The 71,481-nt window shown below is 39.7% G+C and overlaps 1 long non-coding RNA gene and 15 other non-coding genes across 16 annotated transcripts in view; 10 read left to right on the top strand and 6 right to left on the bottom strand.

Annotated features, from left to right (window-relative positions):
• LOC136792028 (uncharacterized) overlaps window positions 1-3,364 on the top strand; it is an 18,773-nt gene extending 15,409 nt beyond the window's left edge. Inside the window, exon 3 of the long non-coding RNA XR_010835135.1 lies at window positions 3,297-3,364. This is a non-coding gene — a long non-coding RNA (uncharacterized lncRNA). The remainder of the gene's footprint in view (window positions 1-3,296) is intronic.
• Window positions 3,365-3,619: 255 nt separating this feature from the next.
• Window positions 3,620-3,701, top strand: TRNAS-AGA (transfer RNA serine (anticodon AGA)). The gene has a single exon. It is a non-coding gene; the product is annotated as a tRNA-Ser (tRNA).
• Window positions 3,702-4,492: 791 nt separating this feature from the next.
• Window positions 4,493-4,564, top strand: TRNAD-GUC (transfer RNA aspartic acid (anticodon GUC)). Its single transcript has one exon. It is a non-coding gene; the product is annotated as a tRNA-Asp (tRNA).
• Window positions 4,565-9,580: 5,016 nt separating this feature from the next.
• On the bottom strand, window positions 9,581-9,662 carry TRNAS-UGA (transfer RNA serine (anticodon UGA)). The gene has a single exon. It is a non-coding gene; the product is annotated as a tRNA-Ser (tRNA).
• A 5,101-nt stretch (window positions 9,663-14,763) lies between these two features.
• TRNAQ-CUG (transfer RNA glutamine (anticodon CUG)) lies at window positions 14,764-14,835 on the top strand. Its single transcript has one exon. It is a non-coding gene; the product is annotated as a tRNA-Gln (tRNA).
• A 3,762-nt stretch (window positions 14,836-18,597) lies between these two features.
• Window positions 18,598-18,679, top strand: TRNAS-AGA (transfer RNA serine (anticodon AGA)). The gene has a single exon. It is a non-coding gene; the product is annotated as a tRNA-Ser (tRNA).
• A 6,566-nt stretch (window positions 18,680-25,245) lies between these two features.
• On the top strand, window positions 25,246-25,327 carry TRNAS-AGA (transfer RNA serine (anticodon AGA)). Its single transcript has one exon. It is a non-coding gene; the product is annotated as a tRNA-Ser (tRNA).
• A 4,041-nt stretch (window positions 25,328-29,368) lies between these two features.
• On the bottom strand, window positions 29,369-29,450 carry TRNAS-AGA (transfer RNA serine (anticodon AGA)). Its single transcript has one exon. It is a non-coding gene; the product is annotated as a tRNA-Ser (tRNA).
• A 2,705-nt stretch (window positions 29,451-32,155) lies between these two features.
• Window positions 32,156-32,237, top strand: TRNAS-UGA (transfer RNA serine (anticodon UGA)). Its single transcript has one exon. It is a non-coding gene; the product is annotated as a tRNA-Ser (tRNA).
• Window positions 32,238-34,057: 1,820 nt separating this feature from the next.
• Window positions 34,058-34,129, bottom strand: TRNAQ-CUG (transfer RNA glutamine (anticodon CUG)). The gene has a single exon. It is a non-coding gene; the product is annotated as a tRNA-Gln (tRNA).
• Window positions 34,130-40,311: 6,182 nt separating this feature from the next.
• Window positions 40,312-40,394, bottom strand: TRNAT-AGU (transfer RNA threonine (anticodon AGU)). The gene has a single exon. It is a non-coding gene; the product is annotated as a tRNA-Thr (tRNA).
• A 4,865-nt stretch (window positions 40,395-45,259) lies between these two features.
• Window positions 45,260-45,349, top strand: TRNAR-UCU (transfer RNA arginine (anticodon UCU)). The gene is given in 2 exon segments: window positions 45,260-45,296; window positions 45,314-45,349. It is a non-coding gene; the product is annotated as a tRNA-Arg (tRNA).
• Window positions 45,350-54,604: 9,255 nt separating this feature from the next.
• TRNAK-UUU (transfer RNA lysine (anticodon UUU)) lies at window positions 54,605-54,677 on the top strand. Its single transcript has one exon. It is a non-coding gene; the product is annotated as a tRNA-Lys (tRNA).
• A 3,233-nt stretch (window positions 54,678-57,910) lies between these two features.
• Window positions 57,911-57,983, bottom strand: TRNAK-UUU (transfer RNA lysine (anticodon UUU)). The gene has a single exon. It is a non-coding gene; the product is annotated as a tRNA-Lys (tRNA).
• Window positions 57,984-59,839: 1,856 nt separating this feature from the next.
• Window positions 59,840-59,911, bottom strand: TRNAM-CAU (transfer RNA methionine (anticodon CAU)). The gene has a single exon. It is a non-coding gene; the product is annotated as a tRNA-Met (tRNA).
• An 8,659-nt stretch (window positions 59,912-68,570) lies between these two features.
• Window positions 68,571-68,678, top strand: TRNAL-CAA (transfer RNA leucine (anticodon CAA)). The gene is made up of 2 exons: window positions 68,571-68,608; window positions 68,633-68,678. It is a non-coding gene; the product is annotated as a tRNA-Leu (tRNA).
• Window positions 68,679-71,481: the final 2,803 nt, after the last annotated feature.

The following is a 71,481-nucleotide window of genomic DNA, read 5'->3' as shown; positions in this document are numbered from 1 at the left end:
TTTTTTCCTGAATTTCTTTCTTTGAGCGAAACGCTCAAACCCCCACCTCAGATTTTCTTGTCCACGGAATTACGCCCTATTTGAGAGAACACACACAAAAAATATATCTCGCTTAGAAAAGTACACTTCATGAAATCCTGACTCACTGCTCCGTTTGCAGGGAGTCGAATCTGAGATATTCTATTTATGATTCTAGTAAGAATCGTCACACCAGCAAGCAAACCAACATTATCTCGTAGATGACCCAGCCCAGGAGCCTGTGATAAGGTGAAACAAGCGGTACTCTTCGCTAGGTGCTTTTTTTTTAGTATAGTGGTGTGTGCACTGGTCTGTTAACTGCAATACAAGGGCTTGCTTCCCAGACAGGATATTTAAGTCATCTTTCTGAATTTTGTGGCTCTGACAACCTATTCTTGTTCTTCCACTCAAATGTTAAGTTTCTTCTTCTTTTAACTTATTCTTTTCAAGACAACTAAATGTAATGAAAAAGAAGCGAGCAGAATAAATCATGTGATGAGTAACACAAAAGGAAACTTGTGACAGGGGAGAAACTTGTCAGATACCTCCTTAATCAGTTGATCATAGTTAGTATTTCAAGTATTAGGACATTCAACATCATGTGCCTCTCTATATGATGAAATGCACAGGACACAACCTCAGTAGTGTGGTATTCGTGCTGAAAACGCATTATCTGAATTTAACTCTCAGGAACCAACAGACGAATTCAAAGTGAGGGGGCATTCTACAAAATATCTGACCTGATTTTTCAAAATGTAAATGAAATGAAAAACAAAGCAAGATTGAGGAACTCAATCCAGATTAAAGGACTAAAGAGACATGTCAGCTGAATGTAATGTATTTTTCTTGAAATAAAGGATTCACACTATTGGAAAAACATTAACAAGGTGTGTAGATTGAGTTTCAACCCTGATTTTATAATTATTCCATGGTTAGGAAGGAGAAGGTCCATGTTTTAAGAAAATACATAATGAAGTATTTAAGGTAAAGGGAGACATTGTCTAAAATTCACTCAATAGTTAAGAAAAAAGTTATACATATGTAAATCTGTCTATATCTATCAAGAAAAAGCACATATGATAAATTGTTAACATTTGGGGAATCTAGGTAAAGGATTTATGAAAATTCTCTGTACTACCCTTGCAATTTTTTCATAAATTTGAAATTATATCAAAATAAGTTAAAAAAGGAAAAGAAACAGAACAATAATAAAAATACACTCATGGAAATTAAACCCCAAATACAGTTTGAACATTAGGTGTAACATAGGTGATGAGGAAACTATTAAATATAATATTAGACCTGATGGAAGAATAGTATGCAAGATTCTATAGCAAGCAAGGCAATAAACATTTTTAACGATGACTGATATTTAAGATATAGGTACAAAATGGAAGTATTACACAGTAGTATTATGCATGGTTGGAGCGTGTGAATATAATAAAATAATTTTGGGGTCTAATGGTTTTGTATCAGGTGAAAATGAAAAGTGCATTTACATCAGCTTTTCTGTGACATCACCATCAAAGTTCATAATTAAGAAACACCTGTCTAGACTATAAAAATAAACCTAAAATTTAATCAACATTTTAATTTAAATATTAATTATTACCATTATGTTATTTAAATGTTAGTGTTTATTAAAACTATTAGGTATAAAATAAGCTACCAAGCTATATCATACAACATGGGGAGTATAGCCAATATTTTATTATAAGTGGGGTATAACCTTTAAAAATTGTGAATCACTCTATTGTATGCCTGTAACTTATATAATATTGTACAGCATCTATACTTCAATTTAAAAATTAAATTTAATTTTAAAAACAAAACAAAACAAAATGTTAGTGGTTAAAATATTAAAACGTGATACTGTGTAACAGAGTTATTCCTAAATTATTTCTTCAGTCACTCTACTTCACATTTGAAGTAATATGTAGATGCCCAATTTCAGCTAAGCTTAACTATTATTTGTCTGTGTTTCTTCTTTTCATTATAGACCATATACAAAGTGTATGTGTGTATAACAAGTGGAAATTAAAATTCAAATATTCCATTTGCAGCAAAAACATAAAAGTCTAGGAATAAATCTAACAGAAGATGTGCAAGAAATCTATATTAAAAACTACAAACTACTTCTGGTGGAAATTAAATGGAGGAAAGTACTATGTTTATTTTTCTGGAAGACTCAATCTTCTCAAAATGACAACTATTTCCACATTGATCAATAGATTCCATGAAATCCCAATCAGCCTCCAAATATGTATTTTATGGAAGTTAACTCAGAGTTTCAAAAACACATTTGGAAATGTAGAGCAAATTAAAAAACAAGAAAATATTGAAGATAGCAAAATTGGAGGAATTACACAATATATATATATCAAGACATATGTAATTACTTATAAATCTACAGTAACTAAAATGGTAAGCTATTGGTATTATATATAAGTAAGTACAAAAACATTATCTTCATCTCTGTATCAACTTGGCCAGGTTGAACTACATTCCCCAGAATTCCTTTTCCTGTGTGTTTCTGGTTGGATGGTCCCCAAGAGATATTCTTGTAGGAAATTTGGAGGGAGAAAGTCAAATCAAAGCCATTCTGTAGCTCACATTAACTCATCTGCTGACTTGTCATGTGGCAACATTTGGGCCTGCAGCTGCCTCACATTCCCCTGGATCCTCCTTCACCGTCCTCCTTTCCTGGACCAAATGTGTGTGTTTACCTCCAAATGAAGGGCTCTGGCTGCCACTCGACACCTGCACCACCAAGGTCAGGGGCAACCAGAGCTGACACAGATATCAATCCATTGCATGGGCCTCCAGTTCATGCTTGTGGGTTCCAGCTTGTTCTAATCTTCCCCACCTTACACTCATCTTCCCTTCTTGACAACCTCTGTGGATTTCGAGCTTCAGCATCATAGAGACTATTTTACCAAGCCCTACAAACCTCATACATATATGATATGTATATATCCATCCCAGTGGTTCTGCTTGTCTTATTGAACCCTGACTGAAATTTTTACTTTCATATTTTTGCTGTTACAAACAATGCTGCGGTGGACATTGTAATCATGTAAATCATCAGCTGTTGCTGCCCTGTTTCCGAGTAGGTCAAAGTGATGATTTCACACAAGCTATCTAATCTCCCACTCTCTCTTCAGTGTGCTTATGAGTGTCCAGGACTATTGGAAGACAAGCTGTTCAAAGACAAGTGTTCAGTGGGGGTTGAAGTTAGGATCTGACTGCACCTCGGAGTAAGCAAAGTTTGGTTCTAGTTGCAGACCCTCCAGAGCCCAAGCTCAGACCACAGCCTAGTCTCCAGGGCCGGCAGGCATTCGCTCAGAGTTTACTGAATTGACTTGTTTGCTTGAAACACCGATGATCATGCGGTGAGGACTCTCACACAAGCGCTCTCGATCGCGTAGGAGGCATGAGAGGTTGGACTTAATTGTTTTTTTTTTTTAAATCAAACCTTTATTTTACCTGAAGGCTTGTATTCAACTCTCAAAACCGACTTTCTTGTATGGTCACCCTGGTCCGTTCTTTCTTGTCTATAATTTGAAAAAAAAAAAAAAAAAAAAAAAAAAAGCTGAGTTGTGTAGTCGTGGCCGAGTGGTTAAGGCGATGGACTAGAAATCCATTGGGGTCTTCGTACGCAGGTTCGAATCCTGCCGACGATGGAAATCACTTTTTTTCCCGAGTGAAAGTAGTTGGGAATTGCTCCGCTGAGAGAAAATTGAAACGAAACCACAGCGTTGCGAGATCTTGACTAAACTTATCGTGTTCTTTGCCTAGTTGGGAATTGCTCCGCTGAGAGAAAATTGAAACGAAACCACAGCGTTGCGAGATCTTGACTAAACTTATCGTGTTCTCTGCCCAGGCCCAAACTCCACGGCTATGGGGAACGGAAGTTATTATTATTTCATTACTTTTTATTAAAATTAAAGGTGTCTTAATAAGTAAAGCCCTAATCATTTTCCCGCCAGCGGAGCCTCCGCACTGTTCTCCGGAACACCTTGAGTTTCCCTGCCCTCCAAACCCGCTGGAAGCCTATATTTTCAAGACAACTCTTTGTAGTTTTTCTTCCGCAATGGAAAGGAGCCCTGTTTCCTAGCCCAGTCTTCGGTCAGTTAGCAGGGAGATTCCGGGGAATCAATGGTTCAACTGCTTTGCTCTCCTGGATTCTCTGTTTGCAAATCTAGTACGACAAACCGTCAATGAAACCGACGCCATCACTGTCAAAAGAGCAGGCTGTCCTGCCTGGCCTGCAGTTTCAGCTCCGGGGCGGAGGTGGGTACAGCGAGAGGGCTGAGAGAAGGGCTGGAGCGACACTTGGTTGGTCGCGGACGAGTCCGAGGGAGTTCAGGATCATAGGTAATAAACAGTAGAACACAAAATCTGTCGGCTAAAAGAACACGAACAATAGTACTTACATTTATTAGGTATCTTTAAGGAGCGCCAGTCACCGTCTTCCTCGTTAGTATAGTGGTGAGTATCCCCGCCTGTCACGCGGGAGACCGGGGTTCGATTCCCCGACGGGGAGATGGCGTTATTTTGTATCTCGTCACCTATTTTAGAATTCCCAACAATCGTGTTGTCACTGCTTAGAATCGCATATTACACACCCTCTTTCTTTAACATGAAAGCTGCGGAACTCACTCTGGTTAGCGATCTTGAGCAGGTGACCTCAGATTCTGCGGCAGTTGCTGCAGCTTCTTCTGAATTCTGGAGTGTGTTCGGCGATGGCCACTACTGATCTCTGGGACTGGGAACTGAACTACACGGGGACCCTCCTGCCAGTTCTTCTCAACTACAGCACCCTCCCCCGTTTCCGTCACTTCTACTCCCCGCTGCTCTAATCAGAAAACATTTCAGCGCAAGTATCAAAGCTACTTTAAGGCCCAGAGGGAACTCTAGGTTTAACTGACACAGGACTGAGAATGCTCATTGAGAGTTATGAGATTATGGTTGTCTGGCACCTGCCTTCTATTTTTTTTCTAAAATATTTATATTAATGGTATTTACCCATACAAATATAATCTAGGGAAGGTTAAGCATCCCTTCTTACTTGACAATGATTTTCATGCCATTCAACATACAAATAAATCTAATTTTATTTTTTCTTGGTCATGCAGTGCAGCATGCGGGATCTTTTTTTTTTTAACATCTTTATTGAAGTATAACTATTTTACAGTGGTGCGTTAGTTTCTGCTTTACAACAAAGTGAATCAGTTATACATATACATATGTTCCCATATCTCTTCCCTCTTGCGTCACCCTCCCTCCCACCCTCCCTATCCCACCCCTCTAGGTGGTCACAAAGCTGCCTTCTATTTAAATGCAAAAAGAACTACTGAGGCCAAATGCCAAGATCAAAAATCCCATGTTCAAGACCTCCGTCCTCCTAGACATCAAACTCTGGAATGGTGATACCGACCTGGCACAGCTGGGGTCCATGTGTGCTCCATCCAGCTGAACTGGCTGGCCTAGGCAACTCGAAATTGGTGCCCCTGGATGCATATAAAATGTGTGGAGGAAGATGAGAAAAAGTGATCACAGACTTGCGGGAAGAGGAGATTCCCAAGTTCCAGGAGCATGTGAGGAGTGTCAACATTGCTGCTTTCAACAAGATTCGAAGCTCCAAGTAATATGCTTGTGACAGGATATCAGACTTTACGAATTAAGGCTTTCTGAAGGGGGAGGGGGAACTCAGGAATGGATAAATAAACTGATGGAACAGAAGAATGCATCCTAAACAGACCCACTTATACAGCCACTTGATTTAAAACAAAGGCCACCCTGCAGTGCACTAGGGAGAGACCGTTCTTTTCAATAAATTGAAATTCAATAAATTGGTGGCTCAATTGGGTATTATGGAAATAAGTGAATCACGATGTAACAAAACTCTGATGAAATGTATATTTAAACATGAAATAATGTTTATGAAAGATAAGTTAGGATAATATCTTCATGACGTTGGAGTATGCAAGAATTTGTAAAACAGAGCACAAAGAGCAGTCACCGCAAAAGATATATTTATATATTAGACTTCAGCATTGGGAACTACTGTCCACCAGTAACCAAGTACAAGACAAATCTTAGAGAAGATATTTGTATTACATATACCTAACAAAAGACTGTGTCTAGAATATAGATTCAGATATAGATGCATTGTTATGACTTTGTTAAATTAACAATTGTTAAGTAGAGCACAGGATGCCAGATGGTGCGTCAGTCAAGTTTCAACAACAGACTACAGAGAAATTGAAATAGAGAAGTTTATTATTCACAGGTCAAGGAGGAAGTAGTACACTGCATACTTCAAGGGTCCACATGGGGGAGGTCAAGGCAGAGTATAGACAAGACAGACCAATAGGACCTGGGGCACATGTTTTTATTAGGGTCCATGGGTAGAGTTCTTTGGGTTCACAGACTAAGGCGGGATTGATCAATTCAAACCAAAAGAGAGAGTAAGTTCTTTTGGTAAATTCCAAAGGGGTCTAATCTAAGGGGTATACAAGGGAATGGTCCTGTGCAGGGATGACAGTTGATCACAAGGGCTGTTGGGGAGGTAATATCAGTAACTTACATTTGTTTGAGACTCTGTAGGCCGCTATCTAGGGCATGCACTTGCATGACAAGGCTAGTATCAGCTCCAGATCCCTGCACACTGCTTGGCCAAACAAATTGGATGCTAAGGCAGTAATACCATGGAATAGCTTAGCTAAACTCTTGACACGTATAAACACAGGTAGACATGAATAAGTAAAACAAATATGGAAAGCATAGACAATCCATTAGAAAAATGGGCAAAAGAGTTCTACAGGTCCTTCACAAAAGATATATCAAAATAACCAATAAGCATACAAAAGGGTGATCTTCATTCGTCCTCAGAAAAAGTGAAAAGTAAAACAATTAGATTCCACTATTTTATTTGTTAGAGTTTACCAGAGAAACAAAACCAATAGGATGTGTGAAGGAGATTTCTTTTGAGGAATTGGCTCATGTGATTATGGAGGCTGGCAAGTCCAAAATCTGCAGAGTGAGCAGCAAGCTGGTGACCCAGGAAGAGCTGATGCTGCAGTTCAGTCTGAAGGCTGACTGTTGGCAGATTTCCCTCTTACGAGGGAGACCAGTCTTTTATTTTATTTTTGCAATTGGATGAGGCCCACCCATATTATGGAGGACGATCTGCTTTACTCAGAATCCACTAACTTAAATGTTACTCTCATCCAAAAACACCCTCAGAGAAACATCACAAAAGCATGGATTAATGGTTGACCACATATCTGGGCACTGTGGCCCAACAGGTTGACACGTAAAATGAACCATCACAAATATTTACCTACTAGAAGGGTTAAAATAAAATAACAAAAGACAGATAATACCAAGTATTATCAAGGATGTGGAGCTACTGGACTCTCTCATACATGGGAATATAAATTGGTTCAATCACTTGCAGAAGTGTTTTGGCATTACATACTAAAGCTTGAGCATACACAATGACTGCAATCGTGACTCTGCAATTCCATCCACAAGTGTCTCCACCCAGCAAAAATCCTTGTTTGTATTCACTGAAAAACATATATAAGAATAATCATGGCAACATTATTTATAATAGCCATAATTGGAAACAATGCAAGTGACTTTGTAGAGGAGGTGGATTTTAGAAATGCCTTGACATCTGGGGCTGATTTTGAAGAGTGGAGATGGTGCAAAGATGCCTGTCAGAACAAGGGGCTTCTGTGACCGAAGAAGCTCAGAATAAGAGTGTCCTGAAGGGGTGAGGACATTCCTGTATTTGGTACCCTGCTGGCTTCTCTTCTGTTCCATCCCGTCCATCTCCTAGCCTTCCTCCTTCTCCTTCTCTCCCTCCCTACCCCCTCCTGTTTCTCCTTCCTTTTGTTTTTCCACATATTCTCTGCTCCTACCTGGACCTTTTCTTCCCACTTTCTTCTGCATGGGAATCAAAGTACTGAGTTTCTGAATTCATATTTTGTTTCCTGAATCAACTGTAAAGCCCAGATAAATGTTCACAACCATGTTTAAGTAAGTCGACAGAAAAAACAAACAACACAGTCAAAAAATGGGCAGAAGATCTAAACAGACATTTCTCCAAAGAAGACATACAGATGGCCAAAAAGCACATGAAAAGATGCTCGACATCACTAATTATCAGAGAAATGCAAATCAAAACTACAATGATGTATCACCTCACACCGGTCAGAATGGCCTTCATCAAAAAGTCTACAAACAATAAATGCTGGAGAGGGTATGGAGTAAAAGGAACCCTCCCTTTGGAACCCTCCAATGTAAATTGGTAGAGCCACTATGGAGAACAGTATGGAGGTTCCTTAAAAAATTAAAAATAGAACTACCATATGATCCAGCAATCCCACTCCTGGGCATATATCAAAGAAAACCATAATCCGAGAGGATACATGCACCCCAATGTTCATTGCAGCACTGTTTACAATAGCCAGGACATGGAAGCAACCTAAGTGTCCATCAACAGAGGAATGGATAAAGAAGATGTGGCACATATATACAATGGAATACTACTCAGCCATAACAAAGAATGAAATAATACCATTTGCAGCAACATACATGGACCTAGAGATCATCATACTAAGTGAAAGAAGTCAGACAGAGAAAGACAAATATCAAATGATATCACTTATATGTGGAATCTAAGAAAAGGTACAAATGAACTTATTTAATCTATAGAAACAGAGTCATGGATGTAGAAAACAACTTATGGTTATCAGGGGGAAAGGAGGGGAGGGATATATTGGGAGATTGGGATTGACATATACACACTACTATATATAAAATAGATACCTAATAAGGACATACTGTTTAGCACAAGGAACTCTACTCAATACTCTGTTAACCCCTATGGGAAAAGAATCTTAAAAAGGGTGGATATAGGTATATGTATGTGTAACTGATTCACTTTGCTGTACAGAAGAAACCAACACAACATTGTAAATCAACTATACTCAAATAAATTTTTTTTAAGTCGATGGTTCAGATACCATTTTACTGTGCAGTGTTGGGCGAGTCAATCCTCAGTTTCTTCATCTTTAAAATGGTGCTAATATTATCTACCTGATAGGGTTCTATTGGTGATTAAGTGAGATAATCCATGTAATGCCAATTCAATGCCTGGGGCATAGTAAGGCTTCAAAAATTGTAGCTGTTAGAATATATACTGTTTTTATAAATCTTGAGTTCCCCAGAACAGATAGTAGCAGTGAAAGCACCTCCATCCTAGGAGAGGATGGAATCTGACTTTGATGCTGAGAGAATCCAAGTTGGCATGACCTGTAAATGAGGAAAAAGGAACGGCCTTCCTCGATTCAGGATTTGATATCACGCTCACAGCGTAGTATACTTACTCCTCCATTTGAAGATGCCAGTATTTCAGGAGGACAGGTTATATACACCCAACGGAAACAGGTGACGAATGACGCAGGGTGAACAAGACTACAGAACAGTTTCGGCTGATAATGGTAGGAAATTCTGCAAAGGAACCTTCGTCAGGTGCGGATAAAACCGTAGTCGGCAGGACTTGAACCTGCGCGGGGAAACCCCAATGGATTTCAAGTCCATCGCCTTAACCACTCGGCCACGACTACCTGCTATAGGCGCTTCTTGTTAACAACTTTGAAGGTACAGCGAGTTGCGTGACATTTAATCGCTGTGAATCAAAACATAGTGAAAGCTATTTTGGTACATAACTATTAGGTCTGGTAACAAAGAATTTCCTATGTCCATTCAGGGCTTCTCACGCTTGGATGAAATAAGTCATCCGCGGCAAATTGAAATTCAGCGGAGGAAGATGGAACTCAAAGAATCATTCTGAGACAAGGGATTCGAATTTTCTATGCCCTAGAACTGAGGGTAGTCCTAGTAGCCTCAGACCTGCAAGTGCCCATGGAACTGGAAACGGGCTGGGTAAAATATGGGGAAATCCGAAATCGTGGGGCCAGTCGCGTTTACTTTCAGTGTTAAACACTAAAACAGAAATATCTTCAATGGCCTTCAACTGTTTTTACCTTTCCCTGCCTTAAAAGAACTATTTTGAAACCGGACTTGAGCCGGGTTCAGGGTGAGAGGGGTGGGGAGGGTCCAGGAACTGAAGGAAAAGATGCTGGGAAGATCTCCAAGCCCTCAGGAAAAGTTCACTCCTTTTCGCCTTCCCCAGAGAGGAAAGCCCATAGCACAGGAGCCTTACGAGGGAGAAGCAGCCTGAGGACATTCTCTATCTCTCTTAACACACAAGTTGTGAATGCCAGACTAAATCTAGGTGTAATAATAGGATTGTTTCTGGGTTTAGAGACTTGATTCAGTGAAATACTGTAGAAGTGGATTCTTTTTTCCTTTTTTTTTTTTAATGGGGAATTTAGGACTATAGCACTGAGTTCTGAGAATTGAAGTACTTTGCCAAAAACACTGTCAAAGTAGATTCAGACAGACTTTTAGATACAAATGGGAGAATGCCTTTCATGGCTGAGGTCCTCAAACTCTTTCATATGTAGAGCTCTCCCATATCTGTTGTCATTTACGGCAGGCAAAGAGACAGTTGTTCCTGTAATGGGTTGAATTGTTTCACCCAATAAGATATGTTGAAATCCTAATTTGAGATACCTGTGAATATGACTTTATTTGAAAGTAGTCCTTGCCAGTGCAATCAAGTTAAGATGAGGTCATACTGTATTAAGGTGGACCCTAAATCCAATGATAGCGTCCTTATAAGGAGAGGGAGATTTGAGACATACAGAAAAACAGACACACAGAGACGGAGGTTGTGTGAAAGGGAGGCAGAGACTGGAATGATGCAGCTGCAAACCAAGGAGGTACAAGGGTTTTCAGCAACCACCAGAAGCTAGGAGAGAGCCATGAAACAGTCTCCTGTAGACACTCTAGAACCAAACTTGCAGACACCTTGAATTTGGATCTCTGGCCTCTGGAACTGTGAAAGAATAAATTACTGCTGTTTTAAGCCACCCACTTTGTGGTAATTTGTTAAGACATCCCTAGGAAGCTAACACTGTTCCCCTCTCCTTGTGCTTGGAACAAGATCCTTCTTGCCACTTTAGCACTTCTAAATTCCACCAGCGAGGCTCATGCAAATAGTTACTCCCTTTCATATGGTAAACTCATTTTGAACAAAACTCTCCTAGGGAGGTAATCCAAACTAAAAGAAATCATTTATGTGCAGAGACATTTATGATACTTTTAGTTATAACAATAAAATAAACATTTTCAACAATGGGGAGGGGGATGATTATATAACTTGGGGTATATATACCTGGAAGAATATTACCAAGCCATTGAAAATAATATTTTGTAAGAAGTTTTGAATAGCTCAGGGAAGAAGCACAAGATATAATGTTAAATGAAAAGAGTAGGATAAAAAATATATGTGCTATATTACCTCGATTATGTAAAATTTGGGGGGGTGGGAGAAAATAAACCAAAGTGTTGCTAGTGTGGTTTCTGGGTTGTGTGGTTGTGGGTTATTATTATTTTTTCTTTTTTTTTCTATGATGTGAAGCAGACATCATTACTCAAGTTTTAAAAGTGAGGAAGCAGAAATAGTGATTTTATTGCTGGAACAAGAAAAATGTAGTTTCTAGATCAAGACTTTCGTATTACTCCATATTCAAACATTGAGTTCAAGTGGTCATTTTCCAAAGGCAGTACTGTTTGCTATGGTGGTGGAACCCAGGACGTTTATCTTTGCTTTCTTACGATGCTTGTAAGTTAACAATAAAAGTAATTAAAAGAGGTGTAATCTCACAGTCATGAAAAGAGCAGGAGAGCAAATGACAGATGGTAAGAAGCATTGTTTGCTTTCCAAATTGCAGTAGCATGAGGAGTTGAGAGTTATTCCTTACTCGTGTAAGAGTCCATTGTAGATTTTTGAGTCAGCAAAGAAAAGGGGACACATTTTTGCCCTTGTGCTGATTCAGGGACCCAGCTTCTTCCACCTTAAGGATCTTCTATCTCCTAAGGCTTGTGAAAGTCCACGCTTCTTAAAAGCCTAAAGGGAAACATGTTACTTTTGCATTCATAATCCGTTTATTATTACTAATCACACAGCCACACTGAGATGTAAGTTGTCTTGGTAGATACAGATGCTGACTGGGTAGCTTATTCCCATAGACAACTCTGTACTGTGGAAGATGAAACATGAACTTAGGTGAATACTACAATTACCAACAACATTTTGGGAGGTAGAAAGGCATTGGATAAATAGTAATTGAATTCGTAGAGTGACTAAAGCTGAAACCTTACTGTCTGCAAGGTGGAAAGCTAAAAATTATAAAGTTATTAACATGTGTAAAGGATATTACAGATCCTTGGAAAGGCTAATAGGAATTGAAAAAAAAAAAACGTGTAACCTTAGGCTTATTACTCTGGATTGCCCCTCTCTTACAGAGGTCAAAGACAAGACTTTTATTTTAGGGCAAAAATGCTCCAAGATGCTCTTAACTTACAGAGACTAGGCACAACTGAAGGTGGAGGTGAAGAGCCATACTGAATACTGGGGGATTGAATGAAAGTCTCTCTAGGAGACCCCAAGCTCCTTTTCTGTATTCGTTTCAGAAAGCATGAAGAGCTAACTTTACATAACCTCTGATCCTAAACATTTAGAAGATTAAAGGATTAGTCTCTGAGAAAACTGTCATGGAAAAATTGAACCACAGATATGAACATATCAGGTAACCTGATTGCAGTGGTCTGTCATATACAATCATGCTAGAACGGGTCCATCTATTGGTATATAGGCTTATAGTACCAATTCGGTTTTGGGGTCTACTTCTTAAATAGGACTGGGCTGCTAAGGGTCGCCAGAAATCTGAGGAAAGATATGTACTGAAGCAAACAAATGGAAGAAAGAGAACCTGATGGAAATAGAGACCAGTAAGTAACAGAAAGAAAAAAAAAGTATTAATTTTTTCAGAACTAAAAGAACATTTCTCACCTATGGGACAATAATAGTTGCTATTATTTTTGAAAGAGCATCAAGAGAACAAAAACTCTTGAAAATTTAAAAAAACTGTGATGATAGGAAAAAAATCTAATAGAAGGGTTGGACGATAAATTTGGAAATGTTTTCCCATAAAAAGGAAGAGAAGAGAAAGATGGAAAATGGGAGGACAGAAGATAAGAAAATTAAAAGGTCATTCTAGGAAGTCCAACAACATCTGATTGAAAGAGTTCCAGGAAAAGACAACAGAGAAAATAAAGGGGTGACAATTACTTATAAAGGCAAAAAAAAAAAAATCACCAAACCTAAAACATCCACCTATTTATTGCTCCACATAAAGAACGAAAAAGACCAAGAATATACCGGAGCGTCTATTTAAGAATGACATTTAACTTCATCACCACAGTGATATCTAAAAGACAAAGGAGTCATGCTCACCAAATTCTAAGATAAAATGATTTCCACTCCAGAAATTTCTAGCTGACCAAACTAAACCATTTATGAAGTTAGAATAAATATCTTTTCAGAAATGCATTATATTTGGTGGTGGGAGGGGATAACCTGGAAGCAGAAACCTCCTGAGAACTTAAATCTGGGTGTCTCTAATGCAGAGAAATCAGAACCCGGGGGTGGGCGTTGGGGCGAATCACATTCTGGCAGCAGGCCTGTCTGACAGGGTCTGGAGTCATGGAGGAGACACAACTGCTGTTGCCAGGTTATGTTACATGAGGCAGGGAAGCAGTTACGGTGCGGCCTCTACAAGCTGGAAGTATTTCCTTCCACATACCAGACATCTTTATGCAACACAGGTTGTCTTGGCTGAATGCCGATTTGTCTCCAGGGTTCTTGCTCAGAAGGTTCAAATCCGCACAGCCACGATTTTTTACTCTTAGTAAAGGCGTTTGCTTTTCTCCTCAACCCTTCGGGTTGACAATCTGGAGGCTTCCGTCTCCTGCTGTTTCCCTACCCTGCTGCGGAGGCAACGAACCGTCCTGGACAAGTCACGTCCCCTGCTTGACACCAGGAAAAGTTTCCTGCTGAGAAGTTTGGGAGAGTCTCATATTTGCTGCCTTTAAAAGAGGCAGGTCACAGCTTTCTCAGCTAGAACCAAGTTACAAAACCCTGCTTTGAAAACATTCACGCTTTTTATCGTGCTTTACCCTTTGGTCTCCACGAGGTGGAAGCTTTCCGAGAAGCAGAAGCCATCTCTTGGCATCCCGCTTTCTCCCCCCTGGGCAGCGCCCCACAGGGCCAGGACTGGTTGGCACACCACGTCAGATGAAGTCATCCACAGTTTATATGTCGCGAAATTAAACTTCCAAGAGCGTCCCTTGCGTTCGAAGAAGAGAACTCGGGACACAGACGCTGGAGGCAGCGAGCCCCGCCGTTCCTCCAGCAACGCAAGCGGGGAGCGCGGCTCGGCGGATGCCCTGTTGGAGCCGCCGGCCTCTGCGTCTGGGCAGCCTGGCTGACTGCGGCCCAGCGGAGAGCCGCCCCGCGAGCTGCAGAAAAGGCAGAGGGGCGCTAAAAAGCAGGGACTTACCGTATCTATCCCTAGAAACCGATTTGCTCTTGGGTTTTGCACTAGGAGTCCTGTGCGCGCAAGAAAAGGGACGTGTGCTATGGAGGCAGATAGAGAAAACAAGGATGCGAAGTTCGGCTTTTCAGAGGACTTCTTGATTGCAGAACTGAAGCTGTACCGTATCATGGAGGAGCGCTATCGATGCTGGCTGCTGTGGGGTTCCATGGTGTAATGGTTAGCACTCTGGACTCTGAATCCAGCGATCCGAGTTCAAATCTCGGTGGAACCTACGTGATTTTTACTTTCTAATTACTTAAATGTATTTACTTCTTTCTAATTATTTAAATGTATTTACTTACCTTAACAGTTTTCCTTTTCGGGATGGTTGGCTGGGGATCCGCGTTTCACATTTCCACTTTTCTTTATAGACTTTAATATACGTGAATAAATGAATATTTATCGTGATATAATACATAATTTTAGAGTTTTTCTTCCTTGTGAAAGTTTAAAATGGCCAAGTATACATTCTGCTTTTAAATTATCTTGACCAGATGGGAAGAATTTTCAAATAGAACTTTAAAGACTCAAAGCCAAAACAGAAAATAGTTTTCAAAGTTGTTTTAAAATATTATAGAAGTAAAGAATTAAGATACAATCACATCCTTATTATTCCTCATTATATTCTAATGAAAATATTTATAAACGTTTATTAGGAATAAAAGCATATGATGTCCTTTCTACTGTTATTGGCTAAAGAACGCTTTCATTATATTAATTTCCTTATATTAATTCAATTTTTGTAATTATTAATATTACATAAAGTATAGATAATATTAAGTTTTCTCAAATTATTAATTATTGAAGCCCTTGAATATCCATTCACACTTTAACTGATTCCTAGTATTTCAGCATGTAAAGCACATTAAGGACATTTTCACTCTATGCTTAATAACTGGAATTTTTATTCTCATTGCATCTGTCTATTTTTTTTCTTAGCTGAATTTTCAATTACCAACAGATGTTATTGAGCAATCTGGAAAAGCAAATTGCTAAAATTAAGGGGAAAAAACCACCTGTCAACACCTTTTCTTTCTTTGCTATGTTCTTGTGTTTGCTAGTACTTCAGTCTAACTGATATTGCATTTTATGAAGACATCAACTGCCTGATTGTAATTTGAAATCTTAACTCTTCAGGAGTTTGTGAAAAGGCCATATTTTCATTTCTACCAATGATAACAATTTATGCAAAGCCCTGCGTGGATGCTATTATCAGAGACCGGTTCCTGGTAGATGTATATCCCTGGGACCTCAAACCCTTTCTCATAGGTACACGTTTTCTCACCTTCCCTGAGTGCACTTACTAATAAAGCCACGGAAATTTGATAGGTACAGTGAACCTCAGCTGGCACCAATTCCTAATAAGGATGTCCACAACACTATTTTTAAACATAGGATTCCATAATAAAACATCTACTAATTCACCTCCAAAACTTGAACTCAAAAAATGGAGAAACAACCTAACTTAATGTCAACAATTGCTGTAAGCAGTGGTGTCCTCAGGGAGCCACTTCCTGCTTCTATTAGCACAGTGGAATCAGCATGGTAGGTCAGGAAAAGGAGACACTCTGGAACTGAATTCTTACTCTGTGAATGTCTAACTGTAATTTTTGAAATATATAACTGCTTTGTACCTCAGTCTCTTTATATGTAGAAGAAGGTAAGGCATTCTTTACTATGTTTTACCATAGTAAGGACCTTGCTTAAGGAAGACACTCCACAAATACTAAAGCTCTCTCTCCCCCTTTTTCTTTTCTCTCCTCCTCCCTCTCCTCCCTCTCCTCCCCCTCCTCCCCCTCCTCCTCTCCCTCCTCTTCCTCCTCCTCCTTCTTATCCTTCCCCTCCTCCTCCCCTCCTCCTCTTTCCCCTCCTCCTCCTACTCTCCTCCTCCTCCTCCTTCAAATAAAGGAAAGAAAGAGAGAGAGAGAAAGAAAGAAAGAAAGAAAGAAAAAAGGACAGAATGGGGACATTTTGGTCTCTTTGGACAAATTCTAGTACAATGATGCTTCCTTCCTAAAAATATTCTTCTTCCCAGCAGAAGCAGTCCATCTTCTATCCCCAAACACTAGCTTATCCTTGCATTAAAAACAGGTAAAGATCTCACCTGAAGCAGTTACCTTGCATGAGGATATTGATTTTTCTCAAGACCCACCTCTACCACTCCTCTCTGCCTACAGGACTCAGGGAATCAGTATATATTGCTATTTTGCATACTGAAAGAATTGCAAGATCATGCTAATTCATATCAAAAGAAACCAGAGTAATGTGTGTGGGAGTGCTAGATCAGGAAAAAAGAAACACAGTGTAGAATTGGATCAAATTTATTGATATGGGTACACTTAATGGAGACTCTGAATTTAGTGTGTTAGCTAGAACACCTGGGAGTTATTATAACAGTGTGCTTGGTAGGTTGCCTGCAACCTGAAATCAGTGGAACTACAGTAAATAAAGAAGCCAAGACTTCTTCGGTATAAGGTAGAGAAAGATATCCAATATCTTAAAAGATGCAGGGAACTTGCAATGGATTTATCACATGTGACACCCACTCATCCTCCCTCTATTATCTTCCTAGAGGGCTCAAAGGACACTTCCCTCACAAAACCCCCTGAGAAACAAATTGGTGAAAGGAGTGCCAGGGTCCTTGGGAAGCTCTCTAGTACTTGTCCTGTGTAGAAAGGTTTGATGGTAGTACATGCATCCCTAATTTTTTTAAAATTTATTTACCTTTTGATCTTCTTCCTCCATTTCTCCCACTTCCCCTGGCCCCGCCCTCACCTCTGACAACCACTCATCTGTTCTCTGTATCTATAAGCTTGTTATTTATTTATTTTTTTAGATTGGTACTTGTCTCTCCTGTCTGGCTTATTTCACTTGGCATCACGCCCTCAAGGTCCATCCATGTTGCCATAGATGGCAAGGTTTTATTCTTTTTTATGGCTGAATAATATTTCGTTCTATATGTGTATGTATGTGTGTGTGTATATATATATATATATATATATATATATATATATATATATATATATATATACTATAACCTCTTTAATTCCTTCATCCGTCGATGGACACAGGTTGTTTTATACCTTGGCTGTTGTAAACAGTGCTGCAATGAACATGGGGGTGCAGATATAATTTTCAAGTTAGCGTTTTCATTTTCTTCAGATAAATATACAGAAGTGAAATTGCTGAATCATATGGTAGTTGTATTTTTAATTTTTTGAGCAACCTCCATACAGTTTTCCTAGTGGCTGCACCAACTCACATTCCCACCAACAGTGCACAAGAGGTCCCCTTTCTCCCCATCCTTGCCAACACTTGTTATTTCTTGTTTTCTCAATAATAGCCATCTTAACAGGTGTGAGATGATAGCTCATTGTGGTTTTGATTTGCATTCGTCTGATGATTAATGACGTCGAGCATCTTTTCATGTACCTGTTGGCCATATGTATGTCTTCTTTGGAAGATAAAGATCTATTCAGACCTTCTACCCATTTTAAAATTGGATTGTTTTCTTGCCTTTCAGTTGTATGAGTTCTTTATATATTTTGGATATTAATCCCATATCAGATATATGATTTGCAAATATTTCTCCCATTCCAATGGTTTTAGATTCTTCATTCAAGTCTTTAATTCATTTCGATTTTGACATAGGTCTTGGTGATGGTTTTTTGGATTTGACGCCACAAGTAAAAGCAACAAAGGCAAAAATAAGCAAGTGAGAATAAGCAAGTATCAAGTTAAAAAGCTTCTGCACATCAAAGGAGACAATAAACAAAATCAAAAGCCTTAGCCTCCTTCCGTCAGAGCATCCGAATAAGGCGTCATTTCAGTCTGAGGAGGAGGCGTTACTTGCCACAACTGCATATTTGTCTAAGTGATGCCAAAGAGTAAGAAACTTTGCTTAATACAAGTACATTTTCTGATAGAAAATGTGACACTTTGAAGAGAGCCGAAGTTCTCTACAGCTACTTCCACGAAAAGATTCTCTCGTCAAGTAGTCGTGGCCGAGTGGTTAAGGCGATGGACTAGAAATCCATTGGGGTTTCCCCGCGCAGGTTCGAATCCTGCCGACTACGACACCGTTCCCTATTGAAGCATAGCCAGTTGGGGAAGAATGCTGTTGCCTTACAGAGAGAAACTGGATTGTTCTCCAACCTGGCTCTTTATGGTTGCCGCTGAAAGGCTCCACGAAGCACGCCGATTGCACCCCAAACAGTGTGGGATCTTCTTATTACTATTATATTCTCTTTAGGTAATTACTACTATTATTTTTAAGTAATTCTCCCTAGAAGAGCCAAGGCTTTGATGATGCCTTCCTGCTTCCTGCAAGCAAAACCCTCCTTACTAAGCAGCCTTTTCTAAAGAAAAAACCTTGGCAGAAACGTTTTCCCTTTATCGGGGCTCTTCTGCAGTCATGTACATCCTTGTTCACGTACAAAAGGAAACTTCACGAAATCTTGGATCAAATACAAGTGAAAGCCAACACTCATGGATATGGTTGCGAATCCAAACTGGGTATTAATAGGCAAACCACTACATAACTAAAGATATTAATTCAGACATTTTTTGGGTAACCCAACAAAAAGGTTGACGACATTATGCCAGACTGACTCGTCCTGGGGTCCAGGACAGTGGTAAAGAGAGAGGGACTTAAAATGAGGTGAAGTTTTGACTCATTCTGGGTACAGAATTCAGATGCAAAATCCCATTGTATGATTAACATGTATAGGTTAATGTATTAAAGTGTTAAAGGACTGTTAACCACAGCTGAGTGCCTTTCTAGGAATTCCTAGGAAAATTTGATTATCACTACCTTGACAGTTTAATGGAACTGGTCCTCACCTCTCTTGTGGAGATTGGCACACTTGTCATACTTTGGTGCATCTCATCCAAGAATGCATCTAATAATTTTTCTTACACACAGTGCTTTCCTTATTCATTGATTAAATACCAGATTCCTTCCTCTTTCATGTGTGTGTTCAGAGGAATGAAGTACAATAAAAAGCGTTGAGTTGCAAAGTCACATGGGTCAGTGATGCTGAGCTGTGACAAGTCCTCGTTGCTGAGCAGTGCCTGCCTGATGAACATGACTTGGTTTTGTCTACTAAGACCTGGGCTTCCAGAGGATGAACTTTTTTCTTTGCAAAACTCATCATCTTTCATCCAGCCATCTCTCACATTCAGCATACGGGTTGCTTTGACTCTGAGAAACTAATAGAATTCTAGAATGTCAAAGCTAATGAAATGTTAAGGCCCTTCTGTGGAAACAATCCCTAACTTTAGAGCTGAGGAAAGTGACTCACATGACATCAATGTACAGAATTTAAAAATAAAAATTTGTTCAAAAAGATACCTTAGAGAAGAGTGTTGATAGTATAAGCAGAAATTCCTCTCCTTCTGGATACTTCTTTCTGTAGGAGCCCATGGAGAATGAAGCTCCGGTTCTGGGGGCTGGAATAGAGATCCTGAGCCAGGACTGACCATTACACAGAATCTTGCTTTGTGCAGTATCAGCCTGTGATCTGGTTTCCAAATACTGCTTAGGATTCTGGAAGAGGTTCTGCTCTCTTTACTTTTAAATCGCTGAAATTTCTTATAAACAAGGAAAATAAAACCAAAACCAAAACACACTGGTGAACAGAGAAACAAAAACCAGAGTTACAGCAACTGCAACAGAGAATGTAAATAAGGAAGTACATTTCCAATAGAACTAAATGTGAGCCACTGACATAATTTAAAATTTTCTAGTAGTCATATTAAAAAGTAAAATGAGACAAGCATAATTCATTTTAATGATATATTTTATTTAACCCCAAATATCATTTCAACATGTAAGCAATTAAAAGTTGACAGTGTGATATTTCACTTTTTTTTTTTCATACAAAATCTTCAAAGTCTGGTGTGTATTTTGCAGTGAGAGCTCATCCCAAGTAGGACCAAGTGCTCAATAGTCACATGTCTCAAGTGGCTAAAGTATTGGACATCACAGATCCAGAGTGTGTAGAGAGCATAGAATTGAGTTGGTAGAAGACTGAAACCAAGGGATGGTCTACACTGCAAACAATAGGCTACAGTCCAAGATAGAAGTGTTCTTGACACGCACTTCTCGGTGCTTTCGGGACTCGTGCTGCTGTAACACCCAGTAACTAAACTTGCTATTTCAGGGAGCTCTTCCTTACTTCCCTTAGGAGTGTCTGCGGAAGCGCAGCGAGTGCTTCCCCAGTTCCTCTTCCAACGTGGTAGGCAGCACCTGGCCCAACATGGTGGACAGCTCCTGTTTCAGTACGTGGGCACTGTCAGCCCACCGAAGATTCTATTTCTAGGAAGGCAGAGGCCGGGAAGTCCACGAACCTCCTTCACTCATGTCTCTTTTCTTTTCATTTGTTTCAGTTGTGGGGATCATTCGTCTCTGATTGGCTGATTTGCTGTCCTTAAAGCCAAGGTAGAGTAAAATTGTAAAATTGTAAAACTGTAAAATTGTTTATTAGCTTCTCCAATGTTGTCATTCTCAGGTTCTTCACCTCCTGAAATCCTGTGCATTCTTAAAGATTGCCTCCCCACGTCTCCTACTTTGAAAAGTCCTCAAGTTCATCTTTCATTCCCCTCCTTCTGTGCCGCTTATGGTGTCTTTGCCATAACACTGTTTAAGAAAATACAACAATAATATTAGCACTTCCATAGTTCTTTGTTTATATGTCTCATATGAAACTACTTCTATATTTATCATTCATTCTGCCTGCTAGTATGTGGATTTTTGAAGAGATGAACTGTTTAAGTCTTATCTTAATCCTCCAAGCCCAGGTAGTCGGTTATTAAATCACTTTAAATGATGTAAACTAATGTAGTAGAAACTAACCCCATTTATAAATCGAACTGGTGTGTGTTCTTTAAATAATATGTTCCTTTAGTGCATCCTTTCATCTCTTTTGTTTTCTTGGCACCATTTAAAAGTCTCAGTAAAGTAGATGGTCAATTAATTAATCATTTTTCCTTATATATGTTATGAATCTTTGATATTTCCTTTGCTACACCTGTTAGTCTTTCAGAAGCAACAGAACATCCTAAATTAAGTGCTATTTATGAGCTATCTTTGACCTTGAAAAGGAAAGTGCCACCTCTACATGGCAATTGTAGTAAACATTCAGTAAAAACACAGAATTCAGAATAATCAGAGATAATAAGACTTAAGAGCGCCAATGTTGTCTAGCATCTGTCTCCTTTTGCATGCTACCTTCTTCAACAAGAAAGGGAGAATATCACAAATCAAGGTCTTCTCAGTGGAGATCTTAGAGTAAGGGTTGAAAAGTAAATGAAATAGAGGTTCCAATAACCTCTGGTTGAAAAAGAACAAGGTTCCATTCCACTCTGTGGGACCTACATATGTTTAATTCTAGTGTCCCAAATGTGTACCGTGAGAAACCCACACCCATGATCCCTCTGAAAAAGGCGAAAGACACGCTGAGAACTGGTTTGACTGACATTTTAGCTTCAGGCATGGGTGTACTTTGGCCTCCTAATTTATGAAATTGACGTTAATGACTCACATAGCCATATTTCAAAGATGGTATTTCTTCAGCAACTTTGTACTTAATTACAGTTGAGTAATGGTTAAGCTTATTAGTTAAAATTAGGTCTTGTAACATAAAGGAGACTCTTCAATGGAGGGTTCTCAGCCTCGTGTCTGTGTTCTCCAACAGTATTTGTGAATCCCTGATACTGTTTCTACAGTTGTTAGCTTTGTGTCAGGGCCATCTCTCTGTGAGAGGGTGAACAAATTTTATTTTACTTACCGTGGGATTTTGAGCCAAAAAATAATTTAAGAGTCTCTGTCTTAACTAACTTCATGACCATTGAATGAGAAGAATTTGTTAGCTCTATTTTGTTGTTTTGGGAAACACATAAAATGACTATAAAAGATATGTGGGCTCCAAACAAATTCCTTCTAACTGTTGTAATAGATTTGTCTGACATGAACCCAACATCTGCCTTCCCAGTGACAAATTCACATGTACCGCTATACTGGGGAAGAAAGTTTTATTGAAAATCACTATGCTCACTACCATGCCTTTGTATATTTCTGATGTCCACAGACCAAAACAGGCACACGTCCATCTAAAGCAAATAATTTGCAAAGCCTTGCCTGACCCATGTTGCTAAGGGCATTGACAAAGTTTTTCTTTTTCTTTACATTTCACTATCATGTTGCTCCTGAGAACAAATAGGCAGTATCTTAGGGATCTAGTTCACAAGCTACCTCTTGTATGTAGAAAAGACATGGACTGATACTCTCTTCTAATCAGCACCTTCAAGTCCCATTCACCTAAAATTACAAATTACAATTTTATTTATGCTTTCCATCTTATCTCTGTCATCATGCTGTCAGTCTTAAGCAGTTTCTTCAAACTGTCCCTGTGTGGGCTATATTTATTTGCCTTCTTTATGGAGTATCCTGCCTAATGGACTTGAATCACAAGGGCAGGGGTCATGCCCTTTGCCTTGTTAACTTTGTGTTATTACACCCCAGTCAATATGATTAATTCCATTCAGAAATGGGGTTTTATCATATCATGAACCATATGAAAGAGACTTTTTAATTAAGGTGTTTAATTAACCATTAAGGTGGTTCCCAGATGTAATGATTAGCACTCTGGTCTCTGAATCCAGCCATCTTGAGTTTAAAGAAGCTGTTTATTTCACAGCTTTGTTTCCCTGTTGTCAGGAGTTCATTGTCTACAAAAGCCATACTAAGCAATTTTATTCCTGATCTCTCTCAGCACTTAATATCTGTATCTAGGAGGCTTCAGACAGCCTCATCATGTTTCATAGGGAAAGAAAAAGGGGTCAAAATTAAATACATTCATTTAAAATAGCATCAAAAGGGATAAACTGTTCAGGAATAAATTTAACAAAAGAAGTGCAAAACTTATACTCTGAAAACTACAAAACATTGCTGAAATGAATGGACATCTAAATAAAGAGGACTATATCTCATGTTCATAGACTGGATCTTAAATTAACATTGTTAAGACAACAATTTTCCTCCAAATCATTCTACAGATTCAATGCAATTCCCATCAGAATCCCAACTGACTTTTTTTGTGGGAATTGATGAGCTGATTCTAAAATTCACATGGAATTTCAAGGGACCTGGAATATCCAGAACAATCTTGAAAAGAAGAAAAAAGTAAGAGGACTTGTACTTCCCAATTTCAAAACTAACTACAAGGCAATGATAATCAAGACAGTGTCATAATCGTGTAAGGATAAGCATATAGATCAATGGGATAGAACTGAGAGTCCAGAAATAAAGTCATATGTCTATGGTCAACTGATTTTTTTAAGGGTGCCAAGACCATTCAGTAGGGAAAGAATAGTCTTTTCAACAAATGGTGCTGGGAAAACTATGTAACTACATGCAAAAGAACGAAGTTAGATCCTTACCTCATACAATTTACATAAATTAACTCAAAATGAATCAAAGACATAATGTAAGAGGTAATATTATAAAACTCTTAGAAGGAAACATAGGAGTAAATCTTCATAACCTCAGATTTGGCAATGGATTCTTAGATATGACAGCAAAAACACAAATAACAAAAAATAATTGATAAATTAGACTTCTTAAAAGTTAAAAACTTTTGTGCTTCAAAAGACACTATCAGGAAAGTGAAAAGACAACCCAAAGAATGGAAGAAAATATCTTCAAGTCATATATCTGATAAGGAACTAGCATCTAGATTATACAAAGGACTCTTACAACTCAAGACAAATAACCCATTTAAAAATGGGCAAAGAACATGAATAGACATTTCGCCAAGAAAGATATACAAATGACCAATAAGCACGTGAAAAAAAATGCTGTAATTAGTCATCTGGGAAATGCAAATTAAAACCACAATGAGATACTACTTCACACCTTCGAGGATGGCTTGAATGAAAATGACATATAATAGCAAGTGTTGGGGAAGAATGGAGAATTCATACACTGCTGGTGGGAAGGAAAATCATGCATCCACATTGGAAAACAGTCTAGCAGTTCCTGGAACAATTAAACATAGCTTTACCATGTGACCCAGCAATTCCACTCCTAGGTATATAAACCAGGAAAAGGAAAATATACAAATAAGTAATAATGATAGTAAAACTCAAGTTATTTTGAAGTATGTACAGTGAAAACTAAAATCTCTCTCCAGTCTATGTGCTCAGTTATTTAATTTCTATCCACAGTAGCAAACTGAAACCAGGTCTCAAATAATCTTCCAGAATTAAAATATATGCATGCACTTAAGCTCTATTTTTAAAAAATCATTGCTGTTACATATAATTCTTAAGTGAATGTTAAAGTTTGTTCCAGTTTGCCGGGGGTATCTCATGAATCTCCACCAGAGGCTGGCAGAGCAGAAGCTGATCTCATTGCAACAATCCATCAAATAAGGAGTCCTTCCAGTTCTGAGGATAAAGTGTTACTTGGCAATATGGTTACAATAGCATGATAGTCACCCAAATGACATCAAAGAATAGGAAACACTGACTGCAAATAGTCTTTCTGATACATGATTCAGTCTTTCTGGTATGTGATTTGCTTTTATGAGACCTGAGTTTCAGCATAGCTGTTTACTTTTATAAGGAATCACCCTGTCGTGTAGTTGTGGCCGAGTGGTTAAGGTGATGGACTAGAAATCCATTGGGGTCTCCCTGTGCAGGTTCAAATCCTGCTGCCTACGTGGTAGTTAACTGAGTTAGTTCCTTAAGGCTGTACATTTTGACAAATCCTGGAGTTGCTAGTCCAAAGACAAAACATGAATTCTAACCAATATGCAGGTGGTTACTAAACTTGCCAGTTTATGATCCTGCAATTAACTTACCCATGATGGGGCTCCATCGTGCTGACCACAAAAAAGAAGTCATAATTACTGTATTTTCCAGTAGGTTTGACCTGTATCCTAATACATTTTCTTTCTTCCCAAGAAGAGGCCTAGCTTCAGAGATACCTTGGTGTTTCCTGCTATCAAAATCCTACTTGCTTCTCCATGGAATTGTTACCTTTTCAGGGATTTCCTTTCTCATATATAACTGTATCCTTTATATGTCTCAACACACTCATATTCTCATGTCTGAGCGAGGTTGATCTACAACTCCAGGCTTGCTTCACACAATTCCAGCCCGTTTATGGGGTAAATAAAGTGCCAGAAGTGAATGCTATTTGAAGACAGCAAAATTCTTTGCCCCCATGTGACTGCAAAACTGTATCTACCAAAAAGCAGTAATCAACTGATATAAAGTTTATTTTCCTTCCCTATTAAGAATTTTAATATTTACACTAATCAAACATAATAATCATGATATGAAGCTCAAATGATTTTGAGGTTATATGCAACGAATAAAATCTATCTTCTATCCGTGTGCTCTAGCTGTTTAGTTTTTCTCCACAGTGAAATGAATTTTTGTATAACCTTCCAGAGTTATATGTGTGTATAGTATTCAATCCACTCTTTATTTTTAAATGAATGGTAGCCAACTTATATTCAGTGATTATCTTGTTTTTTTTCTCTCCCTTAAACATATATTCTGACCTGTACAAAATATGCCCAACTGATTTTTTGACAACAGTACAAAAAAAATTCATTGGAGGAGTGATAGCCTTTTCAACAAATGGACATCCATAGATAAAAACAAAAACCCACGTTGACCTAAACCTCATTCCATATACAAAAATTAAAATAAATCAAAACTGAAATGTAAAACTATAAAACTTTTAGAGAATAACATAGGAGATCTTCAGGATCTTAGTCCTTAGACTTGATACAAAAGCCCAGTCCTTAAAAGGAAAACAGATAAATTGGACCTCATCAAAATTAAAAACTTTTACTCTTCAAAAGACACTATTAAGAGGTTGAAAAAAACAAGCTACAAATTGGGAGAAAATATTCGCAAACCACATATCTGACAAAGGACAATATCTAGACAATGCACAAGAATTCTCAAAACTCAGCAGATTAAAAAATGACAACAACAAAAACCCTAACCATCCAATTAGAACATGGATAAAACATATGAGATATTTCACTGATGGGGATCTACAGATGGCAAATCAGCGCATGACTAGGAACACGCCCAGGGAGTTTGGCTCAGCTTTATGAAATTGACTCTAGCAATGGCAAAGTCCCTGGCCATAATGATGTTACAGCTTTCCCACATACCCTTTTTCAGGTCTCGGCTCAAAACTTTCCATTTCCTAGAAAATGACTGATGCTCAGCTGCATAGGCCAAATGAACGTCTTTGGAGATGGCTACTGTGTTCTGTTAGTGCTGGCAGGAGAATACTGGCAGTCGATACAGATGTAGAAGTGAGGGCCCCCTTCTCCCCCTGCAAAATTGTCTTGGGCTGTCAACACTGGCTCTGCAGTTTCTGTGGCAGAGAATAGGGAAAAGAACAGAAACTCTGAGAATCAACTGGAGAAGGCGAGCAACCTGCAGAATTCAGAAGAGAATCAAAAAGAATGAGGGACAGCTCAAGGAGGAAACCAGTCAGCATCTTCTGAGGTTTGACTTCTTGCTGCTACAAACCATGCTTGCCTCAGGGGAAACTTGCCCCGAGGTTACAGCAAAATCCTCATTTCAGAAAAGGGGCTTGCCCCTACCCTTGGGAGCTTTCATTTCCAGTTTGGGGCCTTGGCAACCTGTTGAGTTGCTGGTGCCTTCTATCTTAATTCCCAAGTCTCTCCGTTTCCGAGCGATGAGAACACGTTCAAACGAACCTCGCATATGAGGAGACCTTTGAAAGTGGAGAGCGAAGCGTTTATGACTCCATATTGGGTTATGGAGAGGAGGAATCGCAGTTGACCCTGAATCCCGCAAGAAGGGGGAACTTGGAAAAAGGGAGGCTTACTTTGGAGTCTCCAATAATGGAGAGCAGCAGAGCAAGTGAAACCTGCGCAGACACAGGAGGAGGGGAGAAATTAAAGCTGAAACAGAGATATTGTCCACTTTTGCCTGATAGATAGGAGTGCGTACTTGGAAGGAGGGAAAACAAGAAAGGTAGTCGGTTCCAGGACGAAGAAATCCTGAGGCAAGGGCTTTGGTTGAGGAAGAACCTGACTCTTGAAAGATTTTATAAGGCTTTGCTGGGTTCTTGTTCTGGAAATGTGACACTGTAGCCATGATTGTTCACTACCTAGCTATCGTAATTCCCAACCCAAAGGGAATGATTGGCATCCACTTGAAGAAAGGTTGAAGATTTGTGAAGACCTCAAACTAGAGATGGTGTGGCATTAATATTTTGAGAATGACATGACTGTAAGGGCGGGAAATAAAGCAAAAAGTGTAGAGGAGGCGGACGAAGAAAAATAGTGAAAAGAAGACATTGAAGTGTTGGGAAAGTGGGTAAGAATCACGATTGAAAAGTATTTCCCAGGTTTTTTGCAGCGACCAGAGTGATGCAGCAGGAGTGTGCTGGACCCATAACGCAGAGGTTGGTGGATCGAAACCATTCTTTGCTAAACTTATGTGTTTTTCTCAAGTCCGGAGATTTTTTTTCCTGCTTCCTACACCTACTGAAACATCCACAAAGCAGAAATGGTAGTCAAAAGAAAGCCACCGGAGACAGTCTCACAACCATTCTCATCCTCTCGTCTTCCTGGGGCAGGAGTATCTCATTTTCTCTGCCCTAACTATCTTCAAAGCCCACAGAATGATGGCAAATGCTATCCAATCTTACTTGTCTTCCACCTCAACTGCTTACTCCCTCACTGCTTGCTTGGCTGTCACTTAGAGGTGCTCAAAAAATATATGCTGAAGCAAAGAAGCCTTACCGTGACCATGGCCACACACATTTCCTCAACGGCTGGTCGTTGTGGTCTTTGAATGGGATGAAATCAAAATAAACTGTGAAAGGAAAGCATTAGAGAAAGACCTGGAATGATGGGGAATCTCCATGTGTTGGGCGGAGGCAGAGGTGGATTTATGTGATTCCACCCTGTCCTAGAGGAAGGGACATGGAGGCGAAAGTGTCCAGTTGGGAAATGCTGGGTAATGGCGGGAGAAGAGGAAGAGGAGCAGAGAGAAGAGGACCTACAACCTACCTGGAAGATCGCTGCCCAGTGGAGAATGTCTGGGGACATTTACTGGGTCTGGGGACCCAGTAAATTAAGAATAAGAAAAAAGTACAACTTGCAGATCCATCCACAGTCATACCCATAACTGTTTTGGGTCCCCAGAAAGCCAGCCAGGTGTAATGTTGTCGTCCTTATCTGGCTGGATCACAAAGAAAATGGCTTTATTTAATTTCTTTAGTTGTGTAAGTAGTTTGCTTATTAATACCCAGTTTGGATTCGCGACTTGGTGACCTAGCTATGAGTCTTGGCTTTCACTTGTATTTGATCCAAGATTTCGTGGAGTTTCCTTTTGTACGTGAGCAAGGACGTACATGATTAAAGAGCCCTGATAAGGGTGCGATTCTTTGGACACGGAAATGCTCCTATCAAGTTTTTTCTTTAGGAAAATCTGTTTTGTAAGCAAGGTTTTGATTGCAGGAAATAGGAAGGCGTCACCAAAGCCTTGGCTCTTTTAGGGAGAATTACCTAAAAATAATTACCTAAAGATAATAATAGTAATAAGAAGATCCCACACTGTTTGGGGTGCAATCGACGTGCTTCGTGGAGCCTTTCAGCGGCAACCATAAAGAGCCAGGTTGGAGAACAATCCAGTTTCTCTCTGTAAGGCAACAGCATTCTTCCCCAACTGGCTGTCTCAATAGGTAAAGGTGCCGTAGTCGGCAGGATTCGAACCTGCGCGGGGAAACCCCAATGGATTTCTAGTCCATCGCCTTAACCACTCGGCCACGACTACGTAACAGTTGCTCACTCTATTAGCATAAGTAGCTGCACGGAACTCCAGCTCTCTTCAAAGGATCAAATTTTCTACCAGAAAGTGTATTCGTATTAAGAAAAATTTCTTATTCCTTGACATCATTTAGACAAATACCACTCTATGGCGGCAAATTGGCAAGTAACACTTCCTCCTCAGTCTGGAAGGGCCCCTTATTCTGATGCTCTGCTACAAGGAACCCAAGCAGGAGACATCCTGAGAGACCAGCTTCCTGATCTGTCAGCTTCCGATGGGGATCCTTGAGATACACACACTCAACAACTGAGACACACTCTAACATTTGTTGCAGAATTATGAGTATAAGCACGATTTGAAAAACTCGAAATGACCATCAGTTTTAAAAATAAATTTTGGAACATCCATATAGTGGAAGATTCTGAAATTTTAAAAAGATTTCAGTCTTTTAGAAAAGTCACAACTATTTGATTTAAAGGATTGTCCCACCTATGTCAACACTTTTTTATTTTCCGGCATTCATATGCAGGAATAACTAGGGCACAGACCTCAAATAAAACAGCTCCCCAAACCTTAAAAACGTGAAAATTCATGTTACAAATTTTAAAAACTTATAAAACTATGCTCAGTGTTCTTTCAAAATGACTTTTAAAAAAGAAAAAAACAGTTAAATGCTAGCAAGCAAGAAGGGGTGGAGAAGTCTTCATTAATTCTAACAATCTCTAAATGGCATTGATTATTTGAGAAACAAGTTTAAGGTGAATACTTTCATTGTCGAGTGTATTGAACAAGACAGATGATTAATCCAACTACCACTTGAGGCAAATATCAGCTCTCGAGCAACATCAATAAATAACCAATAAATCAATAAAAGACATTGTTCTGCTATTCACTTACAAAACTTGATGATTACTTTACACTATAAAAAGCAACAACAAAATTAACTCATAATCCTGCAACCCAGAAACCAGCACCAGCAACGTTTTGAAGTATTCCTCCTCTACTCCCAATATTTCATATGCAAAAGTTTTGCATAGTTGAAGTCATGTTCTTTGCATCCTGCTCTTGTCAGTGAACATTATAAACATTTTCCCAGATCAATTACAAAGTGTTCCCAAATTTTGTTTTACTGGCTTTGTAATGATCTATTACACAGATGAAGCAAAAATATTTAAACATTTATCTATTTTTAAATACCTGTTTTTTGCTATCACAATGAGAAATAAAAATAAAGATTTTTATGCAGTATGAGTTTTTCTTTGTTAAGATTATTTCCTTAAGAGGGTGCTTCTCAAACTTAGGTGGGCATCAAAACCACCTGGAGGGCTTCTTGTTAAAACAAATTGCTGGATCTCCTGGCTTCTGCCCTCCCCCCTCCTAGCAAGTTTTTAATTCTGTAGATCTGAATTCAAGTCCAAGAATCTGCATTTCTCACAAGTCCCCAGGTGGTGCACACGCTGCTGCTGGGGACAATAACTTTGATAAGACCGCTCAAGGACAACAAACTTCAAAATAAATTTACTGTGTTAAAGGATATAAACGCCTTATGAATCTAAATGGAGGTATATAGCAAGCGCCATGGTAGTAAGACCAAATAAAATTTGCAAGACTACAGTGAGGGAGGATTGTTCTTACTGTCCTAAAGAAAAACAGATGTTTTTTAACCACCAGAGAGACAAATTCCAGGATCGATCATGGAAGTCACGTTCCTTTTGTATCTGAGATTCTCTTTAAATCTCTACTAGTTTATGCCCTGGGGACGCACTTCCATTCCTAGAATTCAGAGAATGTCCTTGGTTTTGGAGTCCTTGACATTTCCATACAAAGGAATCTAAGCCAAGTGTCCCCTTCATCATCCCATTCTGATAAACCAGGTAGCCTCTGACTCAAGAATCAACCTTATTAATTTAGCTACATTTATTCTGACATATACATGTTTACATTTCTTTTTGGCGCTATTCTGCGTTGAGAATGTCTTCCTGCTGAGTTCGGATCCCTGGAAAACCTGTATTCTGAGTTCCTCCCTTTCCCCCGGGCTCCGGAGGCTGAAGTCTTCGTTCGCTTGGGAATTGTCTCGCGTCCTTCACCAGGACAACATGAGTGACCTTCAAAGGAAGGGGTCCGAGACCTCTCCTGCCTTGTCTTTTCCAATTAGGACAGAAACTGCTCACCCCCCACCCCGCCCCCTCATTCCGAACTGTCGCCGCAGTCCGATTTTAATCGTTCTTTTGGAAGCATAAGTCAGTTTGATTCATGGAAGAGATTCCTGATTTAGATTTTAAACCTGAAGGTAAACGTAGATGACTCCCCACCTCCACCCCCACCCCCACCCCCGCCATTTCTCGCACGTTCCCTTCATTCGAGTTCCTTCTCCCAGTGGTATTTACGACTGGAGGTTGTTGAGAGCTCACTCAACTCAAAGCTCCCCTTCAGCAGGTTCCCGAGAATTAGGTGTGATCATGCGTGTCCAAGTTAATCACCGGCTTTTGGACAAGCTCCAGCATCTAAGAAGTTCGAGTCGCTTGTCTAGGAGCATTTTATTGAATTACATCACCAGCTGGCTCTTCATTTGCTCTAGATGAGCTCTTTCATTCTCGAGGGAGTGGCCTGGACAGGGCTGAGAAATTTTTGTTGCCAGACCTACTGTTGGGGAAGGTGCCACACATCCACCACTAGTTATCACTTTAGCCCAGTAAGCTCTCGGCAAGTTGGTAGTCGTGGCTGAGTGGTTGAGGCGATGGACTTGAAATCCCTTGGGAGCTCCCCTCGCAGGTTCGAATCCTGCTGACTACGGCTTTTACCAGGAACCCTACATGTTTAAACACGCCCAGTAGAACATTGCAGTATCTCTTAACACTACAATCACAGTGATATTCTCCTACTGTTGATTCGTCGCTACGGTTAACCGAAGGGCTGGCGGGATCCATAAAAAGTAGCGACACGGACCATTTTTGTTGAACACTTAAGATGTGATATAAGCAAGAGCTCCATAATATTTATATCTCCATTTGGTATTTAAACTGTGTGATGGCAATAAATGTATGCAGTAAAGATAGAGTTACAGTTGCAGAGTAGAGGCGTTTTTTTGCATTTTCATCTGGGAAAGAAAATTTATGTATCAATAAATACAAGAAAGATAAAGCAAACTTCAATTTTGACCAAACTAAAAGTGATCTGTGCAGTATATGAATGATGGGGCGTGAAGAGTAGATTCCACATACTGTGAAGGTCGAAGGGTGTAATGAGACCATAAGTAGTGTTTTCCCAGTACAGTATTTGCAAAAACAAACAAACAAACAGGGGTGCATAGTGTTTCACAGTTAGTGGCACTGTGAGAGAGAAAACCAACACTCTCTGGTTTCGAACAATGGAATATGTTTACATGTGGAAGCAGGAACTTCACAGAACTCATTTATTATGAAGGAGAATCTACATATGAATGTTTGGATAAGCAATTTACACATGGTCAATGTTAAGAAGAAGCAGACAGTGAATAAGATCGGTGTATGGGGGGGGAGAATCTTCATTGTGAGCACACTTGGAGTTAGTGATATGTGTTGGTTGTGAGAAAAAAATTTTGCTTAAAAATTCCACACACAACCTGGTATCATAAAGAGACTATTTGTGTGTGTGTGGATAGGGGGAATCTTCCCAGCTCCTAGTCCATGTGAAATGACTGCAGATTTCTAATTCAGGAAAACAAAACGAAACAACTCACACTTCATCCAAGACAAAGACTAAACTTAAAAAAAAAAAAATTTCCTGAGACCTGGACAAAACAGTACAAGAACAAATGAAAAAAAGGAAAACTTATATACAAAGAATGTTATTAGTAAAGAATTCATTCATTAGCATAAGTCACTCATTTTATCTGAGAAAAAGGGATGTTTGGTGTTTTGTGCATGGCACAATGACCAGATGAATATTGCAATGAAAATATCATTATGGATTCCCCCCCAATTTTAACTTGAAGTGTGTTAAATCTGTAGATATTTTTAATGTAATAATGAGTCTTGCATGCCCTTTTATTTAGAGTCACCTACTTTAATATGTTCCATATTTAGATCCGCCCCACCCCTGCCCCACCGTGTCTGTGGTGTCTGTCTGTATTTAGTATATATAAAGCATTTATATATACTGGGTTCAGTGGCCTGGTGGATGGGGTGGAGGGCATCAGAAATTGTGCAGGTAGAGGTCATGGGCAGAAGAGAAATTTGCTATTAACTGTATATTATCCAATACCATTAAATTTATTTATTTCCCGTATTTGAAATATTGAACAATTTCAAATATTCTTTTTAATGTGCACAGAAAATAAACTTTATTAAAAGAGTCGTTATTGCTTTCTATTAGAGTTGGTTTTCTAGTCACAGCAGAGTGCAGGGGTTTTGTTATCTTCCACCTGTACTTAACTTACTTCTGATACTTCTTTTATTCTTTATAAAATGAATTCCATTAAACCAGAATGGAATTCCACTTCTGCCTCCTCACCCAGATGCAGATATGTTTGGACTCACAGGAGCTCACAGGAGATATTAGAGGCAAAATTGATAGCGGTCTTTTAGGTGGACAGTATTTTCCGGGGAAAAACAAGTAAAATAGAAGGACGAAGCAGGTTCCACCGAGAGTTGAACTCGGATCGCTGGATTCAGAGTCCAGAGTGCTAACCATTACACCATGGAACCACACACGGAGTGACTTAGCTCATAATTGTCCATGATATGTCATAGTAACTCTACTGAAATCATTTAGCTTAAACAAACATTTTAGTCTACATCCACTCACGTCACTTTCGAAGAAAATCCTAGGGGGTTTAATTTTATTTATTTTTACTTCTCATCCTATTTTTTGCCAAGGAACCCACAGCGTCCGCCCGCTACCATTAACTCAGAAACTTGGTGATCCTAGGCCTCGCTTTCTTCATTAAGAAAAACAGAGTGAGCAGTTCTTATATACACCAGCACTGAATTGAACGTCTTATATCCATTATATGATTTAAAATTTAAAAACTCGCTGAAATTTTTTTAGTCTTTATATAGACAGGAAAACTGAGCCTTAGAAATTTCAAGTCTTTTATCTGCACCTCTGTTCAATTTCAGCCATGTGATATTTTTCTCCACAGAGATTATGTAGTTATCAGGTCCATTGCCTCTAGGAAAACAAGTTTTAATGTGTTTATTTCTGGCACATTCACAGAAGAAACCTTGAGAAAAGCTATGTTTTCGAGAAAATGGAAAAGGTATGCTTGAAGAAAAAGTCTGAATTTTGTCACCTGTAGCGATCGGTAAGGGACGCGATATTTCAGGATCAGAGACTCATCATACTCGTCTTCATCAAGAAGGTGCCCAGTGAAAGCTGCCAAATTGTACTACAGACTTTGTTTGTTTTACTCTATTCCAGAGACACCTTTTTCTTAGACCCAGTGCGCTCCCTTAAACACTAGGTTTCTTGGGCGGTGTCGGTGGATCCTCGGCGTCCACGCAGCCAGTAGAGCCCCTGTCTCCCTTTCAGCTCACCTGTCTCTCGCCTCCTTTCGGCTGCACTCACCGAGGCCTCCCAGCAGCAAGTTTCTGTTGAGATTTCCACAGAACTTTAGCCGAGTTGCGCTTTGGAATTTGTGTTGGTGTAATTCTGGGGATACTGGCTCCTTTCCCAGCACTCGTCCCAGTGGATGTGTATCTAGGCATTCTCCTACGACTGCATAATGACTTCGAACTCCATGGAAGGACATCTGCCTCCTTAAATGAGGCGGCGCAGTGACTACCCGGGGAAAACAAATATCCGCCCTCAGGGCTGTTCTGAGAGTTCAGTGACAGAGGTTTCTGCGATGGCAGCGAGAACGTCGCCACGTACGGCCCTCCGCCTGTCACTCACAGCAGCTTCCTGCAGTCTGGTGCACTCGCCCACGCGGCGGAAGACAACAGAATGGAATTCTTCTGCTAACTGAGATGAACAAAATTGCAAAGGGGGCCCACTTCTCCTTCCAGTAGTCTCAGAGATTACAAACAAACACACGAGGATCTTGCAAAGCATCAACCCCGTGCAAAACCCTTATAGTGCGGACCTTCTAAAGGAACTTGTACCAGACTCTTGAGTTGTGTTCGCCCAACACAACTGCATATGATCTCCAGCGCGTGAATAAAGTATTATCCTGTAACTCACAAGAGCACAGAACAAAAACCATAGCCAAAGGAAATAATTTTAAAGGGAATGTAGAACTAACGCTTGCAGAGGCCAGAGATAAAACCTCCCCACCTTTCCTAAATAAGCCATTCTCTCAGGCCAGGTGATAGACTATGTCACCTCTTTGTCTAGGGCTACCATATATATATGTATATGTATATGTGTGTATATATATCAGAAAATCAGGAAGAAGGAATGAGATAAGAAGAAATTAGAAATGAAACAAAGAATTCAAACAGATTTTTTAAAGTTCTTATTCTGGAAAAAAGTCACTAGATTAGCACCTTTTCCAAATCATTTGTTTAGCTACTTTTACTGAATTCCTGTGAAGTATCAGATGCTGTGCAAGGTGCTAGAGGCATAAAGATAAACAAGATAAGAACGAAACCGCTGTCCTTGTGGAGATTCGTATCTACTAGGAAGGAAGTTCTATCAATGTGTACATAAAACAAAGCCTAGCCAGGAATAGGTTGGAGAAAGCGCTTGTAAGGCAGACTAATGGCACAGGTATGATGGAAAGCTAAAATACAACTAAAATGGAATTTGGTTTGCACAAGAATTAATATTGCTACTCTGCAGAAAGTGCTGGTCCATGATCTTCCATACACAAAATGCACAGTAAGAGTGCAGCATATGGATCCTGATTGTAAAAGATGGAGTGGTTTATCTTGGGCAGCAACAATGTAGTAACATATAAAAGAGAAAATAAACAATAAGCTCCATAATGGACTTAGAATTATGGCTCAGACAAGCCCCATTGCTGTTTACTTTTAGGGGGACATGCCAGCATCAGTATGTGAATGTGAAAACTACGTAGGGCACTGCTGGTGAACATAGGAGCTTCCAGTGGAGCTTTTATCCTTAATATATTGGTGAGTATTGGTTGCCATGAGGGAAAAAGGCATTGAGCCCATGTAGAAAAGCTGCTTGTACTAGTTAAAAAGAATTTGCTTGGGGCCTCATGGCCACCAAAAGACATTTAATGCAGTTTTCAAAATAAGAAAATTAAGTTGGCATTTTCCTCTGTCTCCCTTTAATAGATTGTGAAGTTATTAGGGAAGACTTCTAAAACCTTTGTTTGTTTAGCAACCCATGGCAAATGGAATGGAAACTTAGGCACTCTCTCACACCAAGATGAACCTAGACACAAAACACAGCACTTAGCAAACCATACCAGGGAATTCACAAAATTATTGAAGACTCTATGCCTTAGGCTAAGAGTTTCTCCTTTATATCAAGTAGCCTACTATTAAAAAATGAAATAACTCAAGTAAAATTAGGCATAAAGCTGCTAAAGAAACATCTTTAAATTCAGGTTCCATGATTCATTAGCCCCAATATTGTAACTTAGGAGGCAAAGTTGCACACATGCCTGAGGCTGAGATTCTAGTCAAACCAGTTCTGAGTGTCTCTCTCATCTCAGAGTGGTTATGGGATGTGGGTTCCTGACTATGCAGTTTTGAGAAGCCAGAGTTAGACGGCTTAGGTCAGGACCAGTGGATGGAACCAGGTTCATTTTTAAGCACAGGATGATCAGAATCTGCACTGCAGCTTATCCTCATTCTTTATGCAGAGTTTCCCATGAGACAAATTATGTTTGAATTATGTTTTCCTCATTTCGTTTGAGGAAGGAAACACGTAAATTTCTAAGTAGCAGCATGTCCCTAAAGTCTCAATGGATATTCTAAAGCTTGTATAAATTAAATATTTTTTCCCCCGAGGCTTTTCTTGTTGCAGTTGTCCAACTGGAGGGAGCACCTGGTGTCTCCAAGTCCTAGCTGTTACATAAATCATGCTTTATCCAGAATTTCTTGCTTCTGGAAGTTTAAGAAATGGAGAACAAAATCCAGAAATTGATGGAAGTACAAAGAGAAAGATAAAAATCACAGTCATGGTGGGATATTTTTGCACAATACACCTCTCTGAAAAACTAATTAAAAACACACATGAAAAAATAGCCATAAGACAAAGGAATGCAATTCATATAATATACATACATATATAAGGAACAGGGCACATATCAACTTCTGGATTCCAACTTTTTCCAAACACACATGGAATTATCTCAAACTTGACATTTTACCGGGCCACAAAGCAAGTCTCCAAAAATATAACAGGGTTAGATACATGCTATTATTTCAGAACAATAAAATGACACCAAAAATCAAAACATAAAAATTAAAATTTGTATTTGTTTACAAAATAATAAATATGCTTCTAAATAATTTATGGTTTAAAGACCAAATGTCAATCAAAATTAGGAACTATTTTACATACATTGTAAATCAACTATACGTCAATAAAAATATTGACAAAAAAAGAAAGAAATTAGGAACCACTTTGAAATAAATGATAATAAAATAGTACATGTCGAGACATGTACTGTGCAGCTAGAAGGGTACTTAGAGGGTAAGTACCCTAGATATCCTAGAAGGGTACCTTAAACACATACGTATAAATAAAATAAATGCTAAAGAGTAATTAAGCATTCGTTACCTGAAATTAAGAATCAGCCACTAATTTAATTCAAATGAAACACTAGTGAAGGAAATAATGAAGCAAAGAGTAGATAGTAACACAATAGAAAATAAATACAAAATGGACTTAGAGTGTTCATTGAAAAGAAAGCACAGCTAACACTTTTAGGAATGGAAATGGACTATGTTGAAGACAACTCATCCAGTGAGTCTGTGTTCATTAACCCAAACAACAAAGAAACAAGTGGCTGTGGAGAAAGCTTTAATCTTTGACTCCTAGGGACTACTCAAGCTGTAAGCTCCAGGAGCGCTCATGGAAACCCTATGGCTTTCTGAAGAAATCTTGTGACAGTCACATACTTAAGGTTTAAAACGTGTGATTGCCTTATGAGTAATGCATTGTAATGCAAAAATTAAGTAATGCATTTTGAAAATGAAAAATAGCCAACAAAACTAACAACAAAAATGGTAATCTCTTTTTTCTTTTTGATTTTTTATTGTGACAAAATATACGTAACATAAAATTGACCATTTTAACCATTTTTAAGTGTACAGTTCAACAGCATTAAGTATATTCACATTGCTGTGCAACCATCATCACCATCTACCTCCAGAACATTTTTCATCTTCTCAAACTGAAACTCTATCCATTAATTAATAATTGCCCATTTCCCCCTCTTCCCAGTCCTGGGAAGCTACCATTCTACTTTCTATCTCTATGAATTTACTCTAAGTATCTCATATAAGCAGATTTATACAGTTTTTGTCCTTTTATTACTGGCATATTTCACTTAGCACAATGTCTTTAAGGTTCACTCATGTTGCAGTATGCACCAGAATTTCACTCCTTTTTAAGGCTGAATAATATTTCATTGTATGTATATTTTGTACGTATGTACATTTTGTTTATCCACTCATCCATCAATGGACACTTGGATTGCTTCTGTGTTTCCGCTATTGTGAATAATGCTGCTATGAACATGGGTGTACAAATATCTGTTTGAGTCTCTGCTTTCAATTATTTTGGGTATACCCAGAAGTGCAATTGCTGGAACATATCATAATTCTATTTTTAATTTTTTGCAACTTCATTGAGATGTAATTGACATATAACATTGTGCAAGTTTAAGGTGTACAACATAATGATTTGATATATGTATATATTGCAAAATGATTACCACAATAAGGTTAGTTAACACTTCACCAAAAGGAATATGAAGGTGGCAAATAACACCCAAAAGGATGTTCAGCATCATTAACCATTAGGAAATGCAAATTAAAATAACAATGAGGTATCATTACACACCTATTTAAATGGTTAAAATTAAAGATACAGACAACATCAGTGGCTGGTGAGGATGAGGAGCAACTAGAAATCTCATTCATTGGTGATAATAAAGAAAAGTACAGCCACTCTGGAAAACAGTTTGACAATTTCTTATAAAGTTATACACTTGCCATGTACCCCAGCAATTGCACTTCTAGGAACCTATCCAAGAAAAATGAAAATGTACATACACTAATGTTAATAGCTTTTTTCTCCACAACTGCCAAAAACTGGAAACAACCCATATGTCCTTCAATGGATAGGTGAAGAAATAAACTGTGGTACACCCACACAGTGGAATTCTATTCAACAGCAAAAAGGTACAAAATTTTGATATATGCAACAACTTGCGTAAATCTCAAGGCATGTTCTATCTTAAGTGAAAGAAGCTAATCTCAAAAAGCTAATCTTACATTTTGTATGATTCGGTTTCCATAACATTCTCAAAAAAGTCAAACAAAGCAACAGAAAACGTATCTGGTTGTCCAACTGCTATGTACGGGATTAGGAGGTGACTATTAAGGGATAACACAAGGGAGGTTTATGGATTGATGGAACTGTTCTGTATCCTGATTGTGGTAGTGGTTACACGAATATATGCGTATAATTTCAAAAAGCCAATATTACTCTATGACAAAATTTTTATTAACAGAATAGATATAGCTTAACACTTTCACCAACGTGTCTCTTTGGGGAGGGTTTTGGGGAGAGAAAACTCAGACACCCTTGAGCCTTGTACAAGGATGGAAGCGGGGAATTACTAAGGCTCTTCTAGGGCAAACTTTTTGAGGGAGTAATTTGTTCTCTCTTTGTTTTTCGCCGGAAGCACGTTTTTGCCAGGCTGGGGAAGGTGCGCTCTCCGTAGGTTAAAATTTTTTATCGTAATCGGTAGGATTCGAACCTGCGTGGGGAAACCCCAATGGATTTACTAGTCCATCGCCTTAACCTCTCGGCCACGACTACTGATGTAGGAAGGGAGGGGTCTCATTATAAAACGATATGTGGTAGATATAAAGATAAGACTCCTGTGTAGATAAAAGTGTGTGCAGCGAGTTGGGCAAAAACACTCAGGTGAATGAAAGCTTGGGGGGGGAAGTCAAACTCTCTCCGGCAGCCCCGACATTTAGGAGAACTGGGATGAGAGTACTCTCTGTACAAGTATCTTTGTTCAAAGTTCAGGTCAGTTCACCAACTAGCGCCTGCCTCCCTCGCGGATGAGTTGGGTTCATGCTGGGTGCTGGGGTCTCCGAAACAGGAACCAAATTTACTCAGCACCGAGGTGAAATCAGCGTAATCCTACTTTTAGGCGTGGTGGGACCAACCCTTCTGCTAGAACTTCTAGCCTGCTCGATGAATGATACCGTGCTCAACGGGTTTCAGGGAAGGAAATGCTCCCGCTGATTTGTGTCTAAGGTCGGAGGAGAGAAAAACGACGTTGAAAATCTCCTCTAGATTCCCTCACTCGTTGTTTCTAGGCTCCTAATTTAGGCCCAAAGTATTAATCTCACTGTGTTTGGGAAGGTGTTTTGCAGGTGCAAATACGCTTTCACTTTCCAGACACGTTAAGAAGAGGCATTGCCGGTCCATGAGTTGCATTTTCTGTGAGATCGTAGCTGCTTTCTAAAAAATGGATTACGTGGTTCAGTTTTTTGGGGGCAATGCAAGGGCTCGTTTTCTCTAAATGTAACCCACACTGCACGTTTCCCGTTCTCCTTTTTACATTTGTAACTCACTGGTTCCTTCAGCAGAATTTACAGATGCTCTGCAGAAATGATTCAGAATAGAATGGTTAAATGCAGATGCTGGATCCCAAGATGCATATGTAGGTCCCCATTTTATGGCCAACAAACTGTTAATGGGTAAGAGGTGAGAGCTGATGAATGCGATGTATCTTGAGAAAGCTGATAGGTAATTGCTTGGATTTAATACATTATATTTAACCAGAAGTGACAAAGTGTTCTTTAAATTGAGTTCTATTCAATTCAGATATCACTGAGAAAGTCTTATGGGGGGGTAGATCTAATTAAATATCAAATAATTTACTTTTATCTATATCCAGAAAAGATCGATAATGCAATGACTAACAGAAGAAATCTGGTAATGAAAAGCAAGTGCATCATTCAGTCTGTGTGCTCATAGATTCAGAGCATTTCTAATGTGTTTTTCCATTGGCAATTTTTGGAAACTTCCCAACCATTTGCATTAAGAGATTGCCAAATATATTTAAAATATTTATCTTCTGTCCCTGTAGGAGTATTTTTGGGGCAGACCTGTGTTATGAGGATTCCTAAAACGTTTTTTTTTAAGTTACAAATTTTTTGTTATGATGATAAAAGCCCATAAAAGATTAGTTTATCAAAGTATGCATACAAAATAATTTTAAAAGTCTAATTAAATATTAGCAGGTGATGGGGGGAGAGACGCCTCCATGGATTCTACAAACTTCTAGCTAGCATCAATTATTCAAGAAACAAACTCAAGGCCCATGTGATTGTGACGGGCATTGAAAAAGACAGTTGCTCAAACCAAAGACTACTGAGGTAACATTCAGTAACCTCAAAGTCCTTGAGTCTACAATTAGAGAATTCATCTTTGTTGTGCCAAATAAAATAAATTTCTCCTTCTTGAGAAAACTTGGGTAATGATGACTAATGCACTGGGGGTGGGGTGGGGTGGAGAGAAACCACCAGCAGCAGCACTTTGGTTTATCTCTCCCTCAGTATTGAATGCAGAAAAATGTGGATAGTTGAAGTCATACTGGATGTGAATTGTGCCAATATCTTCCAGATAGAAACCACCAGGAATACATATGCAGCTGAACAAGTTGGGCATAGAACTCCTTGTAGCGATTGAGAACACAGTGGGGAAGCATGGGTACATCCTAGTAAAAGAGTACTAAAAAGTACTTAAAGAATTTAGTCTTGTGTTGGGCGATTTGGGAAAAGAGTTAAAGAATCAGGACTTTGTTTTAGAGTAAATGCTGTCTGGAAGTAAGGGGTGATTCTGTGATTAAATAGCTTAAATTTAGGATTAGGATTTAAGATCCTATGCTGAAGGAAGGAAGAATAGAGCAATGCTACAACTATGATTGGCAAAAAACCGTAGTCATTTTTTGGCATGTGTATTTACCAAGATAAGGAGGTTTGGGGTCATTTTTGTGGTTTGAACAATGCTTTTGTGCAAGTGTGTGTGTGTATGTGTTTGTGTGTGTGTGTGTGTTTTTCATGTTTGTGTTCGTGTTCAGACATGATTACAAAGTGATCTTAATTTTGTCTTGATCAACCATGGTCATAGAATGGCCTTGTCTGACATTGGTGTTCTGTGAAATTGTTTCTGTTCAACAAAAGAACATCAAGTCCTAGCTGATAGTACCAGATCAGCTCCCAAATGTCAAGGGCTGCTTTTATCTCTCTAAATTGTGTATTTTACTAATTTAATTGAATATTATATCAATACTTTTTCAGGAGCTTTCTAAATGTTATTTTAGTGGCTTTGTAGTGTTCCATTATTCAGATGAAGTAAGCATTAATGAAATATTCCCCTTTGTCGGACAGCTATGTCATTTCTTCTGTGCTACTGCTATCAATGTTTTAAAAATACCATCATTGTTTTTGTGCACCAAATGTTTTTCTTCAGTTAATATTAACTCCCTAGGACAGTGTTTTACAATTACTGATTCAAGTGTTATCAAGCTTAAAATTAGCTGAAATGACTGTATTTGGTAAGTGCTATGGTTTCAGGAACAAATAACATCTTGTGAGATTATAAAGAAGGGAATAATTACTCCTGTTACACCAGAGGAAAAGAGAAGCTGGTGAAATTTAACTACGAATGAGAGTTTGGGAGATATGGACTTGAGAAAACTTTCCCCTTGTAATCTGAAAATGTGTTGGTATTTACTTGTTTGTGTCCTAGCAACACACTTCTATTCCCAGATTGGGGATTGGGAGTCTAAATGAACTGTCCCTGCCATACCCAGTAACAGGAAGCTGGCTCAAAATCCTCCTCTCATGAACCACATAATCTCTAAACTCATAATCAACCCTATTTATAATAAAACTTAATCTTGCATACCTTTATTTACATGTTTCTACCTGTCCTTTGAGCTTTGTGCGCGACAGAATGTAGCTAAGGCCGGCTCTTTGGAAAACTTGCTCTCTGGGATTGCGCCTTTTCCTCTGTGGCCGCGGACTTCCCTCTTCGGTACGTTCTCGCGTGCTTCACTAAGGAGCAGAGAAGTGAACATTTTCTGAGCGGGTTGGAGACCGTCCCGGAATCCTCCTTTTCAGTAAGGAAGGGAGCTGGTCAGATCCCCACCGACTATCAGCCAGCATTCCCCCCACGTGAGACTTCGAAAAGTCCTTTGGGCCAGGGGAAGGGCAACCCAGTTTACAATTAATCAAAGTCAGTTACCGGTTAGCTGTGAAAGCAAACGCAGACGACCCCGATTCTTTCGAGTGTCCTTCATTCCGGGTCCTTCTCCCACTAGCATTTCCAAGTTTGAGGCTGCCTGGAGGTGCCACTCAGCTCCGGCCCGCGTCTCCTCAGCTCCCGAAACTTGGACTTGAACCGACACGTCCTCAAAGACAAGAGGCTGGAGTATAAACTCTGTGGTCAAGGAAGCTTGACCAGATCTACCTCCCACTTTCCCCAGTCCTTAGGCTGCCGGAAGGAGCTGAGGAGCTAAGGAAGTGATGCGCGGCGTAGTCCTGGGAAGAAGCCGAGCACTGGGAGAGAAACCACGGCCCGGAGGAGAGGATGCGGGAGTGGGCTGCGGGTGTGAACGCACAGGCTCTCAGTACCCAGGCTCCTAGGCTCTAGGGCTGCAAGAAATTTTTCACTCAACTCAAACTTCAGCTCTGGTCTAACACGTCCTTTTTCTGCTTTGTGTTTTTGCAGACAGTCGGTTCAGAGATCGCGTTTTGTCTTGTAATTTTCAGAATTAATTATTTTCATTTCTGAAATGAAATGGCCTGAGCTTTCTTCTCTTCCTTCCACAACCCTCCTCCAGTTTCTCAGATCACAACCACTCGCCTGCTCCGGGTCAACAAACCTTGGACTCTCCCGCTCTTGAGTTTCACGCTCAATGACCTCACCTGTAATTCATCCCTTTCTGTCCTCAAAGACACCAACCCACGTGACCGACGGTCGCTAAATGAGCCAGTGCGACTGGACCCTACGGTCTCACGGAAAAACGGCAGCGAATAAAAAGGCGTCTTTTGATCTCAGCGCAAAGAGTCACCAAAAGAAAATTCCCTAGTTAGAAAACCTGCGATCTTTCCAAAGCTCCCTGGACGCATTTAAAAACGGTAGTCCTCTCCTTCAAGAGAGAGGGCGGGCGTCAGTGGGATTGCGTTGCTCCATGAGCCCATTGGCAAAACAACATACGAACTCATCTTTTTCAAAAAGAACACAAGTACGAGCAAGAAGGGCCCCCAGATCGAAAGAGAGAACTCCAGACTGGAGCTAGAGGAAAGGGAGTGGTGGGGCTGGCCACATATTTACAATATCTCCCAACGTCATTTGTTGGAAGTTCCTCAAATTCCATTTTTGCGAAGCCAACCGTCCCGAGAGTGAACTTGGAGAGACCAAATGAAACTGGACAAACTATTTCTTATTTCATGGCAACGAATGACGTTAGTCACTGAAAGGCTCAGAAATTCTCCTATGTTGGGCATTGCATGTCCCTTGCACTGTCTTATTTGTTTTTGTGTTTCTTGAACTTTCACGGTGACTGGAACAGATTAAATCTCCACGAATTGTGTTTATTGATAAGCAAATAAATAATCAACAGTCTTTGGGAGCCAGCCAAACCCCATATACCGTTGGGCTCTGTGGCGCAATGGATAGCGCATTGGACTTCTAGTGTGTAAGCTTAAGGCATTCAAAGGTTGTGGGTTCGAGTCCCGCCAGAGTCGTGCATGTTTTGTCACTAACTGGATGCCCTTGCCAATAGTCGGTCTATTCCTGTATGAATTGAACGTTTTCTCCACAGTCAGTGAATACCAGGTCCTTACATTTCTCACTGCTGATATTTCTACTTTCTGGTGTTTCCATTTGAAGAGCTTCTTCATAAGCATTCCCATGTGTGTCAACAGTGATTTGATGAAAAAATTATATATCCTACCCATCTTTTGTGTGTATATACATGATAGCAGGAGAAGATAAAGAATCAGAAAGCCAGATATCGGGTAGAATTGTTGGGGCTTAAATTATACTTGAAATCTTATGGGAGGAAAAGTAGATTCTGTCACTCTCAAAGTTGAAAGTGTCATTCTCATTCCTTGGAGTGGCTTCATATTGTAAGTAGAGCTGTTATTAGAGCCCAGGACTTCTGAATAAGAACTTTTAAGCACCCAAAATTGGGTCAGTGGATAGACAGATTGTACTGATACTAATAAGGATGCAGTAATAAGGCAGAAGTAGAAACGGATGTGTGCATGGGTCATTCTCTGGGTCCAAAGATAAACAGTCACATATGGGACATTCATAAGAAATGTGGTCTGTCATAATGAGAAAAAAAAATTTTTTTTGCTTGAATGCTTTGCTTAGTTTTGGGGAGTTCATTCTAATAATGCCAACGTTTCAGGCCATAACTGTTTCTTATGTCACATCTGTGCATTCCTTAGGAAACCATAATTATGAGTAAAAGTAACTGATTCATAGGAGAAGAGGCTGGTGATCCTTGCCTGGAAGAAAAATGAGGTAACTGAACCCAGCCATGGAAGTAATGGTCCTGGCTTCTGTACTAGGATGACAGCACAATGTCTACACTTCTGTGGCAGAAAATTGGAAAAAGAACAGAATGCTAGGAATCGCTTGGAGAAGAACGGCACCATGAAGAATTTAGTGGGAAATCAAGAAAGGGCCAATGATGGCTCCTGCAGGAGATCAGTCAGCATCTCCTCAGTTTGGACAAGGCATAGCTGCCCTGGGCTCTGGAATCCTCGGCTAGTTTCACCTTATCACTTGGAGAGCAGTAGTTTCTTTTTCCTTAACATACTTGAGACATTAGTATACTCTATCTGCAGAATCCCTCTTAAAACCTTACTTCTCATTGTTAAGAGTATTTTGTCTCTAAGAATTTTTACTTCAGAGCAATGCAAATTCATTTAAAATTAAATAGGCTAAAATTATGCATTTGAAAGCTAAGATGTGAATATGGCTAACTCAGCACCTGGTCAAAGGGGAGGAGACTAAAATTGGCTCTGGTCTTGGACGTGAACAAAGTCTTCGATGAAGGAAAGATCATAAGTTTGGACTCTAATAACTAAAAGATTAATAATAATCCAGAGAACCAAGGGAATATAAGATCTGCACAGACTTGAAGACGTACCAAAAATGTCTAAGTAAGTTTTACTGAGCACTCTTGCTTGGCAAAGAAGGAGCTTCTTTGGGAGGATAGGGAAAGGAGGAAGTTAGTCTATGAGAACAAGAACTAAAGTGGAGGGAAATGGCTTTGCCTAAAAAGGATTTAATTTTTAAAAGTTTTTAAATGGCTTTGCCCAGTTCCCCATCTGGAATAGTGGAGTCATTGACAAAAAAGAATCCACAGACATAACCATAAAGTTCTATTTTCTGATCCATCATCCATAGACAAAATGGTCAAGACACTACCAAAAAAAATCAGTTTCCTTTATAAAGTGAAATGGCCACTTCAATTTTCTTTTAAAAATAAATGATCTAGACAACATTATTGTATTATAATCATCAAACTTGCTAAGAGACTAGAACTTAATTACTCAAACCACTAAAAAGAAATTATAATTACTCTAAGCTAAGAAGTTCGCCTACTATGGTTTCATGGATACTGGCACAAGATATGAGACTCCTGGATGAGAGACAAAGGACAGTTTATTATTCACCACAATATCAGTAGCCACATAACATCATTTGAACTGATTCCCCAAGTATCATATCCCCACAGGGATCACTGGGAGGACATCTTGGAGGCTGGCTACCAGATGTGTCTAAGTGTGGTCTGCTTTGTATGTATCCAGCTTGGTTGTAGTAGGGCTTTTTGAGTATTCAGATCAATTTCCAGTCATTATCTTTTCAAATGTGGCTTCTTTCCAGTCTTTTCTCTCCTTGCCTTCTTGGCTGTAACTGTCAATGTGTTATACCTTCTCAACTTCTTGATTGTGTTTTCCTTTAATAACTTTTTTATTCTGGATATTTTCATCTTACCAGTTTATTAATTCTCTTTTTGCTAATTTGTTTTAAAACACATCCATTACATTCTTAAATTATTTTTTAAAGTTTTGTTTTAAAGTTTATATTTTCTTTTTCTATTTTCAGGTGGGGTTTTTTGAGTCAAAATTCTTAATTTTGTGTGTCATTTCCTTTGACTATATTAAGTGCAGCTAATTTTGAATCACTTTGTTGGACTACCATTGTATGGATTCCAGGAGGGTCGGTTTCTACTGTCGGATGTTTCTCATAGTTTTGGTCAGTTTTGTTGGTGCTTTGGAAATCTGCCATCAGAAATGAAGTGTTTTACCAAAGAATAATGGATTGCATACTTTTCTTTTAAACCTCCCCTTGCTATGGGACCACTGGTAAAGTAAAGTAAGATCACTTGAAACAATATGTACTGGTTTGAAGACTATGCTTTTAAGTCATAGTATGCTTTCCAATAGTCATCAAATTTTGGAATAACTTGAAGCATTGCTAGCTTGATTCAGTTCAACTTAAAATTTTTAGATGGGTTAGAAATTACATGGAGTTTCTATAACAAACATTATCCATATTAAATTAAGCTATTATTGAGATAGAAATTACATATTTTATTGTATGTCCTCCGAAAACTCACTGATACTATAGTAAAAAGATTTTTTACAGCACCACTATAGGAAGAACACAAAAGAAGTGAAAAGCAAGAAACATTAAAGCCGAAAAACAGGTGGACAAATAGTAATAGACTTCACAGAGACAACCTGATTTATACCAAAGATTCTTCAAAAAGCTCTGGAACTGAGAACACTATGTACTGGAGGCTAAAGGGAAACTTAAAGCAGATTGTCTAAAATTTGAGAAGCAATTAGATTCCTAAATTCTCTGCACTTATACATACTGACTGTTTGGCCTTCCACCACCCAAGAAAAAACCTGGAGATTTATTCTTCAAAGAAAATAAAGAATGGGGTTAGACTGTTACAGATGAGGATCTGAGTACCATAGTGAGAACAGGAGAGGTTAAGCATTTTGATGTATAGGAACGCTGAAGGCCGAAATGCCTAGCTCTTTTTCTTCACCTTACTCTCAGATGTCTTCCAGTTAGGGCTTTACCCTGCTGGCAGGACTGAAAAACACAGACTTTCAAAAATGAAAGGTAAAAATACTAAGAATCTATGTATGGGGCAACCGATGTAAGTTGGGGAAATCTAACATAACAGATAAGCATATTGAAGGCTCTCTTCACCATTACCTCAGACTTTGAGTTATTTTTATAACCTAAAAAAATAAAAACAAAAAACCCTTGAGAATACTCTCTACTAAAACAGTGGAGCAATTAAACGAACAAAAAATAGATTATAAATAGGTGAGCAAAGAGAAGATTCAGATGACAGCTGTGCAGCAGGCCCACAGAGCAACCATTTCAGACTGCACGCAAGTAGAGGTCAACTGGAAAAATAGCTTCAAGAAAAATATTTGAACTGATATATTACCTGATTTGATTGATCTTGTGGAAAGCTCTACTGAAAGCTATTTGGCAGTTAAGGAAGAATTAGCAATTACCAATAGATGCGAAGGAACTTAGGCACATTAAAGTTTTTCTTTTTAAAGTTTGCCTTTTTAGGCAATTATTAGCATCCAGTAAAGAATGGAAACACAATCATAGCTCACAATGCTGAGTATAATACTTTCATAGGAAAATGACATAAACAATAAATGTTGAATTAAACAAAAGCTGAAACATAATTATTTTGGAAGGATAAGGAGTAGTGGGTGATGGTGGTGTAAAACAGTTAACTAATTAACATGATGGAAAGTAAGTAGATAATATCTTAATTGATTAATCAATAATAGCAGTTATACATATTACTTAGGAAAATAGAGATCTGTAAATCCGAGAAGGAAACAGTTAAAATGTTAATTTTGGTGGCATCTAGAGAAGATAATTTGAGGAATTAGGGGACAGAAGACTTATGTATTTCACAATGAGATTTCTAGTAATATTGAACATTTTAAAGCATATGCATGCTAGAGGAATTTATACTGAGACATTCAGAAAGCACTCATTTTTATTTTTAATATAAGGACTATTTATAAAGATGTATACAATTAGAGAAAAACCACCAGGGAGAATGTAGTTCTCCAGCACAAGTAATAGTAGGGGTATTATTACTCCTGAGGAAGAATGGAGAGAGTGTAATTACTTGAACTCAGAAGAAGAGAGCCTTGTAGAGAGGGCTACCTTGAATGAGGTGTGGCCTCCAGTCAAGGAATGCAGCTCATCTGGTGACCTGCAAGGAGAGAGACAAGAAGTAAATACCTGCCACTCACACTCATATCTCCTCCTGGGACTCCCACTGAGCTAACCCAGCTAGAAACCAAAGAGCTCGAAAACCCATACAGGCCAGGTCCAAGGGCTATATCAGCATGCAGTAGGGTGAAGAGCCACACACACACACACACACACACACACACACACCACACACACACACACACACAATAAATAAATAAATAAATAAATAAATATATATATATATGACACAAGCACAAAAGAGAATTGACAATGAGAAAAACAGCAAACAATATAGAGGATATCAGAAGAGAACAACAAAAACAACAAAATTTCAAAAAGGATTAGGTAGAAAATAATATATAAAAAGAAAAGCAAAGAAGATCCAACATATGAATTGCTGGATTTACCAAAAAAAAAAAAAATCAAAGTAATAAAACATATATTTAACAAATAATTTAGGTTCTGGTAGGTAGAGCCACCCTTAGGGGCAATGCGACCTGGGCAAGTTTCCTTTCTTCCTTCCTTCCTTCCTTCCTTCCCTTCTTTCTTCCTTCCTTTCTTTCTTTCTTTCTTCCTTCCTTCCGTTCTTTCTTTCTTTCTTTCTTTCTTTCTTTCTTTCTTTCTTTCTTTCTTTCTTTCTTTTTCTTTCTTTCTTTCCTTCTGTCTATAACAACTTGATTTAAAAATTACTCCTGGTTGAGAATCACTGTTCTACTCTTCTGCCTCTCACACCTCTCTTACCTTACGCCACAGAATATATCAACTTCTTCATTTCACAGCCCATACCCTTAGACTAGCAAAGACATGTGATGGGAGAAGATATGCAAGAAAGGAAAGATGAAGGAGAAGGAAAAAAGAGAGTCAGCCGAGGACAGTGGAGAGGGAGGGACACGCAGGAGAGCTGTGGAAGAATATTCAAAACTTATCCTTACAGAACAGTTAAAATACTGAATATAGGAACTTATAACCATCACCTCATCACCTATTTTAAGACCTGCATTTTAATACTGATATATTAGTATTATTCATAAACATGCAATTTTTATTGAAAGAAAGAAAAGGAAAGGAGGGAAGGAAGGTGGGCGTGATGAGGGAACAGACATCTAAATCGCAGTGGAGGTAGTTGTGATTCACTCACAGAAGTTGCAGAATTTGAGCATGATAAGAACAGAACAACCCCTTCTCAGGGCATGGGATTCGAACCCACGTCTTCACCAGAGACCAGAAACCCCGAGCTAGGGAAGTAGAAACTTGAGTCTGGCGCCTTACACCACTCGGCCATCCTGACACACGTGGCACAACCTGCTGCTGTGATTAACAACCAATGATATTCGTATTACATCCAGAATACGTGGGGTGAAACACAAGCTCTGAACTGATCGCAAAACGGAAGAGGCAAAAAGACAAATTTTGATGGAAGCTGGAGGCTGTTGCTATGGCACAAAGTTGAGTCAGCCCCAGAGCTCGGGAGCCGAGGGTATTGATAAGCCGCTCCCACCACACGTCCCCTTACCCCTCCCGCACCGCGCTGCCTGCCTCCCAAAGGCCCGCTAAGCCACGGCCCACGACGGTCCCCATGGTGTGGGAATTTCACAAATCATAGAAAAGCCCACAGAACAGAGTTAGCGCTGGTTTCGAAGACCGCTTCAGCCAGCTTCCCGCGGTGTTCATGCTCTTTCATTCTCACAATAAAATAAAAAGTAACATAAGCAAGGAGAGAGCCCGTGAGAAGGGCTAAAAATCCTCCTTTAATAAACCTATTTAAATAATAATAATAATAATAAACCTATTTAAACATTAGAACTGTCCGTCTAAGAGTACGAGGCGGGCATATTGAACACTCTTCCGGTGTTTCTCCCCATAATCTTCACTTCTCCTTCCATATCTTCTTTTCACTGGCTTTTATCTCTCATTTCTTTTCTCCCATTAATTTCCTCCCAATGGCCTAGGGGAAGGGGATGCGATGTATTATGTGATACAGGATAATAGATACACGAGTTAAAAGGGTTGGTGGCCGTTACCGAGTAACAAATAGTTTCTCTCTCTCTCCACCCCAGCCCCCCAGCCCCCAGTGGTAAAGGTGAGAGGTTTTTACTCTTGTTTATTCTTCATTTTGTGTCAAGCTAGTTCCTACTGTCCTTGCTTCCATTTCCTATGGTTAGGGATCCCTGCGTTGTAGACAACAAGTGTAAATCAGTTATTGCAGTCTACTTTGTATATGGACAATGGCCAAAGGGGAGTTGATTTTACTTTTGTTGTTTCCCTGTCTGTAATTTTTTGTCTGACTGAGCACCTAAAATATTATTTGCTGCTTTCTTGACCTTCCCTTCCCAAGGTGACTTTTTGCTTTCCTATGGAAAAAGCTGACTCGATTTATTTTTTTATTCACTTATTTATTTATTTATTTAACAATATTTATTTAATGTATACTCAGATTCTGTAGTTGGGTCTGAGGATACAGAAATGGAGCAGTTGGGGGCTGGGGGCAGACAGTACCCCAAGCTAATGAGTGCCAAAACACACTCCTGACAAAGTCTGCCAGTGACACACCTGCAACTGAAAAAGTTGGTTTTACTAACTATTGCAGTAAGAGAGAATGCACAACAGGGAAACAGTGGAGTGCCTCAGTCAAAGAGTGTTAGATGGAACTGATTATAGGATTTGGGCTTTGGTTAGGTGATTTCGGGGAGGGTTTAAGGAAGTATGGCTTTGCAGTGGTTTGTATACTGTCAGGAGGTGGGGGTAATTCTATGGTTGGATATCTTAAATCTTATCTAAAGGGAGGGCAAACTAGAGTAAAAATAGAGCTGGAGTTAGTAAAGAAGCAGCAGTCGTTTACATGAAGTGGGAGAGGGAAATGTTTGGTATTCTGTGGCTTGGACAATATTCATGTTTTCATTTGTATTCAGGCACTATTATGAAGTTGTCTTGTTTCTGTCTTAATTTACTAGAGAGGTCTTGTCTGATATTGATGTTCTGGGAAATTGTTTATATTCAACAAGAAAACATCAAGACATAGCTGTAAATGCCAGGTCAGCTCCTGGATGTCCAGACTGCTTTTCTCTGTCTCATAATTAATATATACAGACAGCTAGATGGTGGTAAAAGCCATAAAGAAACATTAAGCAAGGAAGAGATACGGGATGTGAGGGAGATTTTTGACATTGTTAAATAGTGTTATTATTGACGGTCTCATTGAGAAGGTGGCATTTGCACAAAGACCTGAATGAATAAAAGGATTGACTCATGTGAATATCTGGGGTAGATATTTCCAGGTAGAGGGAATAGCAAGGGCAAAGTTGATAAAATGGGATGAGGCCTGATGTTTTTGAGTAAAGGCAAAGAAACCTATCTATCTGGCAGAGAAATTGTGCAACATATAATCTCATTGCTTAACCTGTCTCCATCCTTTCCCAAATCAAGATAATCATCCGTTCCTGCCCACTCCTCCATCCCTAGGCCTCACCAGAGCTCTCATCCTATTCTTTCTTCCACGTCTGATTTTTATCTTATCAATGACCTTGAGAGTCAGAAAAAGTACCTAAAATTGCATAATGCTCAGAGATATAGAGAGGATGTTTATTTTATACATTACTTGGACGTTGGGGGGAAAATATTCTGCAGGTGTGATGGTTTGTATTTTTTTGGTCAAGTCAAAATGACCTCTGATCCCCATTTAGTAATATCTAAATGTTATTCCCCAGGTATATAATTGTCACATTATATTTAATTTCGAAATTCTGTGTGTAACTTATATCATAAAATGACATTTGCACACACATTATTTCATAATGGTTAGTATTATAGGTAATATATGAGTTTTATGCATTATTTTCTTCATATTTGGTCAGGATTGCATTTGGCTTCATGTATAGAAAACACAATAAATAATGCCTTAAATAATAGAAGGATTACTGATTCAAAAATAAGTAGTCTTGGGTTAGACAGTCCTCATGAAACTAAGCACTTCCGATCTTCCTCTTCTGCCACCTATGCTTTGGGATGTTTGTCCCCATGATCTCTCTACAGGTGCTCAAAAACTGTCTCATGAACCAATAAACACTGAATGAAACAAGAGCACTATTTCCTTAACTGCCAAGTCATTCCTGTCTTTGGAGGAGTGGGCCTCTAGATAAAATGTGGAGGAGAAAATTAGAGGACGTCTTGGATTTTTTTCCTCCTAGCCCTGAAGAACCCAGACATCCCATTTCTGAAACTATGGGGAAAATGCCAAAGGGTACAACCAGATTTGAATCTCCTGCATTAGGTCCAGGTTCTGAACCTCATTTCTCCCCATCTTTTCATTCTTTGGAAGATTCTCCTCAGTTACTCCAGTCGTTCCTAAAAATGGTCATCTCCTCCGGGTTCCCCCACAGGTTGGTGAGGGGGCCTGTGCATCTTCTCTTCAAACATATCTGAGAAGTAAATACGGTCTCCGAGGGTCCTTCCGCCCAGATCTGCGAATCCCCTTCGGCAATAATTGACTCTAGGAATAATCTTCATTCTACCAGCAATTAAAAAGTGTGCTTGAACGTACAGTGCAGAGGTTAAATGGTCTGCTTGGTGAGTAAATGACTCAAGTGGTCGAGCCACACTTTTGGAAGACCCTGGTTTTCTGAAGCCATGGATTACTCCAGCTCTTCCTGGGCATTGAAATTGCTAATGGAATTTGGTTATTTATAGCACGAATTAGGCCCTTGATAAGGGCCTGGGTAGCTCAGTTGGCAGAGCATCAGACTTTTAATCTGAGGGTCCAGGGTTCAAGTCCCTGTTCAGGCGCTGGTTCCTGTGCTTTTTTTTTTTTTTTTTTTTTTTTTAGGCAATGGACATTGACGTATTTTGGAGAAAAGGGGGAAGGTTTATGTAATGTACTTTAAATGACTCAGAAAAATACGATATACGTAGAGAAAATAATGAAAACAAATGGGGTAAAATGTTAAGAAAAGGTGAATCTCGGTAAAGGGTGTTCCCTCTAGTATTTTTATTTTTGCAACCTCTTGTAAGTTTGAAATTATTTCCAAATAAGAATTCTGCAGTTAAGTATATTAGTAAATGTAATTGTATAAACATCAAGAATCACCAGACTTTGAAATTTTAAACTACAAGTTCAGCAATTTTTACAGGTTGTATATGTCCAAATTTCAAAACATCCAAGTATAAAAGAAACCAGCAGACTGTACATGTTTAGGTGTACTGTATAACTTATGTTAGCTAGCACCTAATAATGCCAACATTATCAGGCTTTTTTTAAAAAACCAACACAATAGGTTTTCATTTTTACATATAAAAATTAAACTACTTTAGCAAATTAGAGCTATGGAAGGTGTCAGCTCAAATGTCCATATTTTTACATGAATTGAAATATACTATCCCCACTGCACACTCTGACACTCTGTGGTGACTACATGATTTGGAGGAGAAACACAGTTACTTCTGTTGTTGCTACATAATGGGTAGTAACAATATCGTCTATGTTAGATCACTAGTGGGTTTATTTTTTATAATGCTTTACAAATAGTTTAAATTTTATATTAAATACAATAAAAATTGAATATTTTAGTAACATTGTCAGAGTAACTAATGACAGAGAAATGGCCAGTGGCTCCCAAACTATGAGGCATATTGAAATCACCTAGGTAGGGATTTTTTAAACCTGCTGAAGCCTGGCTCTCACCCCCAGACATTTTTAAAGCACCCAGGTTAATCTAATGTGCATCAAAATTTGGGGACCATTGAGAGCTTTCCAAGGGCGGTTCCTGCACAAGCAACATCTCCATCACCTCTGTCAACAAATGAAAATTCCCACTGCAAGATCCTGGAATATTTCCAGACCCCAATGGGCACATTTTGAACAGTTACCGCGCTGAGGGTAACTTCTTCCAGAGAGAAGGCGGGCGTGGATTTCCATCTGTAGGCCTTTGCTTGCTTGGTGGATGCATTGATAAAACAACACGCAGGAATTCGACATAAAACAAAACCACAAAAAGAGAGAAACAAAGCAGCAAGATTCCCTTTCTGTGCAGTTAAAGACTGGGAATATCGCCTCTAAAGACTGGGAATATCTCCTCTCTGCCGGGAGATCAAACCCCGGCCTCCTTTATGACATGAAGGGATAGTCACCACTGCACTAACGAGGAAGACGTAACCGTTGATTCCAAAGAGTCTCAACTGAAGACACATTCACGCTTTGTGTCCTGAACTGTTTCTGGGCCGTGAATTCCTGGGAGTTTCACCAATCTTTACAATAAGAATCTGTTATAAGAATCTATAAAAAGGAATTTCCCACTTATCTATATCTGAAAACGGCCCCACAAAAGATTGCAACATTGCTATAGTTTTATCACTAATAGCAAAGAAATGTTCGTTAATAGTAAGGAAGGCATTAAACTTTAAAGCTAGCAAACAAACAAACAAAAATCTCCCTCTGCTCCAAATAACTTCCTTTCTTCTTCACCTCAAGCTTTTTCCTTATTTTAGATTTACCTCAAGGGTCACCTTCCCCTGGGACTTTTTCTCACACCAGTGTGATTTAGATGTATTTCCTCTGTTTCACTTTGTCATGATAAGATCATATATAGATGTGTGAATTCCTATGTGGAATAAAGGTAAGGGCTTAGTCTTAAAATCTAGGTCTTAGATTTTTCAGGGTTGGCATTAAATGCATGTTTATTTTTGTGTAGCCTCTTGGTATTAGAAATTCCACTGTTAGGAATAGTCCTCAGTAAAATTCCAGCTCAGTTCCATAGGTGGCTTTGCAGAGGATAGTCATTGTAGCAATTCCAGGCAGCAGAGAATTAGAGACAACTTGGATATCTAAAATGAATGTGCTACACAGAGAGAAAAACAATACTAGGAGTCCAAAATTAAGATGTTGGCAGGGCCATGCTCTTTCTGAAGGTTCTCTGAAGAACTCCTTCCTTGCCTTTTCTTAGCTTCTGGTGGGTCCCAGAAATCCTTGACTTTTTTTGGCTGTAGCTGTATCATTCCAATCTTTGCCTCCGTCCTCTTATGACTTTCTTCTTTCTCTCTGCGTCTGTGACCTTTCTTATAAGGATACCAGTCATTCAATTTAGGTCCCACCGTAACCCAGTATGACCTCATCTTAATTTAACTAATTACACCTGCAAAAACTTATTTCCAAGTAAGGTCACATTCAGAGGTTCTAGAAAGACACAAATTCCAGCTGACACTATTTAACCCACTAAAATTAAGAATGAAGGATGAAGTGTTATATGCATAAACATAGTTAACTGCACCAAAGTATGCGTTAATAGCTGTAAAAGTACTGATTAAAACTGGTTGTGAGGAGAGGAAATGGAGGTGGGGAGGAAGAGTATACAATCTTATGTTATTATCGTTCAGACTAAAGAAATAAAAGAGATTCTCTAAAGAAAGACAGGCACCAAATGCCTAAAAGGCAGATCTTCATGGTTCATGTTCTTTGATTTTCTGGTGAGAGCTTCCTGGTTCATGGACCGCTGTCTTCTCACTGTTGCCTCACATGGCAGAAGGGAGAGAGAGCTCTCTGGGGTCTCCTTTGAGAGGGCACTATTTCTATTTAGGAGGGTTTAACTCATGACCTAATCACCTCTCAAAGATCCCACCTCCTAATACCATCACATCTAGTCGGGTCTATCCAAATTGCTCCCCTCCACTCCCAGATTAATGAATCATTTTAAGGGAACTTTAAAATGGCTTACTTCTCAATAAATCTATTACTGGTTTATTATTTTTATATGATGCCCTTTTTCGATTCCTCTTAGAAACTTGGGGAAGTGTTTCTGTGAATATTTGGGAAAGGAAAATTAATGAAACACTAGAAGATAAACTATTTTAGGTCAGTGCCTTTGCCTGATTTGGCGAAGATAAACCTTTGCCTGATTTGGCGAAGATAAACTATTTTAGGTCAGTGCCTTTGCCTGATTTGGCTGTTAAGGTTTCCCCACTTTCAGAAGCATTCCTATACGGGCTCTTTTACCTAAATTTAAATGAAATGGAAAAGAAGTCTTTTCCGCCTGAACAGGGACTTGAACCCTGGACCCTCAGATTAAAAGTCTGATGCTCTACCGGCTGAGCTATCCAGGCCTCGTATATTGCTCACTCATTCATTACATAAAATGACCAAGAACCCCGAGGTGTGCTAGTGATGCTCACGATTTTGGAAATCACTTGGGTCTGCCAGGGGCATTGATCGCGTACCCCCGACCCGATGCTGCAACTGGCTTGATTGTATTGAAGATTCCATTTAACCCCCAAACTATTTCTTCGTTGCACAGACAATTATTGTGTAGCACTTATTGCAGGGGGAAAGTCGTGCTGAGAGTAGGGTGGGATCCGTTGGGGAGGGAATATTCCTGCAGTTAATGATTGTAGACAGAGCCCTTTGAGGCCGCACCCACTCACCAGAGGCGGCTTTAGAGCAGGGGCGCAGGCTCCTTCACCAGCAATGACTTCAGTAGGTGGGAAGAACTTCAGGAAAATAAAAAATTGGGTAAAGAATGATGGTTATGTCACAAGGAGGAGGTTTATTTCCCTTTGTTTCCTCCAGTGTTTTCTTTCAGAATTGGGGTCTCCTGGAATTTTAACGCCAGAGCAAGAAACAACCTAACGCCCACTTCGAAGTGGTGCTTCCGTCCAGGAAAAGAGCTCCCTGAAAAACCCACTTCTTCAAAATTTTCGTACATCTCACTTTTTCAGCACGCCCACCTTTCCGCACCTTTCCTTCACACTCCTTTTCCTCACCCTCTCCCCAGTCTCCTTTCCCCTCTACTCTTCCTTTCGTCTCTCCAACCTCCCTCTTGCCAGTGCGGGGAGTCCACATGTGTCCCTGTCCTTTACTTTTCAACTCCACATTTTATCTTGAACTCCACTCTCTTTAAAGACAGGAAGGACCAGTCAGGTGGAACAGCATTTGCTGCCTCTGTCACGGCAGGTCTTCATTTGTTCATGAGACTGTTACCGAAAGTGGGTCCGGCTGCCCGCTGCTCTAATACTTGAGAGGCAAGGTTGGTGAAAGAGAAAGTTTGCTTTATTTCGGAGGCCAGCAACCAGGGGAGAGGGCGGACTCCTGTCCAAAGGCCGACTCCCCCCCCTCACTGACAATCAGTGGTCAAGAGCTTTTAAAGGGAGGTTTCAGGGGTGGGTAGGCGGCAGGAGGGAGCTACATTCAGAAATAGCACTGTTAGCTCTGACAGTCATGTTGAAATTGGTCGTGGTTGGTCTGATCAGTGTCATCTTGATTGTTTTTTGAGTACAGCCAATCTTTAGTTCCAAGGCCGATTTTTTCCCATTTCTTTGAGGTCAGTTCTCAGAATTGTTGCAGGTCGTGGCTACAGTCTGGTCATCAGGTAGTTAACTTCTTCCACCTGGTGGGGATTTCAGTATCTACAAGATACTATCTACAAGCTCACAGGATGTGGCTCAGAATATTACCTATAGCCCTTGAGGAGGAACTAAAGGGCATTGACTTTGCTTAATGACTAAACTATTATTATTTTGTCTTCTTTGACTGCTTTCCTTTGCGTCTGCATTTTCCCACTTCTCTGATTATACTTATTCTTTGGCTAGTTTTTCTACAGATAAAAGGTAGGCGGGGGGCATGGGGAGGGGCGGGGAAGACCGCAGGGTCCTGCTCCGTTTCAAGTCTTGTTAACACTTCGCATAGGCAAAAATGCAGTGACAGAGTCACTGCACACAGACGATAATTAAGATGTTGCATTGTTTCCCAACATGTTGCGAGCTTTATAAACATTGATAAAGACACATTTTTGATAGAGGTCAATTTTCATTAAGATCCAAAAGAAAACAATAAAAGTAAGTTAGTAGTGTCACTGTCATGAGTGTTGAATTTAGCTGCCTCTGCCTGGTGTTGTGGGAATCTTGGAGTTTGAGGAAGAGAATAACGTGTTCTGGTTGGTCCAATGGAAAAAGGGAAGATAACCTAGCAGAGGATGGTTTCGATCCATCGACCTCTGGGTTATGGGCCCAGCACGCTTCCGCTGCGCCACTCTGCTTTCTGTTTTCTGGCTTTTCCTTGTGCCTTATCAATTAGTGTATAGATTGACAGACGCTCAAGCCTGTTGATTTTTCCCTCTCCCCCTTTCCCACTAACTTCCTTCTTCCATTCTGAGTCGGCCCCACATTTCCTTCTCAAGATTGCTGCCTACGAGCAAATCTCTAAGGCTTCTGCACTTTTGCAATTTCCTCAAAAACCGAAGCTCTGAAACCCTTTCTCAGGAACTTGGTATTCAACCTGTTAGGGTCTCCTACACCAATTTCTAGGGATGAATTTAGAACTCAGACTTTATTCCCCCGCGCCTCCCACAGCTCACTCCCGGACTCTGAAGTTGCGACGCCTTGGCTCTTCCCCCTCAATGGCAAGGCCGAGGACAGGGCAGGGGCACTGTACGATCGCGCCCCTGGAGAAACTGAAGACGTGGCGGAAGAGAAGAAAAAGCAAATACTTCCGAGAATTGTCACTCGCAGAGCTGAGGGAGACGTGAAGCCCAAGGTGATCTACCCTAGCTGGATTCTTTGTTCACATCTCAGTCCACGGCCAACTGCTGCCTGCTTATTCAAAACCAGACTTCTCCCTTTTTATTTTCATGGTTATATGCCACATTCTTTTGTATGATTTGGATTGCTCTAATATATTTTTAATATAAGTGTTGGACATCGAAGGTGCTACTGAGGAGGTGAAATTTTTAAGTGGATTTTTACAAAGACAGGTTATCACTACTCCAATCTCCTTAGGAACCAGAAATGATCATTTTCCAAGGGCAGAGAGAACTCGAGTTTCTTGAGATGAACCTAGCCACCAATATTCAAAATCCAGAAGGGTGATTTTTGCTGCATAAATCTACCTCAGGAGATGATTGATTGATTCCTTTTCTGAGCTGTTCTTTCCTTCTCAATTCCCCTCTGAATTCTGCAGGGATCCGATTCTACTTTTTTTCATTTTATCTGCTACAGAAGCCACAGACTTTTTCTTAACCTCCTAAGATAGAAGCCATGGAATCATCACTTCCTCAGATATTTTCATTCCCAGTAACCTCCCCAGCTACATTAACAGAATAAAACTACCACCTTCAAAAAGAGAATCATTGGCCCGTGGTCTTGTAAGCCAGTAACTTTTAGTCCTGAGTGCTCTCCTAGGAAAACCTTGGAAGGAAGGTTTGGAAATTCGATGAGGTACGGTTGGGGTCCAGGCCTTGGCATTATTAGTGGCCTTCTGTAAATCTCTTCAAAAGCTCAATGCAAATGTTCTTATTCCAGCAAAGTAACCTGAGTCCTACAGGGTGACACCCTTTTTGTGGGCATTTATGTAACTTTGGATTCTAGGGCATATACTACACATATTTCATTTCTATTGTTCATTCTTTACTGCCTCATCTTTAGCTTCAAATTTATCTTTCAATTTCTATTCATCTGCTTAAAGTTCTTATTTGAAAGGCCCATATTGCAGTCACAGTTCAGCTACAGGTTGGAGCAGCTAGAGGAGTTGCAGATGATATTTCATCACCAGAGGGACCAAGACAGTATCTCTCGCACAAGATTCTGAATATGATTTATGCTCCCTAAGTGGGCCAGATTCATGGGCCTGAGACCTATGCAGTCACACAGCTCACTGCCCCCAAACCCACACTCGGAAGGGTCTTGCTCTTGGGGTTTAATGCTCTGCAATTGCTCTCTTGAAATTCATAATAGTTTTACTTTACACACGTTTTGTGAGGTCCAATAGGACATGGAACATGTGCAGTTGTGGGGTTTTCATTGAAGGCTTGGTTCCCACACGTCCCGCCACCCAGAGATGAGTTTTCAGCGGCCAATGTTCCCTTCAGTTGGCAACCTGCCCTGCTATCCTCCCCCCCCCCGCCCCGCTGCCCTCTCACACTTGCCTCAGCAGTAAGCCCCTGGGAGGTCTAGGGAAGAGGTGGTTAAGCAGCATAACCCTGATGCTTCTTGGGTGTGGCACAGTGCCTGTTGTCCCTGCCCCAAGCTGGCAGCTTGACAGTGCCAGGCTAAGTTGGGTGGGAGTCTTGGTGGGCGTGAGCCCTTAACCCAGACTCATATGGGTATATTTTCATAATTTTAACAGCATTTTCTTCCTGCTTTTTAAAAAAATATGAATTTATTTATTTATTTATTTTTGGCTGCACTGGGTCTCTGTTGCTGTGCGCAGGTTTTCTCTAGTTGTGGCGGGTGAGTGGGGGCCAATCTTCGTTGCGGTGCCCAGGCTTCTCATTGGGGTGGCTTCTCTTGCTGTGGAGCACGGGCTTTAGGCACGCGGGCTTCAGCAGTTGTGGCACGTGGGCTCAGTAGTTGTGGCTCACTGGCTCTAGAGCGCAGGCTCAGTAGCTGTGGCACAGGGGCTTAGTTGCTCCGTGGCATGTGGGATCGTCCCAGACAAGGGATCCAACCCGTGTTTCGTGCATTCCCGGGCGGATTCTTAACCACTGTGCCACCAGGGAAGCCCTCTTCCTGCTTTTTGAACAAAGGTCCCTTATTTTCATTTTTTACTGGGTCCTGTAAATTATGTAGCTGGTCCTGCTCCCCAAATTTCCATAGTGTCTGGTTCTCTTTCCTGCAAACCTCCCCCCCTCCCCAGCTTCTTTACTATCTTACTATCACCTTTGAAAAGTCAGGCCTGAATTCTCAAAGAGGGAGCCTGATGTCTTCATGGGAAGAATGCAGGATCAGCTACTCCCCACAGGACACGCCAATAAATTGAGTGACGAGGTGTTGAGGCAAGGAGAGTGACTTTATTTGAGAAAGCTAAACAACAACAGCAAAGAAGAAAAAAGAGAAATCTAGCTAACCAAGAAGATGGTGGACAAGTGCCCTTAAAAAACCATCTTGGGGCTTCCCTGGGCGCAGTGGTTGGGAATCCGCCTGCCGATGCAGGGGTCACGGGTTCGTGCCCTGGTCCGGGAGGATCCCACGTGCCGCGGAGCGGCTGGGCCCTTGAGCCATGGCCGCTGGGCCTGCGCGTCCGGAGCCTGTGCTCCGCAACGGGAGAGGCCACAGCAGTGAGAGGCCCGCATACCACAAAAAAAAAAAAAAAAAAAAAAAAAAAACCATCTTAACATGGTTTTTAAAGGCACAGGCTTTTAAAGGCAGTGTGAGGGAGGGGCTCCAGGGTGTGTGATGAGCTTGTGCACAATTCTCAGATGGGTTGGTGAAATTTTGAGCACCACACATCTTCTGGTTTCAGTCAGTCTGGGGTCTCCATGCTTGTGGTCAGCAGTTTTCATCTGGTGGGTGTCTGCTTCCTGTAGAAAGTTAGTAATGTGTGTCCGACCTTGACGTCTATCTTTCAGGAAGCTGGGAGTTCAGTGACTCTGCTATATGGCTGGTTTATAGTCTAAATTGTTACTAGCTTCCTGGACCAACAGCTATTCTTTGTTTCTATGTCTTCACAATTCCTAATTGTTAACTCTTGAGTCAACATTTTGAGACTCAGAGGAGGCCTGGGATGCTAAAGCAGAAAGCCTTTAACTTCAAAGGACAAGAGCAGAGGGGCTTGTACATGGTTTCAAACCTTCATTTTGAAATCCCACTGCTTAATGCTGCTTAACCACTCCCCTGTAGTACTCCCTCAGGAGATTTTTTTTTTTTTTTTTTTTTTTGCGGTATGCGGGCCTCTCCCGTTGCGGAGCACAGGCTCCGGACGCGCAGGCTCAGCGACCTTGGCTCACGGGCCCAGCCGCTCCGCGGCATGTGGCACAAACCCGTGTCTCCTCCATTGGCAGAAGGACTCTCAATCACTGCGCCACCAGGGAAGCCCAGCAGATTTTTTTTAATGTGGTCATCTGGATTGAATTGTACTGAATTGACCTTGAAGTGTTTCCAGGGAGGAGACAAAGTAAAAACACTTAAAGGATACCAATGAAGAATATCTTTAGGAACTAAAGGTAGAAAAGAACTTTTAATTAAAAGGGGAAAATCCAACTATAAAGACAAAGATGATAACTGTGACTATATTAAAATCAAGAACTTTTCATTTAAAATATTGCACTTTGGGGGAGGGGTGGTGGTGGGATAAACTGGGAGATTGGGATTGACATATATACACTAATATGTATAAAATAGATAACTAATAAAAAAAATCGCACATCATTCAACACTCAAGGGATGGGGATAAATAAAAAATTAGATACAAATGAAGAAAGAAAAAGTAGAAAAAATATAAGTGAATATTCCTGAGTCAATAAAACAGAGATTAATGGAAGAAAAATATGAAAGACTAGTAAATAAGCATGAAAAAGGAGATTTAAAGTTCCAAATAAGAAATAGAGAAAACAGGATTAGAAGTTGCTCCTTGACTGGAGAATCAGCCAGTGATTGTTTATATTTAGTCTGTAGATTCTGGAGTTAAGATATCACATGATGGGTAGTCTTCTCAGCATGAAAAGTTAACACCATGTCTATTAAAAGAGAAAAAATGTAATCTCTCTGAAGTTAGATGTTGAAGGGAAGCAGAATATGCCACCCCAAAATATGCCTCTTTGGCATGTGAATTATTTTGAGCTGAAGGCGATCAAGACCCAGCTGACTCAGGAAAAAAATTTTGTTTTACCTCTCCCATAACTACCCAAAAGAGTTTTGATAGGGAGCCTGTACCAGAAAAAACAAACAAACAAATAAAACAACAAAAACAACAACAAAAAACTATTACCAGATGTAACTTTTCTGTCTGAAAGACCTATCTGCATGGCAGGGCAAATTTCTAATTACCAAACTTCTCCTCTTCTTATCCTCCTGTGAACTACACACCTCCCCTTTGAAGCCTCAGGGTCCTATCCCATTCCTGAGCTCAGGATGGCATAAGCCTCAATTTGCCAATTTGCCCCTGAGCCTCATATCTTTGGGGCTCCTGTAAGTATGAAATTAAATCAGCTTTTCTCCTGTTAACCTTTCCTGTGTCACTTTAGTTACTAGACCAACCAAAAAACCTAGGAGAGAAGGGAAATTGTTTCTGCATAGTACAGTCAGCTCTCCATATCCCTGCATTCACATTTGCAAATTCCACCAAATTCTGATCGAAAATATTTGAAAAAAAATTTCAGAAAGTTCCAAAAAGCAAAATTGAAATTTGCCAAGTGCTGGTAACTATTTACACAGCATTTACATTGTATTTACAACTATTTACACACCTTTACATTGTATTAGGTATTATGAGCAATCTAGAGATGAAGTATTAATATATGGAAGGGTGTGTATATGCAAATATCGTGCCATTTTATATAAGGAACGTAAGCATCCTCGGATTTTGGTATCCTTAGGGGTCCTGGAACCAATCCCCCAAGGATACTGAGGGATGACTTTATTTGCATATAACCTACACTCATCCTCCTGTACACTTTAAATCATCTCTTGATTACTTATAATACCTAATACAATGTAAATGCTATGTAAATAGCTGCCGGTGCATGGAAAATTCAAAATTTGCTTTCTGGAACTTTCTGGAACTTTTTTCCTAATATTTTTCAACCACTGTTTGAATTCAAGGATTTCAGAACCTAGGGATATGGGAGGGTTGACTGTATCTCTGGGGGTGGAGCCCAGGCACCTGTGCTTTAACAATTGCTCCAGGTGATTCTTTCATATGTTAAATGTACTGAATAAGAATCTGCATTTAACCAGATCCCAAGGTGATTTGTAAGCTCATTAAAATGAGAGAAACACTGACCTACAAAACTTAAAAAAAAATAAAGGCTACGATTCCAAGTAATATAACTTAGACTTGCAGATATTAATTCCACATTATATGTTTATTTCAGAAACTGTTCTCTTTTCAAGCCATCTAACTTATTTTGAGTAAGTGGAACTCAGTTGCAGAAGTCTGTATTCCATTGATTTCTAGCTTATGAGAAAATTCCATGACTTTGTGCAAATAACTGCCATCGCAGACTATCTTCTTTATGGCCTAAGCTGTCCCAGTCTCTGTTCAGGAGCTGTTAAAACAACCTCTTTCAAGTGCACACATACAGTTTGTGGAAAATGTATTTTTATTGCTCTTTCCCCTAAAAGACATCCTTACAAGTGAAAGCTTCAAAAAGTTCCCAGAAGGGATTAATATGGAGTTAATCAAACTGTGGAATCGCTAATGTGGAGTCTTTATTTCTCTGGTTTGCCAGATTTTGACCATTTCGATTGAGCTGCACATTGTATTGGGCTTGTGAAACAAAATTCACTTGCCTTCTGGAGACCCTGCTGATTTTGAATTCCCTTCTACATACTACATACACCTGATATTTTAAATAATCAAGTGGGGAGGGATAGAAGAAAGATTGGAAACAAAAGCAGGATAATACATTTGTTTTTATTCATCTTGGAAACACAAGAGTCCATTAGAAAGCATGTAAACTAAGGAAAGTATAAAGGATTTTAAAATGTTCCACCTGACTACAGCACTGTAATTAAATATATACCCCCTCAGTTTTACAAATAGGTAAACTAAGACAAGAGTCAGAACTCAGGGACCTGATCAAACATGTCTCCATTTCCACTAACACTCTCCTAATTAGCTTACTGTTAGATGACTTATATAAATTGTCATATGTATCAGGAAAATGTGTCAAAGATTTTTAAATGAACAACAGAATTTACTGGGTTCTTACGTTAGTGAAGTACTGGGCATTAGTCTAGCAGACCACGTAGGAATTATCTGATTTTATAGGGGTGTGCATCTCTGACTGACTTTCTATTTACTAGGCTATTCTGGAACTCTATGGTGGGAAAAATTAACTCACAGAAAATTGATAATAATGCAAATGGGTCTTGTTTACATCAATGCAAAGGATTTTGCTCAGTTGAGATACAATTTTACCCAATAGAAGAAATAAGTCTTATCTTAAGTTTTATTGCCGGGCAGAATATTAACCAATTTTGCATCTGTTAGCACATTTATGTCAGCCTTTCAGATTGTGTGTTGTCTGTTCTTCATATTTTCCTTTGAAGCAGTTTTAACAGCTTACTCATTAATTAGTGAGACATATGAAATCTTTGACACTGTGTTCATATTATATTTGTTTGAAAGTCAAGTTTTCAGCTTTTCATTGAATGATAGCACCAATATGTTTGGGGGGTTCAAAAGAGTGAGAGAGAACTTCTGACTGGGATGTCGAGGGCTGAATGACAGAGCACATGACCAAGGGGAAGGGGGAGCTGTTACGTTTGAAAGATTATTAATTGGCAGAAAAGGAGAACCCAGAGCACATTTGCTAAGTGTTTGGAAGGTAGGACACCATAGTTCAGAAAAGGCAATGGAGCGGAGAATTTGGGTTGTCGCAAAACTGTATAAATGACAGAGGTTGTAAATAGAACCTCGAAGGTGAATGGTCTCTTCAGTGACTGCTCCTTGTCACATGGCTTGCTAGGGAAAGTACCTACATAAATTCTTTTTAATCCCTCAAGAATCTTGAGGTAGGGATTTCCCTCTAAATTTACAGATGAAGGAAGTGTTCACAGATGGTCTCAATAATATAAAGTATCACACATCACAGTTTTGTAAGTGATGAAGCTTGAATTCAAACATATGCATCTGATTCAATATCCTCATGCTTTCTACTCTTCCTGCATTGCCTTTAAAACTGTATTTTAGGTTCTCTGCATGAAGACCAAAAACGATGCAAAAGAAAACAACTCACCCCTGATCACTGTACACACAAAACTGGATCTTTCAATAGCTGTTTTGCCAGTTCATACATATGTGTTTGGGTTGTTTTCTGTAGGAAATGAAAAGTTTCTGAAGGCTATTAATTTGGGAGACTAATTGAAGACTACTATGGGACAGAATGGAAAGAAAACATTGGATGAACCTCTCTCTCTTTAACTAAAGCAGGAGGGATTTTAACAACAACAAAAACATTTTTTAAAACTCAGTAGAGATTTTAAACCAAGACCAAGACCTAAGTTTAGCCCTCCATGCTCTATATTTCTCTTATTATGTGTCCTATAATAAACCACTTCACATCCCTTCTTTCACGCAGGTGGAAAGAATGGACAAGGGAAGATAAGTTAGAGGGAGAGAAAAATGGCAACGGAAGGAAAGGGAGGAGAGAAGAGGAGAGATGAGAAGGGAGTGGACCCCTGCAGGAACTGTTAAGATGCTGGAAATACTACTTACTGTACAGGGACTCTTTAAGTCCCACTCACAGGCCCAGTCTCCACTAATAAAAACTTAAGATACTCTGAGCATTGGGGAAAGCTCCTGAAAGACGGTAGTTGCAACATGGGCCGATAAAATCTATACCCAAGCCCCCTACTCTTTAAGGTCGGTCTTGTAACCGTGGTCAGCAGGGGTGGAGTGGGAAAAAGACACTCAAAGTAGGTGATGTGGGCTCCCGGTTTTCAGAGCAGTGTCAGTTCTGTCGCCCAGTGCACGTCTTCGCCGTAAAACTCTTCCTTTCCTGTCTCTCGGTTTTGTAGATAGTGCTTGGTTTGCTCCTGTAATTTCTTTTTTTTTTTTTTTTTTTATTTTTTTTTTACCTTGTTTGAAACTAGCCCATATGCTATATAAGCAGACACCACGAGCACAGCTTCAGTACTACTATTCCTCCTCTTACGAGCTCCTGTAATTTCTAAAAGCGACTGGTTCCTCTCCTTCCTGGATGGAACAGTCTTCAATCATGGACGGAAATGTTACCGCTGAGGACGCGTTTCCGTCGTGTCAGAATGGCTGAGTGGTCTAAGGCGCCAGACTCAAGCTTGTGTCTTCCCTTTCTTGAGGCTTCTGGTCTCCACATGGAGGCGTGGGTTCGAATCCCACTTCTGACAGGGTTCGGTTTTGTTCTCGGCAGGCACACTCACCTTTCAGCCTTTTAAAAATCTCACTCTTGCCCTTCCGCCTTGGTTCCCCCGGCACTTGAGCATCATCCTCGCTTATTCCGTAGTTTGGCCCTTTCTGCCTCTAAAGACACCCCTCCACCAGCATCTCTGGAACCTCCAGTCAAGCTTTTGACAAATGAAGATTCCCAACTAGAGAACCTGGAGTTTTCCCACAGCCAATTGGGCACATTTAAAAAATCTTAGCGCCACCGATGATGACCCTCTCTTCCCGAGATAAGCCGGCAGTGGATTTCCAGCAGAAGGTCGTGCCTTGCTACGTCAGCCTGTTGATCTTAACGAAACCCAGGAACTTGACTCAAAAACAAACAAAACAAAACAAAAATACAAAGTACCCAGGAAGATCTCCGTTTTCCGGAGAGACCCACTTGCTGTGGGCAGGAGGAAAACGTTATACTGTCTGCCTGGCTGTTGACAAATCAAAGGCCAGTCTCCTGCATGACCACACCAGCCAGAAGGACCCAGACTTTCTTTAGTGGTAGCTCAGCTTAAGGGTCTCCCACACAAAGTCCTAGACTTTTCCAGTGGGGAAATTACTGGAAAATTCACAGCTTTTCCCCATAGAGAGGAATTGAAAGAAACAGAATGGAAACAATCATACAATTGTTAAAATCAATTTGCAGCCTTTGTATTTTTGTATTAATGAGAAAGATATACAAACGAGTATATACAGTATATATACAGTACATATATATACACAGTACAGTTTATATACAGTATATACTGTATATAAACTGTATACAGTATATACAGTTTCTGGTTTTGCCTTTTGCATTTAAAAACAGCATCACAATAACTTATTTTGCCATCTCCCAAGTTAAATAAGATATGACACGTTGGGGAAAGTGGCAAGTACTCAGAACATTGTCTCCTAAGTTGTTTTTTTTTTTTTTTTTTTTTTTTTTAAATCAAGCTCTGTAACAATTTCCTGGCTAGAAGGATCCTCAGACCTCAGTACTCAGCATCTTGAGCAGGTGTTGGGTACCTTATAAAGAGAAGTAAACATTGTAAAATTATTTTTATTTTATCAATACTTTTTAGGTTTCTGTCTAGTCCTAAATACAGTAGGAATGCTTTGAAATAGAAAATAAAGCCAGTAACAGGAAAATAAACAGTCCCAACTCAAAACAATGGTTGAAAAAGATGAAAATGGAGAATGGAGAAAAATAATTTGGAATTTCATGATTGCAGGGGAAATGCAGAGCAGAAAAGAGTGGTGCGTGCTTAGGAATCTGTAGTGTGTAAAAAAGTGGAGTTTAATGGTGGAAGGGAAAGAGAGGCTTTGGGTTCAAAAGGTAAGTTAATCACACTTGGTTGTCCAGGGCTCATTTGTGTTATTGGTCCATGAAAGGTCATTCTCAGTTCTACTTTGTTTCATGGCCTGTATCCATCCCTTTCCTCTCCCCACAACATATAGATCCTCTCTAAAGTTTTTTTATGTTCTTTAGAAAAGAAACTACCCTCAAAAAAATGCTGTTGCTTCGTGTGATTTTAATTTTCATTGGCACTGTTCATCCTGATATTTTTTCTTTTACTCAACGCAGTTTGAAAAATCTATTGTCTTGCTACATTTACATCTGCTTCTATGTACAGCTACTACATAGTATGAAATTCATGGGTGGCCACTGCTGTACACCTGATGGACATCTAGGTTGCCTCTAACCATCTGGTACTGCAAAATGCTACACTAGGTAAGGCCAAGCATGGAGCTGAGCTGCAATTTCACTGAGACACATTTCTAGGAGAAAAATTGCTGTGTAGTGATTTAAAAGCTATACAGGAAGAAAAACTCATTTAATGTCAAAGCTGCAGAAGTCTAAGATCTTAATTTTAAGACCAAGATCTTACTTAGCCTATGTAGAACTTCATAGAAGGCATTTTTTACTTTATAAAATGAAAGACAAGACATCTAGATCACATCATTCATTCTGAAAATAAATCTCAAAATGAGCTATCAATTTACTTAATTTTAATAGTGTGAGCATTTTTTGGCTATTGATAACCAAAAACTATTTTCAGCAGTGTCATAATCTTGAGGGACTTTCCCTCTTAGATTTTAGAGGTGATATAAGAAAGTGACAAAGGAAACTTTTTGTTAGAACTTTAAAACAGATTCCTTTCTGTATGCAGAAAAGCAGCGAAGGTTTCAGTAATTCTTCCCACAAGATCCAAGATCCAAGATCCAAGTGTGGATGACTGGTCAGTTGATCCACTAAGGAAAAGACCACAAGTTGTTATGGTATTTTTTTCCTGGGAAGAGTGATCTCACAGAAGGTAGCGCTGGAGGTTGCCTCCATATAGCTCTGAAAGTATCCTAAGATTCTCAAACTGGGGAATTCTCATTTTCGAGTGTCCTTCAGGGCGGGAAATATTTGCGGTGTTGAGGGTTGAGTTATTATGAGCTATCCAAGGTGAAACTTTTGACCTGAACGTGGCAAGTGAAAAAAAAGTAAGAATGTGTCAGAAATGGGATTTGAATCCACGCCTCCATTCAGAGACCGGAAGCCCCAACTGTGAGAAGCAATCGCTTGAGTCTGGCGCCTTAGACCACTCGGCCATCCTGACACGTTGTTTTCTTTAAAAGTGTTATACTGTAGACTCTGAGGGGTTAGCGCCTAGCTGCGTCCCAGAAGAAAGCTTCTGAAAATTTGTCGGACTAGTTCTGAGTTCAGACTGAGAAACAGGGAGGTAGGAGAGTACGAGCGTTAGTGAGGACCTGAATAATTCTTTCTGC

Source organism: Kogia breviceps, chromosome 10 (assembly GCF_026419965.1).
Source record: "Kogia breviceps isolate mKogBre1 chromosome 10, mKogBre1 haplotype 1, whole genome shotgun sequence".
NCBI lineage: Eukaryota > Metazoa > Chordata > Mammalia > Artiodactyla > Physeteridae > Kogia > Kogia breviceps.
The sequence above is the reverse complement of the archived record's forward strand: the minus strand, read 5'-3'. Positions and strand labels throughout refer to the sequence as shown.